The sequence below is a fragment of the Glycine max genome, chromosome 11 (genome assembly GCF_000004515.6).
Source record: "Glycine max cultivar Williams 82 chromosome 11, Glycine_max_v4.0, whole genome shotgun sequence".
In the NCBI taxonomy this organism is placed as follows: Eukaryota; Viridiplantae; Streptophyta; class Magnoliopsida; order Fabales; family Fabaceae; genus Glycine; species Glycine max.
In genome coordinates, this window is record NC_038247.2 from 35,488,647 (window position 1) to 35,560,735 (window position 72,089).

General features: G+C 28.9%; 5 protein-coding genes across 7 annotated transcripts; 2 read left to right on the forward strand and 3 right to left on the reverse strand.

Moving 5' to 3' along the window:
* Nucleotides 1-12,834: 12,834 nt before the first annotated feature.
* LOC100797065 (uncharacterized) lies at nt 12,835-14,728 on the forward strand. Its single transcript, XM_003538331.5, has 5 exons — nt 12,835-12,980; nt 13,138-13,250; nt 13,365-13,434; nt 13,709-13,828; nt 14,182-14,728. The coding sequence occupies exons 1-5, from the start codon at nt 12,851-12,853 to the stop codon at nt 14,439-14,441; spliced, it is 693 nt and encodes a 230-aa protein (XP_003538379.2). The 5' UTR covers nt 12,835-12,850; the 3' UTR covers nt 14,442-14,728.
* A 1,099-nt stretch (nt 14,729-15,827) lies between these two features.
* On the reverse strand, nt 15,828-18,156 carry LOC100812343 (pentatricopeptide repeat-containing protein At5g48910). The gene has a single exon (XM_003537386.5). The coding sequence runs from the start codon at nt 17,804-17,806 to the stop codon at nt 15,890-15,892; it is 1,917 nt and encodes a 638-aa protein (XP_003537434.1). The 5' UTR covers nt 17,807-18,156; the 3' UTR covers nt 15,828-15,889.
* Nucleotides 18,157-19,245: 1,089 nt separating this feature from the next.
* LOC100797607 (serine/threonine-protein kinase rio2) lies at nt 19,246-26,056 on the forward strand. Of its 3 annotated transcripts, none has more exons than XM_006591254.4 (13): nt 19,246-19,448; nt 19,538-19,584; nt 19,659-19,729; nt 20,272-20,385; nt 20,480-20,655; nt 20,756-20,844; nt 20,999-21,116; nt 21,232-21,305; nt 22,011-22,058; nt 23,289-23,457; nt 23,701-23,871; nt 24,818-24,915; nt 25,552-26,056. In XM_006591254.4, exons 1-13 carry the CDS (start codon nt 19,365-19,367, stop codon nt 25,604-25,606), a joined length of 1,314 nt encoding a protein of 437 aa, XP_006591317.1. In that variant the 5' UTR covers nt 19,246-19,364; the 3' UTR covers nt 25,607-26,056. The 3 variants fall into 3 exon arrangements, with proteins under 3 accessions (XP_006591317.1, XP_003538380.1, XP_006591316.1); XM_003538332.4 differs by having other exon boundaries at nt 19,248-19,448; nt 24,841-24,915; XM_006591253.3 differs by having other exon boundaries at nt 19,249-19,448; nt 24,841-24,927.
* A 3,692-nt stretch (nt 26,057-29,748) lies between these two features.
* Nucleotides 29,749-32,873, reverse strand: LOC100305850 (uncharacterized). Its single transcript, NM_001250697.2, has 9 exons — nt 32,800-32,873; nt 32,622-32,681; nt 31,046-31,087; nt 30,911-30,946; nt 30,783-30,818; nt 30,593-30,691; nt 30,449-30,508; nt 30,215-30,309; nt 29,749-30,009 (listed from the first exon to the last, which is right to left on the reverse strand). Exons 1-9 carry the CDS (start codon nt 32,839-32,841, stop codon nt 29,880-29,882), a joined length of 600 nt encoding a protein of 199 aa, NP_001237626.1. The 5' UTR covers nt 32,842-32,873; the 3' UTR covers nt 29,749-29,879.
* A 6,828-nt stretch (nt 32,874-39,701) lies between these two features.
* Nucleotides 39,702-44,389, reverse strand: LOC100812885 (cytochrome c oxidase assembly protein COX11, mitochondrial). The gene is made up of 8 exons (XM_041006875.1): nt 44,228-44,389; nt 42,943-43,069; nt 42,287-42,647; nt 42,132-42,184; nt 41,345-41,417; nt 40,812-40,916; nt 40,436-40,516; nt 39,702-40,361 (listed from the first exon to the last, which is right to left on the reverse strand). The coding sequence occupies exons 2-8, from the start codon at nt 43,020-43,022 to the stop codon at nt 40,260-40,262; spliced, it is 855 nt and encodes a 284-aa protein (XP_040862809.1). The 5' UTR covers nt 43,023-43,069; nt 44,228-44,389; the 3' UTR covers nt 39,702-40,259.
* Between the last annotated feature and the right edge of the window lie 27,700 nt (nt 44,390-72,089).

A 72,089-nucleotide genomic window follows, 5' to 3' on the forward strand; every position in this document is an offset into this window, starting at 1 on the left:
TTCGTCACATTTGCGCATTTCTTCTTTTCTATCTTTGCGATTACTTCCTCTAAAAGTGCTGCATCCAAGCCTTGATGAACAAGCAATACATTCATCTTCACCGCCATAGACTGAAATCATTTATTCCACCAATGAATTTTTCGATCTCCATTATTGCGAGAGCCATGGTTTTCTTCCTTCTTTCCCTTATGATCTCAACTCAGCTATTGATATCACTTGTTATGAATAAAGAAGATGAATTGGTTGTGGAAACAAAAAACATTAATGTTATTTTATTAACAAAAAATAGAACTAATATACATATGATGACATGCCATCTGTTATTAACAGAATAACAAAAAATAACTATCTAAGGCTGTCAACTAACTCCCTAACTAATCAACTAATATTAGACCACATACAATAATTGTAATGAAAAAAATAAAATGAAAAATAAGAATAAATATTAGATGAGTATGTAACATCTCATTTTTTGTAAAATAAATTAAAAAGGATTTTATGTAAAAATAAAGAGTTTTAGAAAAATAATAAGATTTTTATAATTAAATAAATAAGGAGAAATAATTTTATTAATTAAAATAATTGTTTTAAGGTAAATAAAATAGATATATGTCCTTAGAAAAAAACATCTTATTTATTCATTTGATAGCAAGTAAAATATAATTTTTTTTATAAAATAATGAAATAAAGAAAACTAGAGTAAATAATAAGTCCTGAGTACCCTAATCATAAATAGAGAAATACTATGTTAGTTTTTAGATTGACGATACGTCTCTATGCTTTCTCTTCCTCTCAATTTCGTTTTCCTTTCATCCTCTCTCAAAGCCCTCTCTTTTTCTCGCATACACCCAAAACTGTCTTAGTAAAACGACAATCTCGGACTTGTAAATGTTGAATTATCCTGAAATTAAAACACCAGGTTTGACATTTATTTTCACGCATACTCACCGTTGGAATTTTTGAAATAATGTCTATGGTGAGGGAAATGTCCCTCGCACTTAGTTCTTTGTTTTTCCCGCATACACCCAAATATATCCCAGTAAAATTAGGATCTCAGACTCTTCAGTCGTTGGATCATCGTGAAATTTGCACACCAAGTTCGGAACACATTTTCTCACATCCCCACTATTAGAATTTTCAACATAGTGTCTATGGTGAGAGAAATTCCCCACACACGGGGATAGTAAAATGGAGTTTCAATCCCTTCTCCTTCTCTGTAACGCTTGAAAACCTTAAGAGAACAACTAGAGGACAAACTTGGAGAATCTTGGAAAACTGTTAGAGATGTCAATATCATTGTCGGACTACACACTTGAGCCTGCTTAAAGGTAAGAGATGAATTTATCGCAATTGGGGTTAGAATGAACATGTGTAGAGATCCTTAGATGATCAAATTGATGTTTTTTTGGATGTTTATTGTATTATAATTCTTCATGTATGATTATGTAAAATTGTTTGAGGGGTTTTATTCCCCATGTTGTGAGAAACATTTTTGTATAATTTGTTTGTGTTTTGGATAAGATTTACTAGATTAGCATGATAAATTGAATATGTGATGAATTGTGAGATAACATGTTGCTTTGAGATTATAACATTGTTATTGAGATTGAATATGAGTGCAAAGTTGAACATGTGTTAATTTGCGAGATACACATAAACATGTGATGATGGATTGTGACATTTTGAGATGCTAAATTGTAGACATGAGATATGGTTGTGAATAAGTGTGTAGTTAATACTTGATGTGACAATTACTTGTATTGTGAGTTGTAAATTATACAATAATCGACTGGTGTTTACCTTGAGAAAAATGTTAATGCGCGAGGTGTTAAAACGAAAGTGTAGGGTTCCAAGTTAGGAACCTGAGGTGTTAAATTGTAGCGTATTGTGTTAAATGTGTTTGAAAACAAGTGTGAGATCATGGGTATTGTATAATTCGTGAGCAGTGTTTGCATGCAAAAATTGTTTTAGGGGTTGGACCTGGATCAGGAAGGTGAAACCCTAACGGATTCTTTGAAGTCTAAGCCTTGGGGGTAAATATACTCAATTTGAGTGCTCTTTTAAGGCTATGTTGATCCCATATGGTTGGAGCACTCTCGCAAAATAGAGTGACCATGGCTAGTCATCTTATGATTTTACTTCGTGAGAGTGACCTGACATACCCATTGTGTGGTGCGTCTTGTTATGTACTCTTAAACGCCCTGGTGTTGTTTTTTACTAACATGGTACCATATTGCATATAGGCTTGAGTCTTAGTATAATTGTTGCATAACACTTATGAATTGTCTATTATGAAATTGATGAGTGTTATTACGTCTTGACTCGAGTGTGTGATTCATGTGTAATGTGATTATCGATTGAAAAATGAATTTTAAATGATAAAGTGGTGAAGTAACATGAATTGTATTAAGTTGAGCTATGTTATAAATACTTCTACAATTTATATTGATTATATATTTGTTTATATGTATTTTATTTAGAAATGTGATAACTCACTTCCTGTGTGTTGTTTGTATTTGGATCTTGTGATGATCTTGAACCTTGTGTTTGTGGGAGCAGATGACTAGGTGAATGACTTTAAAGAACCTCATGCTAGAGGACGCTGGGACACAATGCTCTGATAGGATATGACATTGGGGTATGAGTTTTTAGTTCAATTGCATGATGTTATTTTACTTTATTTCATTCCACTGTTTAACGATATTTCTTTTGTAAACTTTGACGATTTTGTTCTGAGTCGGATATATTTTTAATATGTTTTATTTGGTAATAGTAAAATAAATGTGGCCATTTTACCCACATGAACTCTTTTATGCTTAAAATAAAATCATTTTAGTTAATTCTGTATTTTTATATGTTTTCCTTATTTATATGTATGTTAGGGTAGAAGGTGTCCCATAGTAACCTTTTGAAAACTAAGGTAATAATTATTGAGCAAATTTTTTGTTTTGTAAATTTATTTTATCATTTGCATCAATACAATTTAGTAAAGAAGTAAAAGCAAATTAAAAAAAGAGAGTATATTGTATGGCATAAGGAGTATAATGACACAATATCATGGTAGTATTGTTTATATTTAATAAAAGCTGAAGGCAACGTATGTGCAAATGTACTGAACTGATTCAAGTGGTCTAGTGTTTGAAAATTCTTGCTAACATGCATTAGTTGTGAGTTTGGAAAGGTCTAAATTAATTAGGATTTAGATAAAAAAAATTATTATTATTTTTTAGGTTGTTTCTAAGTTTAGATTCTAAATATATATTTATCACGAGATACAGATCACTAGAGCACTCACCAGTAAAATAAAGTATTAAAGGGAAAATTAAATAAAAAGATCAAAACACCATATTTATACAATTTGAAATATTTATATAACTTTTTTATAAATCACATATAGTAATTTGAGTCTTTTATTTAACTTATTTTTTAAAAATATTTCTAATGTAATAATGAACTATTAAATAATTAATAATGTGATCGCAGTTTGGACAAATATTTAAGTAACAATGGTATTAAAATTTCAAATTAATTAATTGAAAGAAGTAGAACATTATGTATCAATTTTTTTACACAATGATCGCCTATGAATAAACGACAGTGACAAGTGTATACACTTTTATTGCTTTTTGTTTTAATAGAAATTGAAAGTTGGAATAAAGGAGGAAGGAAAAGGTTTAAAAAACTCACATGTTTTATCATTTGGAACTTAACATTGAAAGAGAGAAATGAAAAGTTAACGTGGATCTCATGTTAGAATTGGGTTTGTCCATAGATTGGATGAAAAACGAAGGGAGAGAATCGTTCTCAATAAAGATGAAACTGTCCTAATCTACTGCATACTTGCTCATTTTCATTTTTCGAAAGTACCTTCATTTGCATTCCCTTCTTGCGTTTCTCAATTTACACCATATCTATATTTATAGAGTCTTTTAACATATTTTAATACATTAACTTGATAAAATATTGTAAGAATATAACAAAATTGCATATGCATGTTTTTACACACACAATCACTCTCAAATAAAAAATGATACATTAAAATTAATTTGTTAATAAAAATATGCATTTAAAACTAGTTATTATTATTATTATTATTGAAAAGTACTTATAAGATAATAGTATATAATAGTATGTAGTTTTACGATAAAAATGTACTTTGATCTCTTTCCTCTTCCTTCCTTCTTCCTCCCACCCTCTAATTTATAAACATATATGAATTTTTCAACAAACAATCCAACTATCTACATTAATTATACAGACTACAATCTCCAATTAAATTGTTTGCATTAATAATTTTTAACTATTTTTAGAGGATATACCTTCAAACAAAATAAGGAAGCGAAAAGAAAATAGTGAAACAATGCATAGCAAAAAAAACCAAATTTTAGATATTTTGGGATCGTCATCAAAAGTCAACATTAACGTGAGGCACATCCCCCTCACACGTTGAGTTTTTTGTTTCAATTCAATGTAATAAGAAAGAAAGGAAATAGACAATTATAGTAGCTCCCTAGAAACATTAGTACTCCTCTTCACGGGCACTATAATGAGGATCTTGACTTCAATCTCACCAAAGAAAAAAATGGAGTATTAAAAATCCCCCGGGTTCAGTCAACTACTGGATAGAGAATCAATTAAGGTATTAGTTCAGATAACTCAGAAAATTAATGGAGCAGAAAATTATGGTCAGTATAGTTAGTAAATTGGTAATAGTTAATTTTCTTAACTATATTGTCTGATGTTCGAGTCTTAATCATGTAAATGGTCCACTTTTGGTTTGGAGTTATCTTTGGTGAAAACCAAAAAAAAAAAAAAAATCAAATAAAAAGTAAGTATCTTCAAGTGGAGCTGAGTTCAAATTTATTGAAGAAAAAAAGAAAAATATAATTAGAAAAAGAGATATTATTAAAAATAATCAATCAGATTCCTCGATAAAAATTAATCATTTAGTTAATATATTACTCTCTCCAATTTCTTTCATAAGGAAAAAAATATTTTTTTTTATTTCAATATAAGCAAAAATTAATTAATTTTATTTTATTAAATGAGATTATCTTTAAAATATCTTTCATTTAATCATTTAATAACACTAAATTTTTTTTAATGTTATATATATATATATATCAAATTTCAATGAAAAATAGTTTTAAAAAAAAATTTGTCTTTGTTTTCAGACTAACAGAATTTAATGAAATTAATTGATTTTTTTTAATAAATGTAGAATCAATTTCTTTTCTTATAAAGGAGACGAGAAAAAATATATAATATTTGAAATATATTTATAGCATGTTTAGTTCAACATCTACACACGAGATTTACTTAAAATATAACACAAATATTTATTATTTATTTCGAGTGATGTGCATCCAAGCTACAAATCTTATCCAAAGACATTTAATTATTACTGGTTAGATTTTAGTTCAACATGGATGAACCCTGAAGCATCATGTAATTTTTTAAATTTTATATAATTATATAAAAATAAATTATAATGGACCTAAAGTTTAAATTTTAGTGACTTTACCTTTTGAGTCAATCCTGTTAAACATATGTTTGGATCGTCATCAAATATGTCATTTAACCTAAGAAAAAAAACACAAAAATTAAGTATGTCTAACTTTAATTTTGATACACATATGCTAATCGAGACTTGCATCCAAACATGTACTAAATCATAAATCAGGGTTTCACGATTTCACCAACTTGATCAATCATCTATCCAATTTATAAAAGATTCCACCTATTAATGAAAAAAAATGCATGGCTAGGATTTATAAGCAACAGCCTATGGATGGGAAAACAAGTCCCATAAATATAATGTTCATGTTAGCCATGGGCCATATGTCCCAGAAACTATTAGATTCCAACATTGTGCCACCATGTGCTTCACCTTGTCCAAGTTGCTCCTTTTGAATAACTAAGTTGTTGTACCTTAATTTAATGGGTCACCACCATCATTAGATACTTGAGTCCCGTTTCCTTAACTCCAAATATCATTTGGAATACATCATCTAAGAAAAAACCATTTGGAATAACATTAATATTTGTTTTTTAAGTTCCCGATCAATACCGTTTATAACCAGTAAAAATTTGTGAGCATTTACACTCAGATTAGTCACAAGCAGTTACACTCACATCAGCGGATTTTCTTATTATTTTTTAGTTGGTAGTCATCTTTGCAATAACATGACTATAGATTGAGTGAACCACAACAAAGGTGGCATAACTTGGAATTAAATATATAATTTTTGTTATATGAGAAATTTATTATGACATATTGACATTGTTGATTATTATTTTAGATTGATATATCTTTGCTCCCGCGTAATTTTTACAAAACTTTGCCATATCTTGTGCTAAGTTTTATCATTTATAATTAAAAAATTGCCTATAAGAAAAATTATGATATTATTATTATTATTATTATTATTATTATTATTATTATTATTATTATTATTATTATCATTATTATCATCATCATCATCATCATCATCATCTTGAAGATACATTTCTGAATGCATTCTTTCTTAAGAATACAATTTGCTAATTCTACTGTCGACTCTGAATATAATAATACAGTTAAAGATAATTATATAAGTTAAGTATTAATTGATATATTTTTGTGTTTAATTAATCATTGACAAAAGTGATTTCCCGATCGATACATTTATTTCCGTGATTAATTCATAAAGGATGATAAATTTAATTATTTTACATTTAACAGATAGTTAATGGAAAAGCTAGAGGAAAGCTTCAACATTATAAATTGATAATTGAAAGAGTTTGGAACCCAAAACAGAAGCAGTTGCTCAAAGAAACGTTGGTTTGAAAATGGAAAAAAGAATGAATACTGCGCGTTGAGAATTGATGTTCAAGAAACTTCTTTTTCAACCATTATAATAATTAATAGTAATGAGACAAATAATCCGTTTGTTAATCTTATTAGAAAAAGTCAAAGACACTATTTTCTTTTCTCTCCTTTTTTCATGACACAAGACACTATTTTTCAATGTTTGGCATTGTTATATATTTCTCATGTATGCTCATTCCACCATAACTGCCCTAAAAGTTTTGCACAGGTGGGGCTGAATTTTTGGAGTTTTGGCTTTAACTCGCATACTTTACCGTTCTTTTACTCCAAACAATCTTAAAATCTCACTCCATTTTCAATGCCAACTAGAAAGAAAACATAAAGGACTCTAATTCAGTCCTACATGGCGTCTTTAATTAATATTGGCTTTAATTCCTATGCCAACTAGAGAGAAAACATAAAGGACTCTATCACAGTCCTTTGGCTTCTTTATGAATTAATTTGCTTTATCCATATCATGAGATGCAATATTCTCTATTATATAGTAGCGTATCATACTTTTTCATTACAAATTTAATTTGTTTACATCTTATTATTTTTTTAAATCTATTTTATGCTTTTGTTCATCTCATTTTCTATCAACTCATTTATTATACTTATTGATTTTATTTTATTTTCTCTTTCTCTAGATATCTGAAAGTATAATTTTTCTTTTATATCAAATTTTTCTTCTTTTATATAATAATAATAATAATAATAATAATAATTAAGTTCTGTAAATTTATTTTTAATAGTCTATATATGAATATTTATATTATTATTAGCTATATAATGTCTTACAGATGATATTTTTTATATTTTTTTCAATGATCTTTCACTATTCTTATTAGATATCTTATTATTTATTTAATACCTTCACAAAAAATAAAAGAAAAATTCAAAAAAAAAAATTAATTCAATCTAGACCACTTTAAATTGAATTAGATTAGATTTAAGTTTATGAGACAAATCCAGTGGACTCTTTGATTTAAATAATACCATGAAATGAAAAAGGTATGTGTAACAATTTAAGCTTAATTACGATCTAAATGAGCAGCAGTGTGTAGACAGATAATCACCAAAAACTGCACTGCTGACTGTGATCACAAGAAGAATGTCTAGTTTCTAAAAATACAATTAGACTAATACTTTGACTCTGAGTGCTTCAACATGAGGTGAAAAGATGCAAATATGAAAGTTGTATCAGGTTCCTGTATCTATAGCATGAGGGATGAATCATAGTCACCAAGAAAGCTAACAAAAAAAAGAAGAAAGAAACATGTCAATTGAAAACAATTGAACTCAATTACCATTTTTCCTGACACTATCCACAAACCAACCCTGTGTGATAACAAAGAGGTCATTTTTTGCTCCATGCTTCAGAGCATGGTCAAACTTGCGTCCACTAAAACTCTGATCCACCAAATGGGATGAAAAAAAAGGATTAGATTTAAATTTTATATCAAACAGATTGGATGAATGACTAAGGAAATCAAAGTAATTAAATCAATTTTTTTTTCAAAATCAATCTAATTTAATAATCTGTTAATATCCTTTGACTCGTTGAAAAAACATGAGTAAAGTTATCATTATTTTGTATTTTATATTGTTTACAATTACAAGCAGCTTTAGAAGTGGGCTTGAACAATGTGATTAGCTAGCCATAACTCATAATCATATAGAGCCCATGAAGCTGATGAACACGGACTAGTTTGGTTCGCTGGTCATTTGTGGACTTTTTTTTGGTCTTGGTGCCAACAAAAAGTACGTTCATTCATTTGTTCCATGAAATCTCCAAGATTCATTTTCATTATGTCTATCAATTCATAGATTCCAGTTTGACCAAAACAGGAATAACATATTCTTGGACTTTTATTTACCAAAAAGAAAAACTGAATTCTACCTTGTTTGGAAGAGGGATTAATGTCATTTTCATTTGAGTGCAACTTGCAAAAGTGTAATGAGATGGAAAAAATGTGATTCATTTTTATTTGTCCAACGCAAAAATAAGATCACGGGTGCAATATTTGAAACGCAGAATAAAAAAAATAAAATAAGAAGCTCACTTCTGGAAAATACAAGGGCATTTTGCGTTAATGTGAGACTGTAATATGTCATTTTTATACAGATAAAATCAACAAAAAAGGAGCTGCATTATAAATAAAAAAATTGATGAAAAATATTGCCACATAAATAAAGAAACGCTAAAATTAATTATTTTATAAATACATTATGTTATAGTTTTTTTTTTAAAAAAGGAGAAGAACATCTTAATTATCTAATTTTATGAAGACAATCTCCATAAAAAAACAAAAAACTGAACGAGAAAAGTCCCAAATTAATGTCAAATCAATATTATATGAGCTAAATCTCATGCAAGATAAAAATACACAATGATAATAAACAGTTAAAAATTAATCTTAACGACTAATATTTATCGATTAAAAAAATCTCACTGATAACTTCGATCTTTTTCTTTCTATAACTATTATATTTGTGTTCTTCGAGAGGATGATATTTATGAATAGGATCAACAAAAAGTTTTCCAACATTGAAGTGGGAGGTTATTACTTGTTAGTTGTTACGATAGAAATTATGTAACCCTGGTTTCCTTTATATAGATAGGATTTCTTCTTTTTCCTTTTGACAAGGCAATTCTCATCATTAGACATGTGTAACAATCTAATAAATATGAAATTTTGTGTGTTCTTAGTAATATCAAAAGTTTCTAAACAGAAAAGAGTGTTACAGAGTTATTACATCTGGAATGGCACTGGGTCATGATATTAGGTTTGGAGAAAATGTAAAAAGTAAGTTACATTAGTTTATAAAATGAAGACAATTCATATTTTAGTAGTTGAAACAAAAGAAACTTTTATAAAACAAAAAGAAAGAAATTATACTCAAATTTATTAAAACAAGTATAAAGTTAGAAAAATAATAATTAAGAAGTTGGCAAAATAAAATAAAAGCTTAATTGTACTTTTTATCCCAATTTTTTTAATTTTTGATGAATTTTACTCTTAACAAATTAATTTGACACATTTCCCTCAATTTTTTAAGAAACTTGCAAATTTTACTTTGTTATTTATTTATTAATAAACATTAAAGTTGAAGGTAAAATTTGACAAAAACATAAAAAATTAGAGATAAAATTTGTCAAAAAAATTAAAAAAGTTGAGTGTAAAATTTACCAAAAAAAATTGGATGGAGGGTAAAATTTGTAAGTTTCTTAAAATTTGAGATAAAATGCGTCAAATTAATCTATTGGAAGTAAAATTTACTAAAAATTAAAAAGTTAGAGATAAAAGTGTAATTATATTAAGAGTAAATTAGAAGAGGATAAAATTCGTAAATTTTTTTAAAAATTAACGTAAAATGTATCAAATTAATTTGTTAAAAGTAAAATTTGTCAAAAATTAAAAAAATAGGAATAAAAAGTATAATTAAACTTAAAATAAAAGGTAAACAAAGTATGATAGAGAAAACCTTAGATAGAGACTGCCGTGTTATCTCTTAAGTATTCAAATTTGATATGTGTATAAAGATAGGAACACTTTCATTATCTATTAATAAGCATAATAGTTTGAGTAAAATTTGCCAAAAATAAAAAAGTTGGATGTAAATTTTGTCAAAAATAAAAAGTTGGAAATACAAAATGTGATTATGTTAGAAGTAAATTGATGTAGATTAAAGTTCATAAAATTCTTAAAAGTTTGAATAAAATCTGTTAAATTAATTTGTTGGAAGTAAAATTTACAAATTTCATAAATATTGGGATAAAATGTACTAAATTAATTTTTTTAAAGTAACATTTGTGAAAAGTTAAGAAGTTAGGGGTACGGTAAGAATAGTAATTAAACCTAAAATAAAAAGTAAACAAAGTATGAATGAGAAAATAGTCTATATCGCGTTATCCCTTAAATATTCAAAATTTGACATGTGTATAAAGATAGGAACACTTTTATTATGGTTTATATAACTTTCCACATATTAAATAATAATTCAAATGTCTTTGATATAGTGTTTAACAAAAAATTGCCCCATTTTTCTATTATTGCTTTCAAATAGAAGTTGAAAAGTTTGTGTAGATTTTTTATACAGTTTTTTCACATAAAAATTATCCCAAATTTATTTTCCTTCACTTTTAAGAACGGAAATTAATAAATGTTGTAAAGGAAAATGTTTGACTTTTTACACATTTTCAGCACAACTTGAGTATTAACAATCTTTGCACCAGAAAAAGAATATAGACGAAACAGTTAAATAAATTGACTTGGTCATAATTCCCTATTAATTGAAATTTTAAATAAATTAAATATATAGACGAAACACACACACAAAATATCATTTTAGTATCCACACACGACAATTATTGTATATTTGCTTGTACTGCACTTCTAACATTAGGTTACGCTATATGATTTCTAAGCTCATTTTCAAAGAATAATGTTATCCATTAGATGTATTATTACTCTCTTTTTTTTATCCGTCTCCAACTTATCACCTATTTTATCATATATATATATATATATATATATATATATATATATATATATATATATATATATATATATATATATATATATATTATCTCTCCTTTGAGTACAATAACTTATTATATAAAAATTATCTATATAAATAACATTGCTCATTTCCATACGACATTTCAGGATAAGAAAATAATAAATGGAAGACTCATTGTTCCTTTATGCAGGGTCTGCCAAAGTCAAAGTTTCAAATTGATATTTATTTCCTTATCTACTTTTTCTTTCCTGTTCTTTTCTTCATTTCCTTCCTCACATTCACATGAAAATTACTGCAAATCAACCACTCTTTCTACTCTTGCAGTAGTGTTAGTAATATAACCACCTACCTCACCAACTAAAATTATTTAAGAAAAACACAGGGATGAATAAAAGTATTTAAGAAAAATAAAATAAAAAGTATTTAAGAAAAATAAATCCAATAAAAAAGTAAAGGGATGAATAAAAGTATCTAAGGAAAAAGAAAAAGAAAGTATTTGAGAAAAATAAAGCCAATAAAAAAAGGGATAAGTAAAAGTAAAAGAAATAAAATATAAGGCAGAATTATGGGAAGCTTCAAAAGCCAAAGTATTCGGCGTGGCTTCAATTGTCCTCCTTGTTTTACAGAGAACAGGGGTATAAAGAAAACTACACTAAAGAAAAAAGAAGTAAACGAATAAGGAAAAGAAGATTGTTATTCATGCTTTGAAAATCCATACCATAGAAAAAGATATATAGCGAATTGGAAAAGCAGATAGTGATGCTTTGAATGATCTCCATTAGGAATAGCCTACTATTGTTCACTTTGTTACATTTTCTAAGTTTAGTTCAACTATTTTTTGGTACAATGGTTATTTCAACTTCGTACAACAATAGTATAATCAAGTTTAATTTTGTGTGTCATGCTTAACTTGTTTCCTGTTGTAAAATAATATCTCCAATGCCTAAATATTAAAAAGAAAAAAAAAACATTTTAAAAAAGTTAAAATAAAAAAAGAAACCACACATCTCATTATCTCTCTTTAGGCTTCTCCAACCTTTCTGTAGTCAACATGGGGATGTGGACAAATAATTAAAGAAACATCATCTCAAAGAAGCCTTGAGATCAAGTCGCCTTTTTAATATTTTTTTCCAGATGCATTACCTTTTAATCTTATATGATGTCACATTGTTGCTCTTGCCCTAGCAACCACCATAGAAAAGGTGCATAATTTCATAAATTTGGAGGTGACCAAAAAGCTTGTTTTGATATTTTTTGTTTAGTGATTAAAGACGTCCCTCAATATAATCAGACCAAAAAATTTCATCAACTTGAAGTCACATTGCATAATCAACATTCTAATTAATGTGGCCCATTTATTATTTTCCATTTGCATTGACTAATGTAAGGTTAGGTGGGTGGGTATTTTCAGAGTTTCCAAGGGCCCCATGACAATAATTTAAGTGAAACACAGTAGTTCTTTTGTTCACTTATATGAATGTTCTATTAACAAGAGGGCCTCAAAGCTTAGTACTACCGCCCTCAATAGTTTGTGTTCTCATTCTCGTTGCCTTTGCCTCCATGGAATTGGACATTGGAGTCACTCACTCAGATCTGACTCTTGGTATATATGCTATCCTTTTTCAGTTTCCTTTTAAGGGCTTCTTTTGTTTCCAAAGAACACTATTACTAGCTAGCTGGCACTACTAGCTGGTTCTACTTGTTTGCGATCTTATTTTGCTTATTATGCCTCTATGTTGTTGTTGTTGTTGTTGCTGCAGCAGAGTCTTGGTTTGCATCTGACACATCTACTGGGTACCTTGAAGATGCTATTGCAGGTTGGGGTATTTGGTGCAAGCAACACAACATACCATCCTATTCTCAAGATCAAAAGGTTAACTATGTATATATGGTTTCATCATGTTCTACTTTTGCTCAATATTGTTATTCCCCAAGTTTATATTGTCAAAATATTATGAAACATGATAATTTATTTAATTAATTACAGAAAAGCCAATATTTGGTTGATCAGGAGGACTTATTGCCAACATTTTCTTCAACTTCCCAAATCCTTCATGGTATGCCCTGGTATCATTTTCAATCTTGCTTTATTTGGGAAATAACTTCATTGATAATAATAATGTTTGTGGACTTATGTTTATTATTCTAGTTCAGTTTATCTCTACCCATTTGCTTTATTCACAAGACTATTGTTTGGGTAGAGATTCTATGTATGTACATAAAAGGAGTTTAGAATTTGCAATAAATGACCAGCCTAACATCAATTTTTTGGTAGCAGTGATAATAATCAAAACATACCCACCACTAACACTGCAAATTATTTCTTTACAGACCATAAAAACTTCAGCACTGCCACTAGGGACCTATCATCATCACAAAATGATACACATGCAGCTGCAATCAAGCATGATTCTTCTCAGAGGAGCTATGCATCTACAGAGTCCGATGAAAGTAATGCTTCAGTTTCAAGTACCATATTCTTTTATGAGTTTTAATTTCTATGCACTCAGTGTAAACGATTTTACATTGTTAACCAATCATGATAAATAAAACTTTTAAAATAATTATCATAAAAATAAATAAATTTATCATAAAATTTATAATTAGATGCCAATATGAAAATTCTTTACATGGTGAGTGCATAAACTATTTACTCTTCTTTTATTCTAACACAAAAAATGATTTACTTGATTTAGCACTCCATGCATCTTATTATTCCACAACTTCTTTATCTTTCTTTCTTTCTTTTGTTTACAAATTAATGGCTCACTCAAGTGCCCTTTTGTGCCTTTTTTCTTATTCAGGGGGTCATTGGAAGAGAATAGCTTATCCATTTGAGTTGGTGAAGCCTGGAGGAGTTGAAGGGGAAACAACCCTCAAAGATATAAATCACCAGATGCTGATGAGTCCATCAAAGCCAATTCCACACCCTGTGGGAGATTCTCTCACTCATTCATGCATTTCAAATCGTGCTTTTGGAATTTCAGGTAAAGCAGTGGCAGCTCTTACTAGGATTCACACTCAGGGTAGAGGCTCCATCACCATTATAAGGACCAAGGGTTGAAGTGAAGTGAAGTGAAAGCTCACTATTGTATAATAGTATCTCTCTTTGGATTTTGTGTTATACTCCTCCTAGTGATGGCTTGATATAGTTTATACCATAGTATGAAAAAAAAAATGTACTCAAAAACAAAAAAAAAGGGTGTTTACCGAGGCATGATGCTAATTTGAAATTTTGAAGGGTGATTTATGTAGATGATAGAATGGTAGGGGATTATTAGGTTTTTGTAACAAAATAGAATAGGGCATTTTATATCATTGGCTATATATTTATTAGATTTCTAAACTTAATTCAAGTATCAACAAGCCAAGGGACTAGGTGACGGATTAGTAGGTCATTAGTCCAATCGTGCATATGCAGTGACTAATAATCAATAATAAATATACAAAATAATAAGCCAAATTTGAATTATTCCATAAAATAATTGACTAGCCAGTTGGACTGAAAGGTTTGATATGGTTTCGAGAATTCTGCTACGATTAACATAATTTAAATATGAAAAATTTAAAATACCCTTTTTAGAATGTTTTATATGGACCAACCAATATATATGTCTGGATTACGAATGATAATCATGCTAAAAATTGTTTGTTTTTTTTAAAAGAAAAAATTGTTTATGTTAACCATCTCGTCTTGTGTAGACATATGAATACCCACAATTAAAGATTTGCATTTATGTTCTTGTATTGTATTTATTCGAGAAAAAGTAAAAAATAAAAAAAGCAAAGCACTAAAGGTGTTGTATTGCAGGAGTTGTTCACTAAATGTCGAGGACTATATAGTCTATAGTAATCACCTAGATCTTTCTCTGTCTTTTGTTGTAATTTACCATCCCTATGTCAGAAACCTGCTAAATTTATAAATCAAAGTGATAACAAATCATAACTCTTCCCTCTTAAAGCAGAAAACATCATCAAACAAAATATCAGTATGCGGAAAGCAAAAATTGGACAATCACAACGATCAATATTTCATGAAGGAATAAACTGACAATATTTTTCGGGTTAATATTTAATAAGCAAGGGTTGGCTTAGATAAGGAACATGTTATTTAATAAGTAAAAAAACGATGGGTTAATAGATGAACAACAAAAACAATTCAATGAAAAACCTGCCTACCTTTGATCAGAGCAAAACACCACCACCAAAAATAACGCTTCGCTAATGTTGATACTTATGGTAGAAATGGATGTTCAAAGAAGGACATAGCCAAGCAATGAAACAATTATCAGAAATTGTACTTTATATTATGTGTTTATTATTATTTTTTACTCAATTTTTAGGATTGTATTAAGTACTAGTATTTTAGGACTAAATGAAAGAAGACATTATTTTACGTCTGAAGCATTGAAAATGCCCTTTGATGTACATTCATTAATACAAAGCTGTATTTACAAATATGTAAGGGAAGTTAGTTTAAGTTGGGTAACTCTGTTGCAAAGGACTAACAAACTACCAGTAGTCCATACAAGAACATGAACCATGTTCAAAATGGTGAAAACGCTTCCTGTCTCTAATAACTATCTTACGCTCGTACATTTTTGAGATTAATTTCATTGAGGAATGGCAATCTTCACAAATTCGCAAATTCTTGACAATGCAAAGTGGTGTCTTTGGAGGTGTACTAATTAAGCCAAAAGCAACAGCAATCTTCTCACTGTGGTAGTGCAGCACACTTTCTTTATGTTTCTCATCCATCTTGAGCAACACTTGCGTGGTGTCTGGCATGTGACCTTCCAAGCTCAACTTGTTTGAAATTTCCTCCAACATTGAGTGTATGTCTTTGGCTCTAGAATGGGAATCATCTTCAACAAGGAACTCATGAATAACACCATCGATTTCAATCCAACTACATCCAGGGTCTTTCCTTATGTCCATATCTTTCATCATTAACCTCACCGCCGCAACTCCATCCCAATTCCCTGATGAGGCATACATGTTGGAGAGAGCCACATATGCCCCACTATCATGAGGAGCCATTTGCATTAAAACCTCTGCAGCACGCATACCAATTTTGATATTTTTATGCATCTTAGAAGCACCAAGCAAGGCCTTCCATATGACATCATCCGGTTTCATTGGCATGTTCAATATAAGCTCTTCTGCTTCTTCAAGATAACCAGCACGACCCAGGAGGTCAACCATGCATCCATAGTGTTCTATTTTAGGCTTTAATCCAACGCTATTAACCATGTCATTAAAAAATGATCTTCCCTCGTCCACTAAACCTGCATGGCTACAAGCACTCAAGATGGCTATGTAAGTAACATCACTAGGGGATATTCCACATTTTTCCATCCTCGACAAATAATTAAAGATATCATTGGCTTTACCATGCATGGCAAGACCACCAATAACAGCATTCCATGTTATAACATTATTTTGAGGCAGCCTCTCAAAGACCTGAATTGCCTTCTCTATGCTCCCACACTTGGCATACATATCAACCAGAGCCGAGCCAAGCACATCATCAATCCGAATCTTATTCTTCTCCGCGTACAAATGCACCCATTTCCCCAACTCCAGCACTCCAAGACGCGAAATCGCAGGCAGCACACTGACCAAAGTCACCCGGTTCGGCAACACGTCTCCCATCTGCATCATCCTATGAAAAATCTCAATGGCCTCCTTATAAAACCCATTTTGAGCATACCCAGAAATCATCACATTCCAAGAAACCACACTCCTTTGAGCCATCCTGTCAAACAACTCCCTAGCAGCCTTAAGGTTCCCAACTCTTGCATACCCATCAACCATCACATTGCATAAAACCACATTAAACTCTCTCCCCCTCTCATCTCTCACCAAGTTCCTCACATCATCAACACCCTCAACATTCCGATAAAACAAAACATTAGCATCCTCCATACTCCCACACATCACATACATTCTTAGCAAATTAGTGACAACAAACTCATCATCCACCAATCCAAACTTAAGAAGCAACCCATGAACCTGCTTTCCTTCTGCCAACCTGGCCATGACCGCACAGGCCTTCAACACTGACGGGAAAGTGAACTGGTTAGGCTCCACCGTTGCCTCAGACAGCATTTGACAGAAAACCAACAAGGCATCCAAGTGCCTATCTTGGGTTTCAGCAAGTGCCCTTATGACAGTGTTCCAAGCAAAGCAATTTCGTTCAGGCAATTGGTCGAACACCGAGAGGGCATACCCAATATCACGAAAATCAGAGGTGGCACTGAGCCTGAGAATCTCTGTTGCTATTGCATTGTCATGGGTTTGTCCTGTTTTGACCAAAAACGCATGCACTTGCTTCAATTCTCGCATGCTCTTGCATGCCTTGATTTGTGGGACATCCAAACGTGGATAATAAGATGCTGTATTGGGCTGAAACATCAAAGCATTCATCTTTTAAAATAAGAAAAATAAAAATGCTGCTGTGAATCAAAAATTCACTTTTCTTCCAGGGCTTAAATTTTCAGCATGATCATGGTTTAACAGCAGAAAGCTCTTTTTTTTTTTTTTTGGTGAAGTGAAGAAAGCTCTTTCTTTCTACAAGTACCACGTCAACCGAGATAGACAGTGAAAGAGAAGAGAATGGAGATATACGAGAATGTTTGGTTGGGAGATATCATATGTATAGATAAGATGGTAGAAGGAAACAAATAAGTGCATGTTTGAGGTAAAAGTATTTTTTGCTAAAGGATAAAAAAATTTGTTTATTTTTTTTCATTTTATTTTTATATGTTAGATTACGTATGTATCGTAATAATTTCAACCGTATATCCCAATAATTTCAATCGCAATATGTACCAAGTAGGATGAAAGAAAAAGAAATAAAGAAAAGGAATAAATAGTGAAATTCATTTCAAAAAATGTGACCCTATGATAAAATAGTCTTCGGAAGTTGAAATATAAAAAAATACAAATTGAATTATTAAATGTGTAAAAAGAACAATAAATTAGTCTTTTTATTACATTTGTGATATTATTTTATCATTAAGTTATAATGTTTAAGAATCAATTAATAAGTTATATTTTTTAAGAATTAATTTGACATTAAGTCATAAAGTTTGAGATCAATTTATTGTTAGAATGTCGATAAGATTAATTTATTGCATTTTTTATACATTTAAAGATTAAATTTAAATTTTTTATTTTTCAGGAATCAATTTATAAACATCTCACACTTTCAGTATAAATTTGATCGTTTATCCAAAGGAAAATAATATATATCATATATCATATATTTTTATACTTATGAAAATTAAATAAAATGTTATAAAAAAAATTTATACTAAGAGAAAAACATAGTTAGGTGATGCGATACAATACATAACTTTCAACATTGGAGATAATAATTTTTCATTCAAATCTTTTAGTTCAAAAGTGGATTGAACAATCTATAATAAAAAAAATACATTACGGAGCAATCCATAATACAAATTTATTATGAATTGCTCAATCCACAATAGACACTATTTCCTGCTTTAGCAACATCACTCTCCTTGAAAAATCATCATCGTGACTTAATCAGAGCTGCCATCGTTCCAATCCACACAAGTGCCACCCCCACGATGAAGAGGAAGATGGAGAGAAGAAGAGTGAGTGAGAAGAAAAGGGTAAAATGGAGACTTTACAAATTTTGGGGTGCATTAAGTAAATACCCGGTGGAGTTTATTAGAAGTCTCTAACCAGTAACCACCAATTCACCATCCCTAGAAGTTTGAAAAATAGGAAGTGTAAATAGTAATTACTGAACCCGTACCGTTCATATCAAAGGGCCGGTTTAACGATTTCCCGCCCCGGCCCGGCCCAAATCAGAGTTTATGATCTGCCCTAAGCATGGCTTCCCCTCCATTGTTCCGTTTTGGTACGAATTGAACTTGCGTTGCTGAAGAATAACATAGTGAGTTGTGCACTCTGCAGAAGCTCCACGTACTTCCGCACGACCTTTTCATTAAGAATGAAGCTTGACGTAGATGTCTTGAGATATCTCTCCAAAGATGATTTTAGGGTTCTCACTGCTGTTGAATTGGGCATGCGGAATGTGCGTTTTTCTTTTTCCCCTCCTTTTAAATTCCGGTTTAAATATTATTTTTTGAGCCGAAATTAATGAAATTCTTCCCTCTGTTGCAGCATGAAATCGTACCCACTGAACTCATAGACCGAATTGCGCGTCTCAAGTAACCTTCAACACACTTCCATGTTCACTTTTTTGTTATTATTTTATTATTAATTTTTATGTTTATGTTTGTAGGCATGGAGGCACGTACAAGGTTTTGAAAAACTTGCTCAAGCATAAGTTGTTGCACCACGACTCCTCTAAATGTTAGTACCTTCTAATCTATTTATTATTATTCATAGACTATGTTTGGCAAAACTAGCCAAAAAACTACTTGGAGGTTGGAAAGTGGAAGCTGAAAAACTAGCTTATTAAAACATAAATGTTCGGTAGAACTAGCTCTTGAATTAGCTTAAAAATGTAAAATGACAGAAAGATAATAAAACCATGATTTATTCAAAAAGGGTAATTAGGAAATTTGATAAATATATTAATGATAAAAATGAAAGAAAATATAAGAAACTAGAAGTTAGCATTTTAAAAATGCTACTTCAAGAAACGTTTTAAAAAATGTTATTTCAACTCTTCAAGTAACGTTTCAAAATATGGTAAAAGCTACTAAAAAAAACTTGTTTACTGAACCATCAAATAGGCTTGTTTGCTAGTATAAAAAGCTAGAAATTAGCTGAAATGCCTTGTTGAACATTGTCATAGTAAAAAAAAATTGTGATCATAATCATAATGATATAAATATATTGAAGTTCATTTGAATGACCGTCTAATATGTGAGAGATTTATTTACTTTTAGATGATGGATTCCGCCTTACCTACCTTGGTTATGATTTTCTTGCCATTAAGACTATGGTGAACAAAGGAGTGTTTGTGGCTGTTGGACGTCAGATTGGCGTTGGAAAGGAATCTGGTATTTTAGTTAATGTTCTTCTGATGTGGTGCCCTTTGTTCAATCACATTTCAGACGTTTTCTGCTAATTGTGTTGCTGTTTGTGCTCTGCTAGATATATTTGAGGTTGCCCGTGAAGACGGAACAGTTCTAGCTATGAAGTTGCATAGGCTTGGTAGAGTCTCTTTTAGAGCTGTCAAATCTAAGCGTGACTACTTGAGACATCGCAGTAGTTATAACTGGCTCTATTTGTCTCGCCTTGCTGCGCTTAAAGAATTTGCTTTCATGAAGGTTTTGTTTTACCTTCCTCTCATTTTTAGTCTATGTAACTGTATACTTGAATTGTTATATTTTGTTTGATTTGCTAGTGACATATGCTTTGCTTGAGCAGGCTTTGGAAACACATGGATTCCCTGTTCCAAATGCAATAGAAAACAATAGACATTGTGTAGTCATGTCACTCGTCCAGGGTTACCCTCTGTAAGTTTCCTTCTTTAATTTTGCTAACTTTTAAAGTTTTCTCCTTTTATCCGTTATTCTCAAACTGGCTTTCTTGTTTGTAGTATTCCTTTCACCTTTTTTGCTGGTTTTGGTAACAATTTCCTGATCTGTCCATTTGGTTTTTCGAATGCAGTGTTCAGGTTAAGCAGTTACAGAATCCAGAGACAGTTTTTGAGGCAATTCTTGGTCAGGTTGTTCGGTTGGCAGAACATGGTCTCATTCATTGTGATTTCAATGAATTTAACATCATGGTATGCTTTAACATGCCAGCATAATGATTAAAGGAATTCTAAATTTAATTTCATGAAATCAGTTATTCTGTTGGCTTTTGCTTCTGGTTCACACACTGAATTCCATTCATTGTAGATTGATGATGATGAAAAAATTACAATGATTGATTTTCCACAAATGGTATCTGTGTCACACCGTAATGCGCAGATGTAAGAGTCTCCTCCTTGTATGATAATCTTTCTCATAATTTTCTTTTGACTTGTTATCACAATTCCTAGCCATGCTTGTCACTTCGTCATGTTTTGTTGTTTTTTGCTAATGAAGTTTACAAAATTTGCATGTCATTTGCATTCTAATCACACTTCATTGAGAATTTAATAGGCTAACATATAGCATACAAGTGATGAATCTTTCTCTCGTAGTTTACTCCCCCTCCCCTGAAAAATAATCTTTCTGTAATTCATATATTAAGTTGTTTATGCAGATACATCATACATATATCTTTAAATGTGTGAGATATAAAATCAACATAATAGACTTTAGTAATTCGAATTTTAGATTTCTTTCTAAGTCTCATTTCAAATCTTTTAAGGTAATGATTTAAGTTTGGCACATCAATTTATGAGTTAGAATATGCTTATAGAACTTTTTTTATTTTTAAAATATATTTTTTGGGGGTTAATACCTTAAATTTACATGTACTAGTTTTTTTTATTATAAATTGAAAGTAGTATGTGGGCATATACATTTAATATTTTTTATGTTTAAAGTCAATATTCATAGTAAAAATATAATGATGAAAATTTACAAATAGTAACAGAAATGCGTAAGTTGTATGCCTTAAAGATAAGGTATTAATGGAAAAGACACATGTTTTATTTCTGGCTTAACAACATTATTTATCCTTGTTTCAGGTACTTTGACCGTGATGTTGAATGCATCTTTAAGTTTTTCAGGAAAAGGTAGGCTGTTATTTTTGCATCATGTATTTGTCAACTCTAGAGTTGCTTTTGCATATTATTTTTAATATATTGTTGTCTTGGTAACTCAAAATGATGTTAGGGAAAAATAGAAGTGATATTCTCACGTCACTTGCCCAAACCGTGGGCTTAAATTCTATATATTACTAAGTAATTAGGTGTGTCTGTTATCACAAGTTGGCAGCTTGTTAGAAAGTGCATTTAGTAAAAGATATCAAAGACATGTTCAGAGGACTTGAACTCATGATTCTCAGTGTTATTTCCTTTAAAGTATGTCTTCAATTATCTTATTCTTTCACCAAACAAAGAGCTTCCTCTAATGTCATGTCCTTCATTTTGGGAAAAATTCTGTAGTTTTGCTCTTGAATATTTTCAGTCTAACTTGCATCTATATATAATTAATATGCAGTTTTTAGTTGTTAATATGAAGTATCCTGTTGTGACTTGTGAGATGTATTTATCTGATTCCTTTTTCCTCTTTTTGAGTACAGTTTTAATATTACATTGAATGTAGCTAGCATTAAAGTCATCTGAAAAACTTGAAATTTTGAAATATTGTACAATGATATATGGGTAGTGATTTCAGATTTGTTTATCTGATTAATCAATTTTGATTAAAAGTTGTCAATCAGCCAGACTGAGCCCATCATAAGAGTCACCCTAGAAATAGAAAAGATAGAAGGCCTGTTGTTGGGTTGGGGACTCTATCCCCCTGCCATGCTAATGCTATTTTCTTGTTCTCCCAAGTTAGCAAAGAAAGTAAAGGAAGCACATTTTAAGTCACACACCTCAGTGAAGAAATATTTGTAACACTCGTTTTTCAAAGAAAGTGAAGTTTGTTCGTTAGATCATAGACTTTCCTTGCCTTTTTCATGCTACTTGATCAAATAATAAATTCTTGTCTTGGTATTTCTTTTGGTAATACTAATAAGTTTGAATTTTTTTAATTATAATTTACTTTATCTATGCCTTATATTTCTCTTATATGTTTTATACCTTTAGTTAACCTGAAGAATTTAGTAAAAAAACAATTCATTTGTTTTTGGTACATAGATAGTACTCTTATGCATGTTTCATCTCCTGTCCTGTTTTTGATTGAATCATTGAATGGCTGATATATCTTTCATTGCTGAACCTGTGGAACGATTTTAGATCTAGTATGTGGCTGCTAAATCAGTTATCTTCATATTTAGTCTCTCTTCTCTGTCTCAGGTTCAATCTTTCTTTTCAAGAAAGCATAGATGATAATGATGATTCTGATGAAGGGAGAGATGAAGCTGGAAAACCCTGTTTTTCTTCAATAGAAAGAAGTGCTGGTTTTCTAGATAGGGAACTTGCTGCCAGTGGCTTTACTAGAAAGAATGAAGAAGATATTCAAAGGGTATTGTGTTTTTCTTGTTCTATGTGGGATGAGGAAGAAAAAATGGAGATCATGTTGTTTTAAAAGGCAACACAGCTTTGCTTTTTATATTTTCCACCTCTTTTGACTTAGCTGCCAACACCAACCATGGAATCTCCATTTGGCAAAGCATAATATCATTATCACACATGGGGATTAGAATTGTCTGTTTTTATTTATAATTTATAGATTGTCAGCCTCAAAGGTCTTCAAATCTATGTGCAGTTCATTGAAGGCGGGGCAGAAAGTGATACAAATTCAGATAGTGAAGGGGTTGACTTAGTGGAAGACCTGAATGAAGCAGACACTGTAGATGGTGATTCTTCACATTTGTCAGTGGAAGAGCTGAATGAAGCAGACACTGTAGATGATGATTCTTCACATTTGTTAGAACAGGTAATGTCTTTATTTTTGGTGAGGATCGAACCTAAGATTGAATGATTGAATTGGGTTGAGTTCAATGGTAATAGGAACAGAAAGGAAGGTTTTATTATTACATTGTTGATGCTTAGTTATATATCCATGAAAGCCTGGTGGAAATATGGAAGCTGGTTTCTGCATTGGTTAAAGTTGATGGTGCCAACATCTTTAATATAATACTTTTATCTGAGAATCAGACAAATAAAATACGTGTGTCCAACGTGTTGTGATGAAAATAAACTGAAGCATAGCATAAATATTTAACATCACTCTTTGTGGCAGTGAAGAAGATAAATACAGATAGATTGATAAGGAAATTAGCTCCATTTTTTCTGCAAATGAAAGAAAAGGGTTCAAATTATCTATTAATTGAATCATAATTTGAAAACATTACACATCAACATATTTGTCACTTAGGTGATGGGACAACTTGAGAAAAACCATGACAGCCAGGTTCTTTACTCTGCATCCCATCTATGGAGGACTGCCAGAATAGGTAATGCAATTATGAAGTAAAGGATAATGACCATCTGCAATCAAACTGTTGTTACCCTTGAGTCTAATATACAGATGCACAACATATAATTTATGCTATCTCAAAAAAAAAACATAATTTATGCTAATGGATTATGGGTATTTGTTTGGCAAACCCGTGCTGAACATAGGAAGAATATCAAACTTACTTCCTGGGCTTGAGATGGCCAAGCTTGATATTTTCATTGTTCTGATTGTAAGATTAAATATGGTATCTTCTGTAATATGATAAGTGAGCTGTGATATGTAAATTTTAATATCCAGCAGTTCATCTGAAGTTTGTTTTTTATTTCGTCCATTGACTGGTGGACATATATATATTCTGCCATATTTTTTTCAGCTTATTTCATTCATTGTGCTATTCTGTTTTCTGCAATCTTGATTGAAGGATTGCTATTATGTTTTAACCAGAATGAGGGATACAAATGTCAAGGGAAAGAGGAGAGTTGTGAAGCACGTGAAAGCAGTGGATCTGAAAAGGAAGTTGTAAGTGACAATGTAAGCAATGTTTTATTCTTTTTATTGTGGGTGGTTATCTCAATGCTATGTTTGTGCAGCTTCCTTTTCCCTCTGCATAATATTCAATTCAAAGAATTTCTTGTCGTAAAGGCTGAGCCATGATGATTTATTTTGGGAAATAGCATGTATGTATGTTATGCCTATGCTCTTCTAGAGTTCTAGTGCATTTCTTCTCTAATCTTGATGTGACTTGTATGGTAATCCGAATCTAGATTTTTCTCAGTCATATGCTCATTTTATTATTGTAACTTTGTTTAGTGCAGAACATTATTTCCTTGTATTGCCTCTTTAAAAAGTTAGACATATATTTATAAGAAATAGGTAAACTGTGATGTGGTAGATCATTATCCATTTGATTTAGTTCAGAACATTATTTCCTTGTATTGCCTCTTTGTAGAAAATTATTTCCTTGCAATCTTGCATGGTTCCTTGGTTTAGTTCAGAACGGTAATGGTAGACCATTATCAATTTGATTTAGTTTTTCGTTAAGATCTATTTTCTGTCAAAATCTAAAGGGCACAACGGAGCTTTATATTTTTCTATATAGAAACCTTGTTATTTGGCTTTTGCATGAGCCTCAATAGTGTTAATTTTGATTCACAGGAGGAAAACAATGAAGAAGCATTGCAAAGTGAAGCTGAACTCGTTAAGAACTTGAGTAAGCAAAGACGATGCGCCATAGCGAAAGCTCATAAGGGACGGAAGACTGTTGCTGCCAGAAATTCCTACAAAGACAAAGGTGGTAGGTCATCTCACAATTCTAAAATCCAGAAACAGTTGAGCAGCTGGTGAAAATATGGGAGACAAAACCCATGTGATTGACCTTGTGGTAGAGTGAACTGAAAAAGACTTTATAAATAGTTTCAACGGTGCCATCTATCAGAAAGAGCTTTAAAGTTTGGTAGGCTATTATAGGTGGCCTTTATCTGTTTAAAAGTTCAAACATGTGTAAAGTTGAGAAATAGGAAAGCAAATAGATTATTGTCTCGACCCTCCCTTCTCCTGTGGAGGATAATCATATTATTTCCGGGGTGTGTTATATTGATGTCGAATGATTTTTTTTTTAATCAGCTTCGAATGAAAATTTTGCCTTCTTTATATTGGAAAATTTTCCATTGTCCCATATTTTTATGTTTGACTTTTGAAACAGCTATTTATTGTTCTGTTATTATTTAAAGCCTGATTCTAGTTCGTTCCTTTAAATTTTTAAACGTAGTTTTGTTGTTGAAAACACCTAATTAGGCATGGATTTTTTTATTTATTAAAAAGAACAAAAAATCATCTTTGTTGTTAGTGGAAAAGACAGAAAGAAAGAGAAAAAAGATAACAGATAAACAAAGGTGAAACAAGAATTAGGGCTGATAGTATTTGGTATTTGCAATTTTTCCATCTCTAAGGAAATGTCGATTTAATTTTATTTTTTGGTGAAGCAAATGTCGATTTAATTGATACTATCCAACCTAAAGATGGTGCCAGTTGGTTTTTGCTGATTAAACCCAGCCGCAAAGATGTCTGCTACTATGTGATTTCACGCAAGGATCAGTTAACAGATGTGATCTTATCAAACACTCAAGAACTGTGAAGTGATACCTGGTTTGGCCTGTGTTTCCTTCTATGTGGAATACATTTTGCTTAATTTTATTTGTGGTTCAAGTTGGTATTTTGTTCAATAAACCAATTACTCGGTCGTGTACAATTTTTTTATATTTCTTTTATCCGTTAATGTTAATCATTAATTTTTGTTAGTAGAAAAAAATTAAAATCCTCAATATTTTTCTCATTTTCTTTTTTCTTAACCATCAAATTAATTTTATATCTCTTTTTTTTTATGATATATTTATATGAAACAATTTTCTTAATGATAGAGGATGTCGGTCCTTTCTAAAGTCTAAAACCCTTTCTATCTAATTCTTTATATTCTCTTCGTCGTTAATTATAAGACATAGTTAATTAATTTTTGTTTATTAAAAACTTAGTTAGTTTAGTTATTAGTTTAAATTTATTTATAATTATAATATTTTTTCAAATTTATCCTTAACTTTGTCGGGAACCTACTCATCTTCAATCTTCATAGGAGAAAAAAAATATAATTTAGGGTATTTTAGTAAAAATAAATAATTAATGTACAAGAGAGATAAAATGAAGTCTTATAATAAGAAATAAATTTTTTTTGTTGATAATATTTTATAAATAGGAACAAAGACAAGTATTATTTAGGCTCCTAAAATGTAATTTTCATACTCTTATTTTTTTAAATATGTGATTTTAGTTTCTCTATTTTTTAATTGAAATATTTGTCCTCCACTTTTAAAAAAATATGTAATTTTAGTCCCTCTATTTTTTTAATTGAGACATTTCATCCCCCACCTTTAAAAATTTTACGATTTTAGTTCCCTTGGTCAATTTTAGATTTGTTGATTATGTACTTTTTAAATTCTTTTTTTAATAAATTAAGCTTGTTAGAAATTAAATTATTTTAAAAAAAATTGTCATATGTATAATAAACAACTCTTGAAATTGATTATAATAACTAAAATTACAGATTTTTTAAAAGTGAGACAAAATGTCTCAATTAAAAAATGGGAGACTAAATCGTGAATTTTTTAAAAATGAGAATGAAATATCTCAATTAAAAAATAAGAAGACTAAAAATACATATTTAAAAAAAATATGGGAAGAAACATTATATTTTAACCTATTATTTACTTACATTGTCCGCTTTTAAGAGAAATTTGGTGGCTAAAGTAATGGGCCTCAAATTTCACTCTTTGCAGGTTACATATGGCTGTTGTTAAATGCACCCAACAAAATTGCTTGGACACCCAACAATTTAAGTGAAGCGCAAAAGTGTCTTTCACTTAAACTTTAAAACCCTCTCTCTCTCATCTCCCTCGCGTATTCCATACATGCTTCCACCGCAAGGCAGCTTCTTCCTCCTCCGTCTCTGCGTTATAGTTGTCACGCCGTCGCCATTGTCAGTTTCCATTGGCTCCGTTCAGGCTATCTACACCATTGTCGTGCTTTTCCGTTGTCGAGGTAAGGTTTTTTTTTTTTTGTTTAGGATTGCGTTTGTTACCTGTGTAACATATACGGATTAGCTAATCCGTATGAACTATATGGATTAGTTAATCCTTATGTTTTTTAATTTATTAATAAATTATTTTTATTTATTTTTTAATAGTAAATGTTTTTTATTTATAGAAATATTATTTTGATCTTTTTTTAAAATATTTATTTTTTTATTAAATATAAATATTTTTTTGTTTGTAGATAGTTATTGTTTAATTTTTAAATAAAAAAATTGATTATTTTGAATTATGTTTTTAAACAATAATTGTTTTTCTTTAATTGTCTTAAGGGTATTTTTAAATTTTTTTTAATATTGGATACACAAACAATATTTCAGATGCACCTACAATACTCATTACATATTCATATGCTGTCATGCATACGTTTATATATTTTATATAAATATTTTCTAAAACAATGTGTATGATGAGTGATATGGACAAAAGGCAAACACATTGAGCAAATGTACAAAATGAAGTGGACCACATTGCCGAAAATTGAGTATATAAACTCAAACCAATTATTGCAACGGCATACTGACACAAAAAATCGATCATGATGGTTCAATAATAATTTTTTATAACTAAAATACAATTTTGATATAACTATTTTATTTAATCTCCACAATTTTTTAAAATTAAGAATTTTGGTCCAGTCGTCAAGTTCAATTGGTTGACCGTTTAGTTTTTTTTTTTTTAATTTAGGTGAAATTGTAATTTTGTTCCTCTAGTTTTTTAAATTTATGATTTTGGTTTCCTTGATTTTTAATTATAATATTTAATCTTCTTAATTTTATAAATGTGCGATTTTGATCTTCTGATAGATTATTAACTAATATTTATGATTATTAGTAATATTAAGTTAATTATTAATTAAATAAAAATTATTAGTCATTAAAAAATTAATGAAAAACTATTAATCTTGACGTGATGTTACGGTAGAGTCACGTGCGGCAATGGAGGTAGAAGAAGTGTTTGTTGAGAATGAGAGGAATACAATGTTGTACAAAACTATTAACCCTAATGATTTTGATTAATTTATAATTAACTTAATAACTCAATTAATCATAATTGTTAGTTAATAATCTAGAACCAAAATCACTAATTTATAGGATTAGGAAGATCAAATGCTACAATTAAATTCTAGAAGGACCAAAATCATGGATTTGAGAAATTAAGATGATGAAAATTTCAATTTAACCTTTCATTTTTTATATTAATTAAAGCTATCTTAAACCTGAGTTTGTTGTAGTTTCAAATTAGCTACTTGACAGTTGACATGCATGTACCATTGAGTAGCTGAATGATATGATTTTAAAGCACAAATACAGTTAGAAATAATTAGATAATTTAGTTAAAGCTACGTGCTAAATTGAAAGTTTGCTTGGCACTCACTACTTTTCATTTGATTCCTTTAAATATAGCAACGTGTATAAAAAACAATTAGTAGAGAAATTGTTTGAGATAACAAAATATTTATGTGATAGTTTAAGGGTCAATCTATCTCAATTATAAATAGAGGACCTGACTCTAGAATCAGATGCGTCAAAATAATAGAATAATACTAAAGGGTTAATGGCAATGCATAGGAGTGTTTCACATGCAAAGTGATAATTCTATTCTGTTGGTTTCCAAATGGTACAAGGCACACCAAAAATACATGGTTGATCTTTATTTTTGTGACAAAGAAAACATCATCAAAACATCTCCTCGATCGCCGCCTAATCAAGGAGCTAGGTAGTCGCATGGTATGGTACAAAACTCTAAGTTTCCCTATAGATAGTGTACAACATGCATGGAATACAAGGATGAAAAGAATACATGGATAGTGTACATTTTACATGCTCCTTCCCACAAAGCTTTCTACTTAATGGGCTTGAGAGCTTGATGACCATAGTGGTGCAAGTTGTACATTTCATTGGCAATGCTGCAGCTCCAGCACTTGCTGCTCATCATGTGGAGGCATGATTCTCTTGGAACACCCCTGCTTGACCTGCTTGTCAAATTTTATATCTTGTTCTTCAAATTTCCCATTGTTAATACTTTTATTCTTTAGTCATTAAAGTTAGTTAATATATACTTGAATTCTACATAGCTAATAAGTTCTTCTTGATCCATTCTTTCCATTTTATTTTTAATTTCTAGCCACACACACACACACACATATATCCTAGTCAGTTTCATTCATTGTCCTTTACCTTTGTGGGAGGAATGGCTTATCAAAATAAGGCATCAATTGAGCTCTTGGAACCATTTCCTTCCTCAGCAAACGAACCTCTTCCTCTTCAATCAACTGCTCCAAATTAACTCAATTAATCTCATATATATGAAGTTCTCTCAAATGCTATTCTCATTCTCATATAAATAGAACCATGTATGTATGTATATATATATATATATATATATATATAACTTCATTAATATGTGACTACCTTTTGCAGCTTCTCCTCTTGTTTCTTTTGCAGCTCCATGATATAGAATTTTGTTGTCACCTGTGCATGAATTCAAAACCACATTCATTAATCATAGAAAGCTAATTCCTAACTTCAGCACTGATATTGTTCACATTATCTTACAGCATAATTGAACATTGCACGCTTGACAGCTCTTTCTTGGGTGTGGAGTTTGAATTCTTGTGGCTTAGTATTTTCTTTTGGTGGAGACCTTGGTGGAGCCTATGCATAAACAAAAATGGCTCAACAAATTTTGAAAGAAAAGAATTTCATAATGTAGAAATTTACATACTAACTCGTATGTACTATATACCATGTTACTTTCTTTGGGTGGAGACCTTCTTGAAGCCTAGACAAAGAGAAAAATGGCTCACCAAATTTGAAATAATTAAGAAATTTACATTCAGTAGAAATATACACACTAATTTGTATATACTATACCATGTAACTTTCTTTGGGTGGAGACCTTCGTGAAGCCTAGACAAAAAAAACATGGCGCACCAAATTTGAAATAAGAAATTTATACACTGTAGAAATTTACATACTAATTGGTATACACTATATCATGTTACTTACTTTAGTCTTGTCATAGAACTTGTCTTTGAGTACATCTTTTGTCTGTGAAACATCCAATTATGTCTATTTAGGTGGCAATCATGATTCATGTATAATAAGCTAGAAGGGTTTCTAAATAACCAATCATACATAGAATAATTGAGAAGGAAGAAAACAGAGAAGAGTAAAAAAGCATAAGAATAATAATATTAGTGAGACCAAGTACTCGCGTGATCATTATGGGTCCCATTGTGGGGTAATGCACTTGATCTAAGTTATTGAAAGGGACTGCATGGTGCATGAATAATCTAGGTGAATAAAACAGTGGTCCAATATGTCTAAAACATATTGGCCATGTACAATTTCTGCATATGCTTATAACAACTACTTAGGAGAAAAAGGGAAATTTCCTTTTTATTTTTTAGAAGTAAACTAAAACTTATAGAAAGTATCAAATGAAAAAAAAAAATATGAAATTGGAGAAATAAGAGAAAACTAAATTTACATAGTACAAAATATATGCCTTTCGTGTCAGACTCCACAATATTATCCATTTTAAAGAAGGAAATAGGCCATTATCATTTTTAGGTGGATAATTCTGGGCCAATGATGTTTTCTAGTTTTTTTCTTTTTGTCGGAAAAGCTATCATTGGTTATATCTAGGATTGATTATTTTTTTCAAATTTTAGAGAGGTACAAGAGATTTTGTCAATTTTTAAATCAATAATTGATGGCATGGAGAAAGTTGCGTGGATAAACTTGTTGGGTGGATGGGGTAGTTAAGACAACTTCAATGATAATACTGAAAAGGTGAAATGGGATATTCACTCTTTTTTAATGCTAAATGGGATATTCAATACTTGTGACAAAAGTTAATATGCATGCATGTTTAAACTAGATTTTATGTAAATTATCATTTCGTAAATGTGTGTGTGTTAGGGTAATGATAATAACACAAAGTGTGGTGTCACAGACAAAATAAAACATCCATATATACATAATGGGATTAGAGGCACAAGGGGGAAATCCAACTTGATGCATCTATGTATATAGATGTGCTTTCTCACAAAAAAACAAAACAAAACAAAGGTTGTATTTGTATCACCATCTAATTATGCAAGAGGTGTTACTTAAATAACACTTCTCACTGATCGATCTCTTTTCTTTCACTGTCATTCAGAGGTGATGCAGTTGCTTCATAACTTTCAACTTTAAGATGAACTGAAATAAAACAACTAAGTGCATGTTTGATTTGCAATTGGAAATACTGTGACGTCTGTTTCAATTCAATTCAACGAATAAAAGCAAAATAAACGCAAAAGCAAGGGTTCTGATCTATTAGCAAAATTACTTTTGCAGCCTCAAACGTAATTTTACAACTGCAAACCAAACATACTCTAAACAAGTGCAGAAATACTATCTTTCAATGACTTCTGTGTGTCCTACTATTGATGGAATGTAAATTCTAAACCCAAAACCATCCATGCATGCCATGGAAGCTAAACTTTTTTTAAGGGGCAACTAAATGTGGCAATGAAATAAGGAGGGCTTTTTAAGGCTTATATATATGTGAGGGTAAAGCTAGGCATAATCTCACCATTCCTCTTGAATTAGTACTGCTCCATTGAGCTGCAGACTGAGATGTGGTCTTCACAAACTTTTCCATGGAAAATTAAGGAAAATACAAAAGAAGTGAAACCGTTAGGACATGCTATTCTACTACTAAGAGGGAATATAACAAAAAAAGAAAAAAGAAAAAAACTAAGTTTCCCAACCTTCAAAGCAGATTTAGGACTGTTAGAGCCTGATTTCTCCATGTTTAACTAAGTGGAATGTGTGTGTGTGTAGCAGTAACTGAGCTGATGAGGGGAGTATATAAAGAGTGGGAAAAGATGAAGTTTGGAGGTTGGTAACTGTCTGAAAATTTTATTTTCTGTTGCCACATCACCAGCATGCTCTAGGATTTGCATGCTTTCTTGTACCAAACTTTCTGATTAAACCTCCCTCTCAGCCATATATTTGTCAAACCTTGCTATGTTCCTTCAAATTTCCACTTGGCTTAAGTGAGGGATAATCCCTGGTTCACATTGATTAATCTTGAGTTTACTAGCATGTTGAATTTGATCATGTGGAGAACACTAAGGTGCCTGTTAAGATAATTGGAAATACGTCCACTCATTATGGTTGTTGGTGTCACTTTAATTATGTAATATTGAATGAATACTAAAAGGCCCATGACTTTAATAGTATTTTGAAATAGAGAAAGTTTGCATGTTTAATTAGTGCATGTCAAGTTGGCAAAAGCATATAATCAATTACAAGTAAAGCAAGAAAAAATAATCAACTTCTGCTCTGGTAGAGCACCAAGGGGAATGCCAATATGCCATCAGTATCGAATTTTCATGTCTATGTGGGAAAATGTGAGCTCAATACCAAAAAAAGGGAGAGGATTAACAATAAAATACAGTGTAAGATCTGTTATTTTTTTGTATGAGACTACATGTAGAAGAGAGGCAATCCTGCGTGAGTTGAAAAAAGATAACAAAACCTTTTCTTTTCTTTTGCACATACACAAAACTCAAACTCAAGACCACTGATTTAACTAAAATAAGATCATAATAATTGATTCATGTCCTCTTTAGTTGTTATAGACTTATTATGTTATAGGCTCTATTAAGTTCTTCAAGAATAAAAGAAAAATAATCCCTGATTTTCCTATCCTTATTTATATATAATCTTTCATTTCAATATCTTCTGCATTAGTCATTAGAATTAATCTACATCACCGTAATACGCAATGATGAATATAAACTACCTTCAAACATGACAAAATTAACTCTTACTCTGATTCATAATATCTAGTATGTAGTTCAGTGTCTCATTTAAAGTGCCTTTTTTACATTTAGATTTTTGCACTCCAGTAACTTTCTTATATTTAATCTCAAACACAGTTTATCATGTGTTTGGATACGCGGCAGGGTGAAGCAAAATCATTTTTTTTTCACACCATGATTTTGGCTGCCAGAATCGATTCCGTAGGTTATCCAAACACGCACTTAGACCTGCATATATGTATGGATATAAATGCATTGTGTTTACATTTAGACATTTCAAGTAAGAAAGTACATCTGATTGACTTTGGCACATTTGAATTGAGTCACTTTCATTGCCACAACAAGAGTACAGTACTTTTGAAAGAGCAAAAAGTGATGACCAGCCAAAAGGTTGTTAATAACCCGCTTTCAAATGTTTCTTGTTGAAGCCGTCAAACCAACCTAAGACACTCCCTAACCACATTCTTCAATCTGCACTAATCTCAGCACTGCCTCAGCTTCACATCGGTGCTGTGTCATTTAATCCTTAATACTATCATCAACTATTTCTCCCAAATTACCTTATTATATGCTATGGTTTCATTTTCTAACCTATATGGTAATTTATCAACCAACAAGTCGTTGGTCCCCTTAAACAAATTATGGAATTCGAGTTTTATAAATAAAAAAAAATGTGATTGAAAGATGAGAATTTCACTAAAAATGAGATTTTCCGATGAAAATTAATTATTGGATATTAACAATAACGGTAATAAAAATATGATAATTTATCATGTGATTTTATCATACAATTACAAATTTGATAAATTTATTCACTTTAATAATAATTATATTAAGAGTAATATTTTTCATGATTTTTTATTGGTCTAAAAGTTATACTTATCTTAATTTTTGATTAGTTGGCCGTATAAATATACAAATTAAATTCTTATTACTTAATGACTTTTTTTTCTAATAAATCATGTTTGTTGCTTCATTGGGGCCTCACACCAAATTAGAGACATTATTTCATCGCAACAACCTTGCCAGTTACTGAAAATTCGTAATGACGTTGTTAATTTTTAATCTAAACATGATATCTGTTTTGTAATTAAGGAACTAAACTGTACAAATGGTTAAATAGTAATCTGCAAGTTGTTATCACTCGTATGGGAGGGGGTGATAATTCTTTCTTGTGATTTCATCTATTATTATTATTGTAGTTACCATATTATGAAGTTTAATGAATGATGCGTTATGCTAAGCTAAAATCCTAATTATAGAAAAGTTAATTAAATGCACTAAGCAGCAAAAGTTAGTGACTTAGTGCTTCGAAGGAGAAAACTAATCAGATACATTAAAATGACAAAACGACAATATAGCTCATTATTTATTTGTTGAAATTAATGTTAAATTCTTCTGTACGATGTGATATTGTCGCTGGTTAATAAACGCACAGACAACTTGAATTACACTCTATATCTTCTTAATCAATTAGTTAATTCTAGTGACATTCAGATTCAATGAACAATATGTCAATTCATGTGCATTATTCTTTCTTATCTTTTATAATTAAAATCTTTCATTCCGAATCCATAATTCTTTCATTCGGTACGACATCATCATGGATCAATATTGTACAATTGCATTGCGAGTCTTTTCAATTCCTGTTATATGCTTTTCAATGCTTTGTCTTGAATCTAAGTTTCGCATTTCTATTTCGTCTGCTTTTGAATATTCAGCAGTACATCACCTAAAAAATTGTCACATCTTTCATTAAATTTGTTTGTTTAAGGAGATTGAATTGTTTGCACGAAAACGGTCAGAAACGTAATTTAATAATAAAATGATTTTATAAATTTAATGATAAGATAAAATTATCATACTTTTATATTTTTAAGAATTTGATTAAAAATTTTGTTCTTTTAAGAACTAAATTATTATCAATTTACACCTTCAAAAATCAAAATAATCATTTATCCAAACTTTTAACATTTTGTTGGATAAAAATAATTATTACAGTAATTTTACATTATCAATAAAACCAAACCAGTTTTTGTAAACTTACTTTTTAAAATATCACATGGAAACACAAATATTTTTTAAAAAAAAAATTAATTCTACCAAAACTCAACAAGAATTTTACTAAAATAATTTTTTTTTACTATTATCCAATCATATATCATCATGGATGGAAAGATGATCAATTTTGTTAATATTTTATATATATATTTTTTTAACAATTGGTATATAGTTACATTATTTATGTTGACCGTGCATAAAAATTAAATTCTTAAAGCAAATAGATTTTTGTTCAACATATGTATGTATGCATGGGAAGAAATTAAATTACACCAATATAACTTTCACTATTACATCATAAATAACTTTATATAAAATTATATTTAAATATAATTTATATTGATTCAACTACTAAATTATAATTATATATTATTTTAATTATTTATGTCAAATTTTATTAAAAAATAAACAATAATAAGATGTTATGATGTAATATATATATATATATATATATATATATATATATATTACATCAACTTTAATGTATATAATAAAAGAATTATCAAATAATTTTGTATTAATAATTTTTTTTAAACATGACCTACGTAAAAAAAGCTTTTAATCAAACGATAAGTTTTGAAAATAAATTATCTAAGTAAAAATTATTGAATGATGTAATGATTGATCTAAGTTTTTACATCAATATAATTTAATTTTCTATACAAATACATATACATGTGAGTGACTCTTGTGAGAATATATTATTATAAAAAATATAGATTTGAACCATAAAATTACATATATATATATATGATGAAGATTATAAGTTTGTTAATGGTGATAGGACCACTTAAAAATATAATGTGTTTTTTCATTCTTTTGATGATTTAAATATAACTAATGATATATATATATATATATATATATATATATATATATATATATATATATATATATATATATATATATATATATATATATATATATATACTATTGAAGTATCAATGTATTACTCTATGCAATATGTTTATATATTGCATACTTTGGTTCTTTATATTTGAAGTTGAAGGTTTATCTGATGGGCTCGACACAGTTGGAGCAAGTCGTTTTCATTTCCACAAGAAGATAAGGACAGGGATAAAAGCTGAGAAAACGAATGGGCAAATAAAAGGGTTGTTCAGAGCAAGTTTTCAAATGTTTCTTCTTGAAGCCGTCAACCCAAGCCAAAGACACGGTGCCAGAAATAAATTTTGGTTTTGTGAAGAAGAGAGGGTAAGCAGAATGTCATCCAATTCGTTAGGTTGTGAATCGAAAATCAACCTACTACAAGGCACCACATAGCATAATGCTTGCAGTTGAAGCTTGTGGGGTATCCATATTTCCATCATATATGATAAAGCCTCCAACAAGACTTTAACAAATTAGTGCAACTCTCTCTCTCTTTAATTTTCAATTTGACAATGGAAAAGACAGCATTCTAACTGAACATGATCAGAAAGTCTCAACTACCATGAATTTTCAGTCAGCAAATATTCTCGTTGATGATTAGTGAGAGTCAGCACTTATTCTTATATATACTACAATAAGGCCATACAATATACTTGTTTGTTGGTCTCTCACGTCTTGTGTCATACACAGAATTAATAATGAAAAATTAATACTCATATAGTTGAAAACACTGATAATACGTTCAAAATGGGTTTGAAAAACCTTGTTTTGTTCTTTTATTATTGGAGATTATGACAACACTTGTTTATTCTCACACGCAGGCAGACGCAGTTGTCATTCTTTGGTGGCGTGAGCCATGGCAAGCTGTAAAGGTTTTCATTTTGGAAGGCTTGTCAATTGCCATAGGTGTTAGGAGCAGTGAAAACAAAGGTATAAAAAGAAGTAAAGCTTATCATAGCGATTGTAACTTTTACTACTAATCTAATATAAGTACATGTGGTGTCTAGAATTTAGCATGAAGTTAAATTAAGCTTAAAATTATAATTTTTTTTATTAATTTAAATTCTTATATTTGATTTGATTTTTAAAATATTAGAATCTCAACTTCATCATCATTCTATGAAATTATAAAGTAGTTAGTTTTATAAGTTGTTTTCAATTCTAAATATTTAAAAATGTTCATATCTTTATCACACAGTATGCAACAAATATTAATTTTAGAGCACTTGATATTTTTATCATTATTATCATCCATGTTATTATTACAGTTATTAGTGATGTTATTTTCGGCACTTGCCACCATTATTATTATACGTCATTTTTTAATCTTATTTGTAATCATATATATAAAAAATAAGAGATATCATTTTCTTAATCCTAATTATAAGAAATATAGCATTACTTTATTGTTAAATTATCTTTTTATCCTAACAATTACTCTTTGTACATTTATTGAACGATTAATAAAATAAGATATATTCATTAGTTTGAAAATTTATCTTTTTGAAAAATAATCATACTTTAAATCATTTAATGTCATAGGTAATCTTGAAATAAAATTAAAATTTATAACATACTAACTCACCTAATTATTTTTTATTGGTTTAAATGAATTATGTAAAAAAAATTTATTATTTTTTATTGGTTTAAATGAATTATGTAAAAAAAATTATATATTGAATTAGAGGTAGTATTGTGATAAATAATGATTATAGAAAGGATAAAATTTAAGTATGATGTCTTATCTACTAATATAAGAGACTCAAAAAATATTCACAAGGTGTAACTTAATTGGTTAATAGTTTGGACTCTTTAAGCATATGATAGGAGTTTGAAATATCTACTTATGTGAAAACAACATTTATGGGGAGAGTTGTGCCTTAATTAGTAGTCTACTTTCACGCAAGTTAGTCTCATAACTTTCGTTTGTAAAGATACTTGCTTTCAGAAGAAGAAAAATATTAAGTACCGACCCTAAATGCTAACCTATATTTAATAGGTTCTCAAGATGAAGTTCTAATTTTAGAATAAATTAAACATAAAACTTGTATTTGACCTGTACAAAAAAAAAAACAAAAAAAAAGGTACTTGACTAGCTACACATCATAATCAATTTCTATCACCTTAACACATTTGAATGCAAGACCCATGCTTGAAATTAATTTTCACACACATCCAATTACATTGAATGACTCACAAGCAATTCTGTCCTGTTTTACGAAAAAAAAAGAGTTCTAAGACTATATGAAAGTTCTTATAATCTTGTTAAAATTTATTATAATTATTTCTATATTCAGATTCAATTATATCACTAAATAATTATATTGAATTTTTTAAATTGTAAAAAAACTATAATATATACATATTTTATCTTTGTAAAGAAATATACTAATAATCACTCTGTTCTCATAAATTAATTTTATCAATTTGATATCTCAAAATTCAAAAAATATTTTTTTCTTTACACTTAATTAATTAAAGTAAATCAATAATTTCTAAACTATATTTGATGAATAAAATAAAATGTTGAGAATTTCAACTGTTTGATAAACTTTAATAGATAAATGAGATTCTACACCTTTTTTCCAACCTTAGTTTTAATAATAATAATAATAATAATAGCTAAATACCATTTCTTTCATAATAAAATTAGCAAAATGTTTACATTCTTTTGTTTCAATAAAGGTCAGATTTTCAAAAAAAAAAAAAAAAACTCCGAACGATCGAAATATTTTTAACATAGTAAACCACAATAAAGCAAACAAAAAAAATGCCAACTAGTTCATGGAAATCTACCTTGTTATAGTATCTAGTTTCGTGGCATGGTTTATTTGACCAGAATACAAAAGAACCATATAAAAAATAATTATTTAAAACATAAAAAATAAACAAACTCAACAAACTGTCAACTATATATTGAAAATAATTAGGTTTTGTAAAAGTATAAAGATAAATGACCCGTTAAACTATCACCAAAATTCATACCATGCTAGTTTCACCTGGTCATAGACGTCATTGTCACTTACCATTTTGCGAATATATCTCAACCTTTACAGTTCTTCAGATAAATTTTACAATCAATAAATTCTGAAAGCAAAATGATTCATTCATCTAAATGGCTAATTTCAAGAGGTACTCCAAACCTCGGCTTGCATTAACTTAATCAGCATAATTCCAAATGTCACGGCATGGTACCTTGAACCTTCAAAACTTGATCACAAGGGTTTTCTGGTAGTTTTGCTGAAGCTGAAAATATTCAAGAACTTGGCAATCATACAGAAGAGGCAACCTTCTTTATATGTGCTAAACAAATAAGTAAATGAATTTTAGTCTTTTATGTCAGCCACCATAAGTAAACCAAAACTTGAGCTTCATCAATGTATTATACATCTTTGTCCTTTGAAATGGAGGGAGCTTGTTATTTGATTCTCATGTAAACATTCAAGTTGGTGTTATTCCTCAGAAACCTTGAAGAAGGTATATGATAATATAATGTTATTGATACCATTCATTTTAGGATCCGTCTCAAATTCCGGGTCAATATAAAAGAATACCTACAGTACAAGCAACATAGTATTAGATGTATGGGCATTGTGGATACATAGGAGTTCAGTTTAAAATCACTTACAGGCATGTCAATATGCTCTCCAGGAAGAAGTCGCTGCTCCTCAAAGCAGAAGCATTGAATTTTATTGAAGTACACTGCAGCCTGTATGAGAAAATTTATAATTTGGACATTTTTTGTAAAATGAATATTTGGGAAGTATTAGGAAGGGGAGAATAGGGAAGAAATCATTCTTCAATAAGACAGAAAAGAGATAAAAAAAAAAGACTTGCAACTGGCAGACTTAAAAATCGATATAAAGTTCTCGGCCAAAAGTCAAGGTTTTAATCAAAGGGACATTTTATATTATAAACTTCCAAAAATCTTAAGTATGTAATTGTAGAGTTCACGAATAATCATTGTTATACAATAGAACAGAGTATTAATTAGTAGTTAGTACCTTCATAGGAGTGACATTATACGTAGAAACACCTGTTATTGGAGTAGAACTTTTGTTTTCGGCAGTATAAAATGCGAGGGCACTTTCACCGGGCTTGACCCTAACCTGGTAGAATAAATGAATAATTCCACATTACAGTTTTAACTTTTTCATTCTCCTTAATATCCAACTTTTTTAATGGCACGTGAAACATTTGCAAGTCAGCAAGAGCTCAAACACAATCAAATGTGAAAGTGTAAGGTAAGCATACAACTAGATTTAGATTTAAAAATACCATTTGTACCCCAAATATTTAAACTATGATATGACTTTTTAAACAAAAGCTCGGTCTTTAACTTGACTTGACTATTACTAGTTCTTTGAGTTTCCATTCTTAAATTATCATGGACTAGTACAAATAAAATTAACAGCTCCAAGAAATAAAATTAAATGTTATCTTAAATAATACTTTCACATGTAAGTTAATATATCCTCTTTGTGATGGAAATGCAGAATGTTTTCTGTAAGGTGCAAAATGTTAAGTAAAGAAAAACCTCTCTCTGTGTGGGAACAAACTTCCATGGCATCCCATCAGCAATATCAGCATTGAACTGGACCACAATTTCCCTGTAAAAGAAAAAAACTCATCAACCCAATAATAGTTACAACTGCAGAAAAGCTAGCTTCCAAAACACCACACCGGAATGGAGGTTTATTGAATAATTTCTCGTAAAGTTGTAAGCTTATCTCTTATTAAATCATTAATTAATTTTCCTTTGACATATCAAAAGTAAGGTAAAGGTACTACTGTTGATGGTTCAGAATAGGCAAGTTTTATGGAGTAATCTTCTGGTACAGCATAAAGCTGAACAAATATATTTTTAAGTTTTCCTTCATTTGCTTAGTTTTTTTTGTCTAAGTACTATCTTATATGAATGCACAGTATAAATGAAGGAAACAAAGCAGCTCAAAGAAATTGAACCACCATGTGAGGAACAGGGAAATAATGAATTTTTTTCTTTCAAAATTTCTAGGGAAATCAACAGCTATTTCTAATAACCATACAACAATCAACCTGAAGAAAAAATTAATCCTATGATTGATGGTAAAAATATAACATCTTTTTTTTTTTTTTTTTTTCTTCGTACCCCATTGCCCAGAGGCTCTTCGCTATGCGAAGGTATGGGGGAGGGATATTGTACGCAGCCTTACCCTTGCATATGCAAAGAGGCTGTTTCCGAATTCGAACCCATGACCAACAAGTCACCAAGGCACAACTTTACCGCTGCACCAGGGCTCGCCCTCGTAAAAATATAACATCTAATAAGAAAAAAACAACACCTTGTGGTGACTGTATTATTGGTATCATGTCGAGCAATCTTTTCTTCAACAGTCTGAAAAGTGCAAATTTTCGTAATCAACAGATAAAAAAAAGTAAAATTGCCAACCCAGTTGATGAAACAACGAAAAACCATAGAAAACCAACTCAAACACACCTCACGCCGGGTAACAGTTCCCCCATAGCCAGTTGCTTGGCAAAATCTCCTGTATAGGGGAACTGCAGCATATGTGCACCCAACCATAGCAAAAACTAAGCCCGTCAAGTATAAAAGCATCTTTCGGGATTTCTGTTCTTTGGATGCATGAGATGAGAAGTGTCGGAAACCAGGTATGGCACATGACTTTCCAACATACTGTGAAGCAAAAGCTGAAGAGCGGCAACACAGATGGAATGATTTTGTACTCAATTCTTGCTTAAACTTTGATAACCGTATATAACAAGAAAAATTGTGTTGGAAGCTGGAACTAGGATTAGTGAACTTGTAACTTGATCCTTTAGGAATGATAGACAGGCATCTGAATAAAAACAAAATTATCTACAAATAACTCATTAGAAACTAATTTCTTCACATTTTCTTTTTGGAAGTCAGACTTTAGAGAAGCAAAAGGTTTCATTGCACATATATGTATCTCTATAATTAGAACAAAACACTAATTAGAGAGAACAATTGGTTTGAGAAGTCTGCCTAAGAAGTAAAGTATAATTCCATTCATTTTATCGCCAATATGTTTCAGAACATACCCCATAAAAGAATTAATAATCTGAGACAAAATTAACAAAAATATAGGAATTAGTGCAACATCACATAACCTGGATTCAAGAGAGTTTGTTTGCAAAGTCTTAAGGGATGGCAAAAGATGAGTTCTCCTACTTAGCCTTGACCATATCATGTTTAGCAAGACTGATGTCCCTACAACAACAGGACATTAAGTGCTATCTGCAAGAAAAGAAAATAAGTATAAACTTCTGTGAAGCATGTTTAGAAATGTTTGGGTGCTGAAATATTGATCATAGATGAAAACAATTATTTTGTAATAAAATTATACGTATCATTTGATCAAGAACCAAAATAAATGAATGAATCTTTTCCAATATTAGAAATTAGGAAAAGAATCAAAATGTCAATACATACAATTATACAGACACAAAAATGGAACCTTAATGCTCTCAAACAGTGCTAGGTGCCAGCATCAAATAGAATTTCTTTTTCCTAAAAAATCAGTTCTATGACAATTTTCTATTTGTTTGTTCATAACTTCATAATAAAAATATTGTTTTGTTTGAAATCAGATTGCATGAAAATTTTTCATTCATACATTTTGTAGAACTATTTACATATAGATAAATAAATTTACAAAATTAGAATGTCGAAGATAAACTCTCAAGTTAATAAATAATTTAAATTTATTAACAAAACCACCACAATAACAGCACACTAAAATCTGGCAGACAGCACCTGTGAAGGAAGTAATCTTCAAACCAAATCAAAATAAACTCACTCTTGGGATCAGTCTGTCACTGAATATATCCTCCCCGCCAATTACTTTAATTGGAACTAAATTTCTATTATTGTCCCAATAATAAACAATAAAAGTATAAAAGTATTCAAAATGGACCAGGCATGAGCCATAAAACATTAACATGGAACCCAGGAAGAGGGAAAAAATCCTCTTTTACTTTGAATCAGTTTATGATTACTCTCCCTAAAACCAAGCAAAAGCAAGAAACTCCCAATACAAACTAACTGAGAATGATGCTTTCAACAGAGCATGTTAGCTCAACCAAGCACAAGCAGCCATAGAGAACAATTCTTGACGTTGAATATAAAACGAAACAAAGAATTAGAAATGGGTTAAGCTTTCCGATGCAAAGGGTCCAGCCATTGAAAAATATCACGACAGTGGGGCATTTCATCGAACAACATTAGTGCACCACAAAACATGTTCTCCTGGGAACCATAACCCCACAAACGCAAAATCAAAATCAGACCCAAATCACATGTGAACACAATCTCCATATCCCATAAACTAAAACATAAAATTTGGAGAAATGTTGTAAAAATGTGAAACTGCGAGAATGAGAGAAGAAGTGTTACAGCGAAATTGTTGAAGTTGAGAAGGGAGGAGCAAGCTGAAGCCTTTCTGGACACCAATCACTGTGCTTGCCGGGAATTGCAAGCTATGGATTGGAGATGACACTCAGGCCTCCAAAAGATTGAATAAACCTTCTTTTTTTTGTCACTTGGATCGAATATTGAATTGAACTTCAAGTAACCTTCATATTAATTAGATATTAATATTAATTAATATTCTTTTTTAGGGAGTGTTTCATAGTATTTTATAATTTATAAGGTCATTTATATAAAAAAGGTACTAATAATTTTTTAACATGATTTATATCTAATGTATAATTAAATATGTTTTGGTTATGCTAGATATTATGATTTTTCAACAAGTCTATTGTTTTTAAAAATGATAATTTAGTTTTAATATAAAAAGGAAAAAATTATATAATTATTGTGTTAATGTTCTGCATTTCATTTATTTCATGTATTAATAGTGTGTTTGTTTTGAAAGAAGAGATTAAGATATAAGTAAGTTGTTTGTTTCACTAGAAATGGGAGTAAAAAGAAAAGGTCAAGATGCAATTATATTAAAGAAATAAAAACATATTTACATCTATGGAAAATTATTTTATCATCTTTATATAATTTTCTTTAACATTTTTTTTAAATAAGATTTAATTATTCATTTTTTTTATCATTTGTACATTTTAATCCTTATAGTTTTAAAGTAATTTTTTTAATCTCTCTAATTTATATTTTAATTCTCTTTTAGTTCATATAGTTTCAAAGTGATTTTTTGAGTCCTTATAATTTATATCTTAATTTCATTTTAGTCCTTATAATTTGAAAGTGATATTTTTAGTCCTTATACTTTATATTTTAATTTCATTTTAATCCTTACCATCAAAATACAAGTAATATTATCAATTACAATTAACTACAAAAATATTAATAAGTAATTCGTAATTAATTTATCGCAAGATAATTTGTAATAAAAAAATAGTTGATAATTTATAACTAATTTGTAGCTAATTATTTTTATATATATTTTTTTAATAAGAACTATAAGGTAATTAAAATATAAATTATAGGGACTAAAACAGAATTAAAATACAAATTATAAGGACTAAAAAGAACACTTTTAAACTATAGGGACTAAAAGAGAATTAAAATGTAAATTATAGAGACTAAAAAAACTACTTTCAAACTATAGGGACTAAAAAGATAAGAATTGTAAAACTATAGGAATTAAATGAGTAATTTAATCTTAAAATAAAAATTACTTAGAAGAGAAAATAAAAATATAATATATATATATATATATATATTAGTTAATTTAGGTCAACATAAGCGATAAAGGACTTAAAGTTAATTTTCATCCTCTTCGAAAATTTTCACTTATATATATGTTCCTAAAATCTTATTTGGTGAGAAATCCTACTCTAAGAGATCTCCTAGCCTCTCAATTACTAGTTGAGTAGATGTGACTAAGTAACATATATTGATGTTTAGGCTTTTGTAGTAGTTTTTTTGGTGATCCTGTACTGGTGTATTGGGGTATCTAAGACTGTTTGCTTGTTTTACCACTTTTTTAAGTAAAAATATATAATATTACAATTTATTTATATATTATGAATTAAAAGATTATATGAAAGCGATTACAACTTTTTTTCTAAAGAGCCCACATGAATATTTTTTTTCCTGGTTTGCATTTGAATATAAAACGGGCAACAAAGGGCCCGAAAAGAACAAGAGATTCCCATAGAGTCATTAGAGTGGCCCGTGATTACACAAAATGACAAGTCACATTGGTTTTTTTTTCCCCTTAATTATTGTTTTAGTATCTGATTGGTGGTTTGCTTTTTTAATCCCTGAAATTTAAATATATTATTTTAGTCTCTAATTTTTGAAAAATTATCATTTTTAGTCCATCCATAATAAATTAACACTTTTTGATGATTTTAAAAATGCAAATTGTAGCAACTAAAATATAAAAATTAATTTATGGCGACAAAAAATTGGTACAAAGCATCAAGTTGTTATACTCTTTCTTCTCTCTCTATCTCTCTTATGAATTATGATGTCATTCGGCATTGGGGTGTTCAAATACTTTATTCCTAACTCAAAATGCAGTTTTACACTCTAGACTATCCTTTTCGAAATATAAAGCAGGTGCAGTTTGAGATATTAGGGTACATGAAAAAATACCCCAACAAAGGTGCATGATAGTCCATATGCCCAATAGCTGCCTTCAACCCAATATTCGAGCCCATATTGTTGCACTCACTTACTTGGGCCTATAGCCGCCATCAAGAAATCGTATTCATAGCCCAGAACTTCTAATTCAATTTTGAACTTTTTTCTGTCACGTAATTGACTAACTGATAGCTAGAATGCAATGGGTATTTGAGAGGGATAAAATGTCAAAATTGAAATTAGTTTTACGCTAATTACATTTAGTTTTTGTTTTAGAAATTTGAGAATGTTAGTCTTGTTACAAGTGTGCCTGATGAAGCCCTAAAAGGAAGACTAATTTTATTCAGTTTCTTTTATCACTAATTTCATTAATGGGTAAGAAGAGGGCAGGTTTTGCTCCCACCCACCACAAAAGTTCCAAGCTGTTTTATTTACCATACTTGGTAATAATATTGCTGCACGTCAAAAGGTTTCTAGAAGACTTAGCTACGTAATATATTTTATTTTAGTTATTGCTTCACCTCATTGTTCGTTCTTATTATAATTATCATCTTTCATTAATTTCTAATTAGTTAGGGGGAGAGGTAAATTACTAATTAGTTGATTAGCTGTTATTCGTAGTTGAATTATTCCAAGTGATGATTATGAAACTGAGACAACGTTGGAACAGAAATGAATGCAAAGTTCTAGATTCCTAGAAAAACAAAAATGAAATTATGGAGGTGAGAAGGACTGATCAGGGTGATTCCTTATGAGCCAAAACCTGACCTAGTTGTAGGCTTCTATTGAGGACCATTTCTTGTGGTACAACCCTAGTTCCTAGAACCCTATAAAACAAATATATAACTGACTTTGAGTTTAATATCTTTATGCCTTATTCCGTTCTCTGATCCGCTTGATGCCTTGTAGTCCCTTATACTTTACCTAACGTGGTAGACATTGTTCATTGTTGATCTTAAATTTTCCCAACAACTTTGATGGTGAAGACACTGTGCACATAGGTATTTTAGATATCTACCCCTAATTGGTATATACTATTACCAAGGACAAATCTCACTCTATTTAAGATGAACCTGCAAATATAGATAGATAAAAGTTATTAGTACACTGTTGATGGCCGAAGCACTTCTTAGCTAAGAGAAAATGTTCTAAGTCCGTTATTATTGTTGGATCACGGTCCAACAAAGAATTGGACCACCCCATATCATCTCTCTATACTTTCTTGGTCCCCCATTTGTGATCTTTAAAGTTTGGTTTAAGATCAAGTTGAGAAGAAAAAGCACATATATATCTCATATATCTGTTCTCTTTATTGAATTTATTATTTAATTAAAAGTCTTCAGCTTTTCTGAATTGTGTAATTAAATTGGTATGCAATAAAGGACCACACACGAAGTTGTATCATGGAAAGTATTTCAATTTGGATATATAATTAGTTAGTTAAAGTAATTTGGGAAGATCACAAGGAATGTGATGAGATGAGAGCTCAAAGTGATGAATTGCAATTGCATTAAAGAAAATGACAAAGACTTGGGAGAGCAATCAAAACCCAAGTTCCAAGAGAAGACCTACTATGGTCTCAACCCTTTATAATAAATTAATGGCAAGATCTAAACTAGTAACGTTTTGTTTTCATGTTGTAACCCGCCCCACCCACCTCTAGGACAAATCTCAGATGACACATAACTGAACTGAACTTACAATTTTTCCTATTCTGGTACCCAACATAAAAGAAAACAAAGAAAGCAGAGCTTTTGACTGTACGTAAAAAAAAAAAAAAAAAACTACAAATCCAAAGTTAACTTTTTATAGGCCTGCTTGAAAAATTAACCCTAAATGCATGGTGATTAAATAAGGGGAAATGTTCCCCCCCTTTGGTGGTTGACTGGCAGTGACATTGCATTACTGCGTTTTATTTTGCGGACAAAGGAAAACATGCTTTGGTAATACCATTTCTGTTAATGACACAATTTTCAAACTAATGTAAGACATAGAGAAGAGAAGACCAGGATTTTTTGCCAGACTCACCACCACTTCTTCCCAACTTTGGCCCCATCAGAAATAATAATAAGCACCAATGTGATATGAGCAGTGGATCCATGCTAAATGCTTGTTTGCACAAGTCTAATAAGTGAGCATCATCAATAATTGTTTACATAAGTTGTAGCGGATTTAAATTTTGATTGACTATTAAATATAAAAAAAAATATTCATCTTATATATATTTCTAATCTCTAATAAAACTTTATTACTGTTTGTGATAGAAATAACCCTATATTAATATTATGTTAAAAAAATGAATAGACACATATACTAATTAGTAGAGTAGAGGGGTAGGTGGTATGAAAGATTGATTATTCATAAAATTAAATTAATTTGTGAATTAGAAATGATTATTATATTATATGATAGAGGGATTTTATTAGTTTGAATTGAAGAAAAGAAAAAGGGGCATGTATGATGTATAATGTATGGAATGGAAGTCTGAATAAAATATAGAATGATAGTATATATTGAAGGAAGAGGGGCCAATATATACGGCACAAAGTTACAAAGAGTTGGACGTTACAGAAACAGAGCGCGCTTTAAATGCGGGGCAGACAATAGAGTCAGCGACTTTCGTGAAGGACATTGTCAGCCTCGCTTCTCAGGGCCCTTAACAAGCCATGATGTGAAAGCTCAGTCACTCTCTATCCTCTCCCACACACGCATGCACTTCAACACACACAATGCAAATAATAATTCTACTATTATTATTCATATATATTTCACATACCCTCTCCCTCTCTTCTACTCCCATATACCAATACACAATTTACAATTTGCAAACATGTTATTAGTGTAAATAGAACTGCATTTTTTTAATAAACTCTCAAGTTTAAGTGTGTGAAAGAAAAAATATATATTTTTGAAGATAATTAACTAGATTTTTTATCTAATGTATAACAACATAAAGAGAATTGAATTAAAAATTTTGTGTATCAATCTTAACTTCTCTCACCATTGGCTAACTATAGTAATTTTTTTTGAAACAAAGATTAATTATTGTTTTTTTGTTTAAACTACATATTTCTTCTATTAAAGATAATATAATACGAGTAAGGCAAAATCATTCTAGATAACAAAGATGAAACAACTCGGATCCAAAACTTAAATGAGATTACTGCTTAGGTTAAAATAATTTTACACCAATTGATTAATGTATTTTATTGTATCAAAATTTACTATTTATAAAATTGATAAATATTTAACACATATAATATGATAAAAAAAATAATAAGAAAATTTTAAAATGAAAAATTGATTTGAGAGGAAAGAAGCTTTTTTAAAAATGTAATTAAAAAGCACAGCAATGTGTCCTTCAGTGTATATATATATATATATATATATATATATATAGTACAAAGGGTACTGCATTAAACAAGCCAACTACACCATGCATGGCCTGCATTGTTGATCATAGAGTCATCATAACCTCATAATTAATTGCTCCCTTCTCTGATCACTTTTCTTGATATGTCAGAGTTGAAAAAGTGAAAGTTAAAATAAAGAGCCTTTGGATTAAAAAAAGAAGAACTTTTTCCACCCCCACTATTCTCTCTCTATCTCACTGTCAATTGCACACTTTTTCAATGTTCATCAATCATAAAGCAATCGATTACAAAATCATTTCCTCACCTCTCACATCAGGACTTACATTTCTGTTCTGCCAAAGAAGTACTGTATGCTTCGGGCCCTTTGCATTTATTATTCTCTTTTCGAGGAATGGGCCAAATAGCCAAATCAATTATCCCACTTTAAAAATCTTGCCCTATATGTTTAATAAATTTATTTTCCTTCCTCTAAGATATTGACATGTCATTATTTTTTATTAAAAGAATAATTAAGTTTACGCAGAACAAAATGTAACAGTACATTTAACATCTTATTGATGATTTAACATGCATTTCAATAAAAATAAAATATACCATTTTTCAAATTTGTATTTTGTTTTATTTTTAAATACAACAAGTATGGAATAAAAATCCTTTTTCTTGTTGCGGTAAAAAAACATCATTTTTCTTGTCTTGTTTTGAGCTGTTTATCAAACATAAACTCAATCTTTGAACACTTACACTTTTTTTTAACAGCTTGAACACTTACACTAAGAAAATATTTTTGTTATTTGTTTGGAATTCAGTCTTTAAACACACAAAAATTACTAATTTTAAAGTAATCACAGATACATACTTTTATATACTTAATTGAGCTTATAACAACAAAAAAATATATCATTAGAGCATGCTGAAGTAATTTTGCGATCAATAACTTTATCCAAATAGAAATTTATCTCATTCGTAAAATTTAATTCTGCCTGCAAATGATTCAATAAGTGAAATAATGTGTTCCAAAATCAAGAATGATTTTTTTGTTTTAGTTTTGTTGGTACATTAGAAATTAATAAAACAAAACAATTACTATACCTAATTTAGCACGTCCCTAATATTGCATCAGCATTCAGCAAGGAGGTTTGCCTGAATATATCACGAGGAGGATAATTCCAAAAAGCTTCCAAGAGTGTTCCATCCTAACCCCTTTCTTAGCAAACCAGTTTAACATTCCAATTCTTATAAAAGTTAAGAATTTTTAATTATAAAATAAGTCATGAGTCGATAAAAATGTAAAAATAAAAGAAAAATACTGTCAATGCATTTTAATTAATTTCATCCAATAATATTTATTTTGATAAAAAAAATCGTTAACGTAAGAATAATATATGCACTCAAATGAAAACTTTTAATTTTTAAATATAAAATATTTATACCATAAAATAAATTTGTATAAGAATCCGGTGTCTTGCATTAATTAATTAACTAGTATACTAAAACAGTAAAACTAAAGACACAAAGCTTTCATTCCTTTTCACCTCCGCATATACCGACACTGTCTATCCTTCACCCGCCATTATCTCCTCTACTATTCAACGTTACTTCCTTTCACTTTCTCTCAGTCTCATGCACACATTAATATGTCAACGTCAAAGTGTACAACTTTGTTCCATGTGTCAATTGTAATAATGTATCATGTAGCCAATTCACTACAACGATTCTTATCTCTTGCTTTGACCCTCATGAAAATTAATTAATCACCGCAAATTTCATCTCCACGTCTACTCTTTTGAAAAAAAAATCATTTGGCTTTGATAAAATATTGAAATTATATATATTTTGAATGTTGATGGGTGATTATTTGGACACATATATGAGAATGAGGAGGGATGTATGTACATACACACACACGCATAGAGGAGAGATAGAGGTACAATTGTACGAGTGCAAAGTGGTGGATGAAATGAATTTCGGTGATTGATGGGAAGGTGGGTGGTTGAGTTGGGTATGTAGGTGGTGGACACTGTACGGTACATTCTTTGGGTGGTGGTCTTTCACCTTCAATTTATTCGCTTGTCATAAGGGATGAAAATTTGGACCCTAGTTCCTTTCTTCAATTCCTCACTTTACATAACAAAACTCCACATTGACATGTCTTTCTCACACCTTCCATTTCTTTCTTCGTGTTTATACTTTGCATACAATGTTACTTGCTCTTTTATTTGTTTTCTTGTTCTAATCTTAATTACATACTTCACATACCATAGAATGACATTTGTTTATGATAAAAATGTCTAATCATAATTTATTATGTATAATAAGTTTATTAACTTTTTAAAAAATATCTTAAAATAATTTAAATAATAATTTATAATTAAATGTATATACAAATAGAATATGACCATTAAATTAAATTATTTGTTTATAGTGAGTGTGTAGTACAATAACTTTAACGAAGCATATAGTGGGGAAATAATTATAAAGGCTTGATTGTTTAAAGTTAGGAAGGTTACATTTAGCCACTATCCAGGCGTTTGACATTGCAAATCACGTTTTAGGCGACAATGATAATTATGGTCCCTGCTTATTGTCTTCCCTGGAACATTAACAAATACTACTAGCAGTACTATGCTAGTATTTATATATCTTTGATTTTCATTTGAATGTATAATAATTGGACATTGACATTCACGCTTTGTCCTAATTATCAACCGGATGCAAGTAAAACCCAGAGAATATTGGGAATAGCCAAATCCATATACCCAAATTGCCACGTGAAATCAATAAAAATGTCACAGGTTTTACAGACATCCCTGCCCCCTTTCCCTACTTTAATTTTCTAATATATTCTTTGAAATGTGTCCAAAATAAGAGTTAAATTCCCCATTGGTCCAATCAACCAAATATGAAGTATTGCTAGCTAGCTAGCTGCACAATGAGTACGAATGGGAGAGAATTAATGCGTAGTCCAATCAAAGCATTAAAAAAATTATCTTAGCAAATAGCACCAGAGTTTTGAATGTCAGCACTGCCTCAATTATTTAGATTTCTATAGTACACGACCACATATTTATATATATATATATATATATATATATATATATATATATATATATATATAAAAGTAATTGTGTATATAAGTTGATTTTGTAACTGAAAAATTAAATACTTAAACGTTTGTATACGAATTAAGGGATGTATAAGATTATCATTTTAAAAGATTATTTTAGTATAAAATAAATTTTTGAATTTTAAAGATTAAGTATGAATATTATAATTTATCAAATTTTTTTATGAGATTTTTATGATAATTTGAATTTTAATAGATTTATATCGTAAGAATTTAAAAGATTTAAAATAATTCTATGAATTTTTAAAAATACATTCAAAATTATAAAAATTGATGAAAAAAGTAATAAGAAATAATGAGATTTGGATAAAAAAAGTAAAATTATTATAATTTTTTAATCTTTTAATAGCTAAAATAATTCTAACTTTAAGTCTTCTTATAGTAATATTTCTTGTAATAACATCTTCTCATCCTTATTTTTAGATTTGAACAATAGATTTAAAATTATACACTATTTTTTTTTTCAATTACTACAATTATTTAATGATAAATCCAATAACATGTTTAAATGAAATGAAATAATAAACATATACTAAAGGGACTGATAAGAGTAAAAATTTTGTAGGAGGATTATTGTGTTATGGAGAGGATAAAATTAAAAATGATAGTCATGAAAATATTATGTCGAACAGGTAATGAACATATATAGTTAGTATAAAAAAAACATGGTTAACCTTGACATTTAAGACAAATGTTAATTTGATTTAAAAATAAACATAAAAGTGCAAAGGAAAAAAATATGTATGACATTTTTTAGTTTCAAAAGAAGATGAAAAACATATATGACTCACATCCAAGAATATTATTTTTTGGTATCTATTTGATACCTCTTTCAGTTGAATAAATCCCTTTTTTTGTTGGGTACTGAAGAGCGAAGATGATATGTGATGTGAGAAAAGAAGACCTGCAAATCAATAGACACAAAGAAGAGTCTAACAAAATCTTAAGGATTTGGGAAAGATTGTTTAATAAATGTCTTATACTAAAAAATCAGATGAGATCCATCTAACTTCATCTTAAAAACAATCTATCAAAATTTGTATATTTTTAATACCAAAATTTTTTTAAGTCATAAAATATCATAATTAAATACCACCAGATTTTGTTGCACTCTTTTAAAAAATTCTAAAAATTTTAATTGAATATCGCAAGACTTATTTATACCATTTAAAAGTTTTGATTGAATATCAGAAAAAAAATTATTGAAATATTATGAGCTGAAAACAGTTTAAGAAGATATTATAAGCTATTTTTATAAGATAATAAATAGGTTGTGAATAAGCTCTTTAAAAATATATTCAAAAGGGACCCTTGGAGGTGTGAATTGAAAAGTGCCTCTCTGGACCTGTACAACATTCTGATATTGTATGCGTAAGATTGGAATATTCCTTATATTCTAGTATTTTAATAAATTTGGTTGTTGATTAAAAATAAACTCCTAATTGTGTTCTAATACATAGATGTCATTTTCTGATCAAACTGATTTGGCAGCTGTGTACATTTAGCTAGCAATAGGTTTGAAAACAAAGTATTGCCACTTCTAAATTTTGGATTAAGCTTTCACTTACCTTAATTAGTTGATATAATTTCTTATGGTTATTTCAAAATGCTAAACAATACTACAATATTTTATTAGAGAACATGGAGAGGAGAGATGCTACTTTCATCTATGAAGTTGATTTGTTAAAAGCTGTGATTACTGTAGGATGGCATCGACTCGTGTAAATTGTACGTTAGACAATTTCAAGTCAACATCATTTATGTCCTTTCGTTTTTTAATGCACGCCAGTATATTGTCCTAGTTAGAATTGGTACATACATTTTGAAAATGACCAGATTCACAGGAGTCTATGTTCATTATATATTTCTATCATCATGGATTTCAAGTAGCACGCATGGCATATAACAGAGATTACACAGAAACTAAGGTATAAATAAATTTTAAGGTATATGTATTCTCTTTGAAATTAAATTGTTCTTTTATTTTTCTTTTATGGGTTGGAGGTTGGGGTAAGTCAAAACTATACTTTATTTGTATAAGCAAGGTAGGATTATACCCGAGATGCTCTCCTCAAGATTAGGAGGATTCGTCGTTGTTGAAATCATAAACACCAGTCAATCTAAACATATTAAATATTACAGAGAAAAAACTACAGCTCTGTTAGACATATTTAAAATCTGTCACGTGACTTTGTCAATGTTTTTTTTTTTCTTTCTATTTTTATATATTTTCAATAATCACTACTCTCAGCCTAAGGGGTTGTAAATTTGTATGCCTCCTCTTTCTTTTTCTTTTTTTTTTTATCTATTCAGATGTACCTATAATTTTGATTTTAAGTAAAAGATGTATTTTTATTTTTTAATTATTTGTATTATTTTTGTCAAATTATCGTTAAAATTATTGAGAAAACATAAATAATTAAACATTAAAATGATAAAATATCAATTATTTTGGGATAAAAATAGAAGGTCAAACGTCTAAAAATATGGAAGGAGCTACTAGTTTCTATATAAAGGGACAAAGGTAATACTCTCCCCTTTAATTTCCTAATTTTTAGTTGTTTAAGTTTTTTCCACACAAATTAAAAAAAAAATCATTTATACAAATTTAGACTAAAATATCTTTACTTATTGTCTTACAAATATTTAAGAATAATCTTTTTATGCAGCTCTTTAATGAGATAATGTTCATATTTAGTTCAAACTACACTAAGAAGTGGTAGTTGTTAACCTATTATTGAAACATTTGTGATTAGATAATCAGAAGTTTGATCATTGGTGCTTTTATTAATTTTTAGCTTTTTACTTTTTTGTCTTTCACAAGAAGTCTTCACTGATAAAAATATTGTTACCAATATGATGTTGATTCAGATGGAATTAAGGTGAGCTTTTTAAGCAAGATTTCCACTTCAAATCTTATAGATAGAAAATATATAGTTGCAAGAAGAGAATCCATTAAAAATTATCATCAAATTTTTTAATAAAAATTAATCATCAATAAAAATAAAATTAGTAGATATTTCACATCAATAACATTATAATAAAAAATAGATAAAGTTATTATATTAATTATCATCTGACTAGTAATTAATTAAGTATTTTTCTTTTCTCAAAGTAACGACTCCAAGACTAATTCAAACCATTAACATATTGTAAATAATTTTTTCAATTAAAATTTAAGATTGACACATGATAAAAACAAATATGTACGTTTTCCATGTATAATATGCTCTTAAGGCCATATCCTACGACTTGATCACTTTACCATTTAAACTTTGAGAAGAGTTATTTTGGTAATGTTGCCTAAAGGTGTGCCCATGCATGGCGTAGTGAAATATCTTTTGAAAGGAAAGTGGGGGAGTCCTAGCTAGTTTACCCAAAAATAAAAAAGTAAGGTGGGACTTTATTACTTGACTTGTTGGTCAGGCAATATATATTATTATGCTTTATCACATGCAGAACAAAAGACAGATTGAAATTATTCCCCCATGCAAAAGATAAAAAGATCGAGAGGAGAAGGGTACATGAAATGAATAGTTATAATATATAGTATAACTTTAGGTAAAGGAAAGGAAAGGGACGGGAATTAGGTTAACTTTGGCGATGGTGGTGTGGTGTGGTAGGACTTGAGAGCATTGCTGAAAATGATATCATTTTACATGTCAATAGAGGAGGCAAAGAAAAAAGAACAAGGACCTTCCTACAGTGTACACTTTGGTTTTGGGAATTACGAAAGTGCTTTTTCTCTCTCCACAACAAGTTTTTTCCAAAGTTGTATTAGGATACGTGACAGGGGTGGGGCCAAAGGGAAAAGCAAGTGTAGAGATGGAATTAGTTGGGACAGCTGTTTGAGACCGTATACATCATGTGTGTGTGTGTGTTTGGACTTTCGATCCACAAGAATGTTTATGTTGAGGTGAATTGATCGAACTAGCTACTACACTGCACTCAGTTTGTGTTTGTTTTCTTGGTGTTTTAATTTATTGAATTAAAAATTAATTTCACTCAGTAATATGTAATTATTATTATAATAAGTCCAATAGAATTTTGTAGATGGAGAAACAGAACATACACAACTGGATCGGAATGGGTTGAATATCTCACTCTATCTCTATCATTAGTTTCAAATTGGAAGAGTCAAAAGGGTAGGGTCCGGCAGAATCATCGGAGACTTTCATTCCCCAATATATTCTTAGTTTCTCTCTCACACAAACATCTAACATGTATATAATTAAATATTTAAAATTAAGCTTTTATTATAGTTTTAAAAATTAGACTAATTTATTTCTATAATTAAACCAAGATTTGGGGAATGAAAATACGTTGGTATCACCAAATACGTGATCTTACTGTTATAAGATTTTTTTAGTTTAATAAGTAGCTTTAAATCTGAGTTTAAATATCTAGTTATATTAAACATTTAAAAAGAAAATTTTCACCCAAGAAAATTAAATTGCTTTCTATATAGAATATATGTGGTCTTAAAAAAACTAAAAATAATTGGCCAAGAACCGATTAAAATTAGTACGAAAATCAATCAGTTTGAACTAGTTATTTTTTTTCAAAAATAAAGTTTTTTGCTTTCTTTTTTATTTTATTTTATTTTTTCTAAAAATTTCTTAAAATAAAAAAATTTCCATATATGAAATGTAATATACATGGCCATTATTTAACCATTTATTATGAAGCCTTAATTACTTCTTAAAACACACACATATATATATAACATGATCCTTTTATATTAATTTAAAATTTCACTTTATTTAATTTTCTTATTAATTTTATAGTAATTTTTGTTGAAATATTACTCTCTCCGTCTCATTATAATTATCATCCTATATTATTTTACATATATCATCAAAATTAATAAATGAATAAAAAAGAATACAAAATTAACTTTATTATTATTAATTTATTTTTAATTTGTTATGTTTATATCACTAATATTATAAGGAATACAAATAGAAACACTAAATTAATGTTATATTAAAAAACTAAATTAACAACTATTTTAAAATAAATTTTTTTCTTGCAACATTATGAAATATATAATATTAAAAATGAATATTAAACTATTGCCTATATTTGACTCTATTCAATCACCATTGAATCATTGAATATTGTGAGAATTATGTTGATCTCTCAATCAGTTCAATCCCTGATCTGATCATTTAAAAGATATTGACTGTTGTCATATATTAATAATTAATAATGGTTTAAATTTTTAGGCTATTTTTTATTCTTTAAGGTATAGAACTGTACACCGGATATTATGTTAATGATTATTAATTAATACGAGGACATTTTAGTTTCTTAATTTGTTACTCTTTCTCTCAGACACATGACCTCCGGGAATCTAGCTTCTCATCAATCTTAAACTCAATAAATTCTACCCTGCTTGGACTTGGAGCATTATTTTTAAAATAAACAATAATATAAAACAAGGCAAATTTTGTCCTTCCAAGCAAATACTGAACTCTCTTTTATTCTTACATAATTCCCCCAACACATTCTCTCTCACACACTCTTTCTAACTAAAATCATATCCGAACAAATACAAATCTGTTTTTCTTCTTTGTTTTGATCCTTATTGCCATCATCACACCAATTATTGCTTTAAAGCTTCTAAATCGCTTCAGTAAGGGACAACGTGGCAGGTGGATGTTGTTGATCATAACACATACTCTCTCTCTCTCTCTCTCTTTCTATTTCACACAGTCAGCCAGCAATATTCATGTTTCTCTTTCTGCTTTGCTTTTGTTCTCTTTGGTACCCTTTATTTCCTATTACATAATGTTTCCACAGGTACTTTTCTCGAGCAGTTATTTTTTCATTTGTGGCTTCATGGTAATTAAAAGAAGTCCCCCTTTTCTTCAATTTGGACTATTGTGTTTGTCACACACTTCTTTCTTTCATCTCACTGCTTCATATGAGGGGACCAATGTTAAAAATTCGGGTTTTTAATTTCTCATTTTTTTTCTTTGGTACATATATATACATGCATGCCTCTTCAGAATGTGTCTCCGTGATTGTGTATATGTAATGTCTCTGATAGAGAAAGTCAATCCTTTTACACAATCAATATGTATGGTTACATTGAACCAATTACAGTTGCTTTCCACTCAAATTCGTACCCCTCATCTATAAATGAAAAGAATAACAATAAATAATTAAAAAATAATAATAGTTCCTATGCATGTAGATTCAGAAGCATACGTATAACTCACATGACATATTTAGTGGGCCGTATATTCAAGCTATTGAATAGCTGTTATTCAGTTGTTAGGTCGGTGAAATGCACTAGTAGCAATATTAAATAGCTAAGTGAAGATACATGTACAAATTTATCTGTTTTTCGTACTTAAAAGTTAACTTTTCTAATAGAAGAATAAAGGCACTAAAGATCGACCCAGCTTTAAATTATTTACAATAAAAATTCTGATATTATGTTACAATTCAATTATTTCAAAAGTTTGAATTGTTAAGTTTTATAGTCATATTAATAGTTTTATATTGCATCTCTATTTTTTGGTAAATACATTATATTGCATCTCTGCAACACATGCATTAACCCCGGCCCCTACATATATATTAATCATATAAATACAAATAAGGATTAAGTTTGTACAATACAACATCATAATATAAGTTTAAAGGGCCGAGTGTAGTACTGTCTAATTGAAATAGAAAAATGAAATGGGAATTGAATTTAGGGGGAAAAAATAAAGCTTAAATTTAAAGAGACTCATTTTGGTATTACGAATGTAGATTCCAAGCTTGTCAATGGTGGCTTCTGCTATTTATCCTGACCATTCCTGTCTATGCTTGGTCTTATCTGGGGGTCCATTATTGTCATTTCAGTGAATTATGCTTTCTAGGTGTCGCAGTTCTTTAAAACCACATCTCTTTTTGCTTTTTATATCTATGGTTGTTGGTGCTCTCAAACCGTATCAATAATACAAAATCCCGTTGAATTGATTTCATTTTTTTTTATACATCTTAGATTGATTTTAAGAAGGTTAATTGAAAATGGGATTTGGAAAAATGAAAGATACGGAAAAGATATAGGCCCATATCTGAAATTTCTCCTTTAGCTGAAATCCCAAAAGTGAAAATGTAAGAAAGTACCTACACCAAAGAGTCCATTTGTACACTATTTAAGTTAATGCTATGTTACCCTTTATCTTTTACAATTTAGTGAAAAATAGAGCTCCTGTAAATAGAATTTAGAAAAGAAAAGAAAATCAGTTCATTGAAGTTGCTTATGGGTGCAAAACACTCATGAAATGATAGATCTCCACTCATGCACTAGTCATCGCACTAGTAAAAAAAACACTTTTAAGAGCAATTGTTGTCAGCCAATAAAAAGTGAATTTTCTAGATCAATAATATAATTACCACTAATGTAGAAATACTATTTAAAAAATAATATTGAAACACACAACTTCCTTGATACATAATAGATATTTGTCATCCAATTTCATTACCAATTCACCATAGAATCACCAAATTACAGAACAAATAAAACTAGACTTTGATAAATAAAAAATTAATTCACAAAACACTTGTATATTTATAATATATTCTTTGTCATTTACTTATATCCATAGCAATATTAACTGATGACATGTCAAACACATGATTTGTCACCTCATTAATAAATTTAATGTGATAATCACATGTAATTTTTTTTGTTAAACTATATTTTTAATCTCATCTTTTTAGATTAATTTATGACAATAGATTAGTTTATAAAGGATTAAAAATATAATTTACCAAAAGAATTTATATTGATTGTCATATCAAATTAGTTGATGGTGTGATAAGTCATGTGATTACTATTTGTTACTTGATAGTAAATATTAAAACTATTAATAGAAAAAATATAAAGACCAAAAATATATATTAAGAAATTTGTTCAAACTAAAAGTGAATTTTGCAAAAGATTTAGAAATAAAAACATATTTAACCCAAATATGAAGCATTAAACCATATGAGTACCTTACCAAATTTATATTTCATGTATGGATATATGACATATTTATAGTTCTAATTTATTATAATAAGTCATATCTTTTTGCATATATATATATATATATGGTTGGAAGTTGAGATAACAAATCGTATGGCAACTCATCTTAAACCACCAGCTTGTTTCCACTTGTGCATTGAATATATGGTGGGTCTCACAAGAGATCTTGAGAAGGAGCCAAGTTTTGAAAATTGAGTTTCATTTATATGATAACATAGTGTCTATGATATGAAATTGCAATCATAATACTCCAAAGAAATGAAAAGAAAAAAAAAATACTCTTTATAAGAGTGTAAGCATATAAAAATTATTGATGGGTGGGTATGATATACATGGAATGACAAATTTGATAGCAAAATCTTGAGGTCCAAAATTCTCACAAAATAATCATTAAATTGTTCTACTTTCTCTTATGAATCGATCATATCAAAAGGGCTACATATGCAGTTGTAGTGCATGATAGTTCACTGTCATTATTGGTTTATATTTCTTTTCAGCCATGTATATCCATATGTATTGTAGTGACATACATCATCAATTGGGACTTTTCACACAACGCCATTGGGTCTTGGGACCCTTTACAGTATAATTCCCCTTAAGAGAAGGAAATATCTTCGTCCTAACATCCAAAACCTAGAATAGACAACTCCTTCTAATATTATCATCAGCAGTATATAGTGAATGTCGTGACTATGAAATTATACAACTTTTTGTGCGCATAGGCCTAACCAACTATCAACGCAGTTTTAAAAAGGACAAATATTAGGACGTTTAATTTATTTATTTTTTATCTTTTTTTGTGCAAAATTTATTTTCTTACATGTAGATGTGCATGGAAGACTTGCAAGAACCTTTTAGAGTCAATGATTATATATATAAATATAGAAACTAAAATCTCGAAATTACGTTTGAAGTGATATAGGTGGTGGTTGGATGTGGGGTATATTGTTCTTAAATCTCAAATTTACCAAATCATATATCCTTTTTATGGTGCAATTAGTCATATGCCGCGACATAATTATATTATGAAAGCTAAAGGGAGCTATTCTTCTTTTTTGGACCGGTGTTTATGTCTTTTACAGTATTTGAAACAAGCTTGTAAGCTATAGACATATTTTAGACTTCCTCTTTCTAATAGTTTAAATATGCTTTGTATTCTCATAATTATTTAAATATTAATAACATTTCCTGTGGTTGATATATAAAAAAATATTGTGAAATTTAAAGATATTTTAGTATATGATATTTGACGTAGAGTAAAACTTGTATAACCTGTTTTGGCTAGCATAAGCTACATTGGTCACCAAATGTGCTACTTCTGAGTTTACTGTTCATACATACTGTCGGTACAATTTAATATTTCATGTAGAATTTTTCATTTTTGAAAATTTTGAGTAGCATGCTTTGAGCACCATATAGTTTATGAGGAAAAAAAAAACATTTTGTCGGCCAAAGGCACGTATTCTACTAAGATATATGGACCATTTTAAAAATACCATGTACTAGATTTACTTGTCCCCCAATCATAGCTTTTTTTCGTTTTCCATTTTCATGCACTCATAAAAAAGAAATATTAATATTACGAATACATGATTAATTAATTGTACAGAGAAAAAATTAGATCGGGAAAGATTAGAATATTATGTACTTTGGTACATCCAAATTACGTTTTAGACATTAATTAAATTGTGAAATTGATTGTTATTTTAAATAAAAATTAAATGAATTAAAAAAATTAAAATAGATTATTTTTTAGAATTTTTTTTGAAGAGTCTTACAGATAGAAAATATTAATTAAATATATTTTATTAATCTATTTTAATTTTTTTTAAGTTAAGAACTAAATAATTTTTATTTTAATATAATAAATACATGTCTTTTAACATTTTCAACTTGTAAAATTGCACTTTAATTTAATTAACATAACGTCATTTTAATGATAACAAAAATATATAAATGTATTGAAATGTATATTTAAAATTTTTAATTCTAGGGACAGTAAAAAATATTTTAATTAATAAAAAATAATTTCAAAGATGATTTACAAAGTTTTATTGCATATAATATTAACTAAATTAATTTTTAAATATAAAATGTTTAAAAACATCCGTATTATGGTTCAAGAATTATAAGAAAAATTATTTATTTAAATAAATTTAATAATGCCAATATATATTAAAAAATATATTTAACTATATTATTTACTCAGTTTTATAATGCTCTTTTGATTCATGAACACGTTTACAATTTTTAATTTTAAATATATCAAATTCATTTTAATTAATAAAAAAATTAAACGTGATTTTAAAATATTTTATTATATACAATATGAATTAAATAATTTTGAGTATTATTTATGAAAGATAAAATATTTTAAAATATATATCACTGTTCAATAATATTTTTATAAGATAACATTTATTTATTTAAAATGATGATTTAAGACTTTTATCTTCAATATTCTATTTAAAAACTTCTATATTTTAACACAATGTTGGAAGTGTTTTCAGTAGGTAATTATAGAGGAATGAAGATGGATTCGAACTAATTAATAGATGATTTGGAAAATTGGGGTTTAGACTATTTCGATTCAATCACCATATAATCTTGAGTTTAGGCATAAAGATAGATTACGAACCAGTTTTTTTAAAATTAAAATAAGTGATTTTAAAATACGTATTCTTTTTTTAAAAAAAAAGTATTTATATAAGAATCATATAACATTTGTTTCTCAAAATAAATAGAAAATTATTTTTTTAAAATAGAAGCATGTTAAACAAATATATTATAAAATATTAAATTGTTTATTTTATAAAAATAAGTATTTTTAAAAAAAAAAATAAGTTTTAACAAACTTTCCTATATTTTCGTGGTAATGTCATAACAATTTGCTTATTGAACATAACATAGTAAGTGACGATGGTTGGGAGCATTTGAAATTGATGGAGCGTTACTTATAGAGGCACGAAACCGGTGACGTATTTACATAGGCATAGGAAAAGGCAAAAACTCTCAAGAATGAATCCTAATAAGAGAGGGTAAAGACCTTTTTGAAGTACGTTTGCTACGATCAACTTTCAAGGAACGCAATGACCATCACTTGTAAAAGGTAATTCCATTCTTAGGCTATAGGAAAAGGTACATGATGGTGATCACCAAAAACTCTATCAAAGTATGAAAAGAGCATTCACTTGGTAAGAGGAGACGTTTCATAGTGAAATTTTGCCAATTAAAGAGAGAGGGATGGATGTTTGGGTCATGTGGTTTGGTTGCTCATATTGAGCATCAAAAAGGCATGGGTGATCTTTTTCTCTCATTTTTTTAGGTGGGTTTGATTTGAATTTGTACAAATAATCACATTTATGGGAGAGCATTGGGGTCGGATGACCATACTACGATTCCGTGTACATTCCATTCTTTTATTCTTAAGTTTTATTTATGTGGTATATGCTACTTGAAAATCAAACCCTTTTTCCTCATTTCAATTCGTTTTAATTTGTCAACCCCACGAGAAACGTGGGTGAGAGAACGCATGCACATAAATGCTTTCGCTGACAACGGCTGCGTTACGTTTGTGTACTGCAAAATCTAAATCCCCTTTTATATTTACGTCATTATTTCTTCATGGAATTTGTAAATACATGCAGATATAGTTATGTTTAGGTAATTTAATTTTCTCATAAACATTTACAAGATAATAAATAAGAAAATAAAATAAATTGGATCAATATAGTTGGGTATGATTAGTAGATAAGTATGGAAGAGCAATATTGGTAAATGTGAGCTTCTTAAATAGATTTCTTTGTTATTTTTTAGGAAGATGATGAAATGGGACATTCGGTCGATCTAGCTCGACCAAGCAGTTTAAGGTGTGAAAAGCTGGTCACACCAAACTAGCTAAAAGTTCCTATAGATCACATATTTGTTAGTTTAATCTGGCTCGTTTAGTCCATTAAGCCAAACCAATTAATTTGACTATTGGCTAGAGGTTATCTTACGCAGCAAAAAATAAATACATTATATTGGCTAGACGTGTATATTTCTTTATGGCACCTTCTCATGAAAGTAAAACCAATTTACTATAGGTTTTCATGTTTCACTAGAAATATTGCACCTTAAACATCATTTTTACAAGAAGTCTCTCCTATCAACTAACAACATTAATTAATAACATAATAATCATGTGACTTGTCACATCATTAAAAAGTATGATGAAACAATTAAATATATTTTTTTTATAAAATATCTTTAATCCTTCGTATTTTTATACCTGATTATGATGTCAGAATAATTTATTAGGAATTAAAATCACAATTTACCAAAAAAATTATATGTGACACTCCATCCATGATAAGATTAACCATTATACTGTGAATGTGATTGGTATGTTATCAATTAATAATATTATTTGATAACAGAAACTAAAACTATTAACAAAAAAGAAAGGAACAAAAACACTAAAAAAATTATTTAGAGATTAAAAATTAAAATGAAAAAAATAGGATCGGAATAAATTATGTATGAAGATTGATTAAGTGTAAAATTAGACATGTTATCTATATGCAATAATTTTAAAAACAACTAACAAGTTTTTTTTATTGAAAAGATGTTGAGATTTCCTCCCGGTATCCCTTCATATCTAATTCAAAGAAATAAAGTTTAAATATAATTTTGATCTTTTAAATATTGACTTATATTGGTTGTAGTTCTTCGCCTATTTTATTTGATGTCCAAAATTTTAAAAAATTTACTTGACACCCATGAAGGAAGGAAGGGACGTTGGTGCCCCCTGAATTTTTTACAATTTAAAAAAAAAAAAGATTAATATTATATTTATTTTAAAGAAACTGATTTTTTATTAAGTAAAAAAAATTATCTTTTTATCCATAGGAATTTAACATAGTAATAAGAGGTTTACAAACACACATGTACCTTATTCAATTAACTGACTTAGACTTACTTGATGTAAATAAATCTAATTTAAAAATTAAATATTATATTTTAAAAAAATAAATAAATTATTATGTAATTAGTTTCTATCTCTTAACGTTATTTTTTAAGTTATAAAATCAACACTAGTTTTTTAAGAAATCCTATCTCAATATATTTTATCAAACTTAGTTATTACATAATCAATTTTTATCGCTTAACTTTTTTTAAATGATAAAATTAATGGTAATGTTATCTTTTTTAAGAAACTTGCATATAAATATTATATTTAATTAAATTTTAGTTATTATATAATTAATATCTAATTGTTAAACTCTATTTTTTTTTGCGATTGAAGGAATTTTTATTTTTCAAATCTTATATAAATAAGACTTGATAAAAAAATCTTATATAAACAAGTGTCACTATTTTGAGTGAAGATTGTTACAATTTTTAAATTATGAAAATGTACAATAACATTTGTTGCAGTCACACAAGTTCATTGGCAACATTGACTAAGATTGAAGGACACAAAAGAAAGATTTTTTTTAATTTTAATTTTTCATTATTTATATTTAATATTTTACTAACAAGATAATATTTTGTAATAAGATGGAAGATAATTTTTTTTATCAAATGTTTGTTAGTATATATTGAAAAAAAATGTTGAAAAATTATTAATTATTAATTATTTCCGTGACATATAAGAAAATCTTTATGTGTTTTGATAGACGAAATTTAACCTATTGAAACATCACATTATAAATATTTTATATAAAAATTAATAATATATAATTGTTAGATTTTTTTTATTTTTTTTTTTGTGATTGACCTCCCCTGCAGTCTCGGTCCGCCCTTGACATAGGTAATTTATCAGTTTAATTGTATGTACTGATTTGAAAATAATGACCATGTAGTAATATGATTATTTTTTTATTCTTGCATTGGCACACTAAATGCTAGTGCGTAAAAAATGCTAATGTTGAAATAGCTACTAGCCTACTACGGTAAACTTTTAACTGAAAAATAATCGGAATTAAATAAATTACTTAAAAAGATAGTTTTAAAAATTTTGGATACCAAATGTAATAAAATTATTTTTGGAGGATTAAAACTAATATGTGGGTTAATATTGAAAAGCTTAAAATCATATTTAACCCAAGAAATAATAACTAAAATGGGAAATGTAACTTAATACTCTGTTTGGTAATAAAATAAAATAAAAATATTACGCATTATGTTTCCCAAAAAATAAAATAAAAATATTATTTTTGTATTAAAAGAAAGTAAAAGAAAAAAAATGAAAAATCTCTGTTAATTTAGTTGAATAAAAAAGTACAAAAAAATGCAAAATAATGAAAATATGTTAAATGACTAATGTGACTTTCTTTTTGCCTTATGTTTTCCACTGTGAATGACTTGATAAAAAAACAGAACAACACCATCCTTTCACAAAGTATAATGCACCATTGAGTTGGAATATATGATTAGTCCTCCAAATCACCCAAATTTGATTTATTTCATTGGCTCATTAATTAACTATAGTATGTGGTTGTAGATCAATCAATTAACTAAAATTATATCAAGAGTGATCATTTTATAGCATATCATTTAAAGCAATAAAATAAACTATTTGCCAAAAAAGCAATAAAATAAACCAAATTAAACAAAGAAACATTATATGTCGTATTAAGACTGGAAAAACATTAAAGATCAAAACATATGATGTGACATAGTCTTAGCTATAGGCTTAGGCACACATGCATAATAATAAAGAATTTCAAAACATGTACCAAAACCATAAAAATATCCATAATCCTCGACAAAAACAAAAAAAAAAAACTAGTGTAAAAGAACTCATTTTTGACAAGATAGTTCTCCACACTTGAGAAAGGGACTCAACTCTCTGAACATGAATGTTGAAAACCTATCTGGATTACACCACCACCCACACCCACACCCACCTCCACCTCCACCTCCACCCCCACCTCCCCAAGACATGATGTGTGTGTTTTTTTCCAAATTAATTTTTTAAAGAAAAATTAAAATTTAATTAAAATACAATAAAATATAATATTTAATAATACAATTAAGGAATATGATTTATTAATTTAACATTCTTTATTTCTTAATTTTTCAATAATTTATAATTTTATTTTATAATTATTGGATAAAATATATGATAATTAGATAAATATATTTAATTATAAAAACATAATTAAAATATGAAAAAATATTATTTGTTTTGCAATTACAATGATAAATAAAAACAAACATTCCCTTTAAAATATTAAGTAAAAAGGAAGGAAAATAATAGCTAGTAGAATGAAAAAGTCATAATTAATAATTAATTTTTTAGAAAATATTTTTAATATAATAAACAATAGTAGATTATAAGCCCTTGTGCTTATCATAAATACATAAAATTTAGAGAGAGACAGTTTAGATATAAGTACATAACTTCTTTTGATTACATGCCCTTAATTTTAATTTTACAATCATATCTTGGTGTCATCATAGATTAATATTACGTGGAGCATATGTTATTTTAGGTGGGACCGGGTTGATCAAATGGTCTGTGATTGATGAAGGAACCAACCAACATCATTGGAATGGTATAGGGTCTGCACCGAATATACTAAGTTTGATAGCACAAGCTATTCCATATTCTCCACCATACATTCTTGTCAACCTGACAACCAATAAATGACATACATGTGGGGGAAAACCTGTTCTCAGACAATGATAAAAAAATATGATCAATGGCGAATTTCTGAAAGGTAGAATTATATATGTTGTCAATTCCAAATCTTTTCCCTTGCCCTCTCTGTTTCTAGCTTAATTTCCTAATCATTATGCTTTTTTCTTATGATGTATATATGCTAATAACATATCCGATGCATGCTTGTATAACATAAAAATCTCTTGTGAAAAAAAGAAGATAAAAATCCCAATACATAAATGGTTAAATTACTCACATAATTCTTTAACTTTATTTTAGATTATAATTTTTTATATTAAAAAGTTGTAAAATATTTTTTTAAGTACTTATTTCATGACATATTGATCATTTTCCAAAAAACTGATATTTTTAATTTTGAAACATAATTTTGAATATTTTTTTATTGGTTCACGACATTAAATATATCTTTTTAGATTCATCTATATGAAAAAATTATGAAAAAAGAACATAAACAACATAAAAATTAGGTAAAAAGTGAATCTCATGAGCAATTATTTTAGATTATTTGAAAGGTTTTTTAGTTTTTTTTTTTACTAGTGGGACATGTTTTTCATGCAATTTGCTTCTCATTTATGTTTTTTTTTCTTCCAAAAATTACTTAAGTTCTATAATTATTATGTAAGTGAATCTTATGAGATAAATTCACATTTTTATTCAATCAAAAAAATTTCAAAATTGTGTCTCAAAATTAAAAATAATTAGTTTCTCTAAGGGATCAACATGCTAAAAAATAATTTTTAAAGGATTCATTTTATAACTTTTAATAAATAAGATCAAATTGCAACCAAAAATAAAATTAAGGGATCATGTGAGTAATTTAAGCTAAACAAATTAAGGATGAATAGTAATTTAATTGAGATGTTCGGGGATTAAATTGGATTAATTCTGAAGAAAAAAATTATTTCATTCAAGTTTTTTTTTTCAGTTCTCTTTACACTATCCTTTGGTATAAAAAATTGGTTGTGTTTTTAAGTTCACAGTCAATTGAATTTCTCAATAACAATTGAAAAATTATAGAATCATATAAATGATTGATAAGGCTAAAATGAAGCATTACACAGAAGAGCAATAACAAAACTTTATTGAATAGTAAAGTATAGCAATTACATGAAAGTAAATATAATAACATTAAACCCCAACAAAACATGAATTTAATTAGCTACTCATAACCATGGGAAAAACATGAATTGATGAAGAATTGATCCAAGGACAAGCGTAAAACATGGAAGTCATCACAAATTGTTCTCTAACCTTGGTGTCTCAAAAACACAAGAGATCATAACTCTTCAATTTCTGTCTTAGAGGTGCCCTCTTTTATAAACGTTGTCTTCTTCATTAAAGCTCGCTTAAGCAGCCCACAACTTAGTCTCGCTTAAGCGAGGTTAGAAACTTCATTTTTTTCTCCAAGAAATTCGCTTATGCAACCCAAAATTGGTGTCACTTAAGCGAGGTTAGTGAATCCGTAGATCTTCTTTTGTCTTCTATATTCAATAAATTTCTAACAAATAATATAAAACAACCCAAGATCACACAAAAAAAACCCTAAAACTTAATCAAGTAACACATTTATTCAAAACATAACCAATAAAGTGAGTATAAACAAAATTCAAAACACAAGAAATATTAAAATAATGGTACCAAAAAATACTACAAAATGCAAGTATAGATAAAAATTATCAATTGGTAACCTCTCGACATATAATATGTATTGGCACACACAAGTTCATGTTAGTATAGGGGCACATATGGAATTGATACACTTAGCCATTGTTTAATTTGAGATACTCGTTTCACATTGATGATTTTGCCATAAGGCACAAGGTCTTTTCTGCATAGCTATTTCACAGATGGATTATATTTCAACATTATGTTGTTGATGCTTGTTTTCTTTTGAGAAAAATATTTGTGCCCGAATGCAAAACATTAGCACACATTTCGTGAACAAATTAATTATAGTTTTCCATTAAACTGAATCTCTTGAGATAAAGTTGTTAGTTGTAAATGTAGGAATATTAATGTCGAGTCATCAAACTGATTGATTTACTCATAAAAAACTGTTTGATTTTGAAGTTAAACACTTATTATATATGTGACGTTATTAGAATTTTTTACTTTAGGGTCTGACATCTGATATTGTCTCTGTTTTTTAATTCAATTTTATAAATTTTAAACATTTTTATTTTATTTTTCAATGAAAGTAAATAAAAAAGAATATGATATATTCTAATCCATTTATTGCAGCATAATTATTGTCACAAGTAAGCTTAAAAAGTCTATCTTATACGAGTGAATGACCAATACATCCTCTCATATTAATACACCAATTGTCAGTCAGAAAACAAAAATAACTTACAATAAATATAGCTAATAACTATGTCCAACATGAAAATTTAATACTGCACTATCCATTCCAACACCAACAAGGGGTCAACAATCATAACCCTAAAAAACAACAATCACATTAAAAAGATGACTCCATTTCTAAATGCTCTCAATAAACGAAAGGAATATTTTAAATAATTTTATTTAAATATGAATGGCGGTAGACACAGGAGTATTAATGAACACTATCTTCTTTTATTTATTAAAAATATTGAAATTTTCATGTTTTTTCTTCTGCTTATAGATATAACTCGGTATTTTTTTTAGTACTGTTTGAAACAGCGAACAATCATGACGCAAATGCAAATGCAGTCAAGATCACGGCTGATTGTTTAAACTATTTAGTCTATTACAAGTGCGGTAGACTCTCTCTCTCTATATATAAGTTTAATTTAATATAATTGGTTTATTTTATTTTTCATTAACTATAAAATATTGAACAAAATTTTATAATTATTAAGTATTTTTAATCTTAATTCATAAAATTGCAAATTCATTCACTGCAGTATTCATAATATAATTAATCTAAAAAAGATTTGAATAATTTTAATTTTTACGAACACTTTCAACAATAGCAAAATTTATATATTAGTATTTTCATCAATATTTATAAGTAATAGTAGCTAGTATCAACGTATGCATTTAACATTAGTATACTTTTTTTATATAAATTAATAATTTTAATGGAGTGTGAATTTCTTTTAATATTTTCATTTTTAAAATACATTAATATTTTTTAATATTATAATAATTACTAGAACTTAAAATCATTTAAAGATTAAGGCAATATAAGTTTTGAATTAATCTTCATCCAATTTTTTATTTAGAATTTATATAAAAAATACACTTTATTTGATATTCATAAAATTGTTTAAATCAACTTTCAATAGAATAAATAAATTTATCTCTATACAATATAATCAACACGTAAAGAATATCTAGTTAAACGTATGATTTATCATATTCATATATGTTTATTCATGAAATTGAAACTTCTATTTTTATAGACCATATACATTCCCAATAAAAAAATAACTTCTAAAAAAAGATAAGATTATTATGATCGAATAACAAAACTCCGATTCTAAATATTTAAAATAGCTATGTGTATT

Excerpts from the sequence above, each read along its gene's own strand:
- LOC100797065 (XM_003538331.5), top strand. The coding sequence starts at position 12,851 with ATGAATGTTCTATTAACAAGAGGGCCTCAAAGCTTAGTACTACCGCCC. Across the intron at positions 12,981-13,137 it reads TCACTCAGATCTGACTCTTG|CAGAGTCTTGGTTTGCATCT; the intron begins GTATATATGCTA and ends TTGTTGCTGCAG. Across the intron at positions 13,829-14,181 it reads ATCTACAGAGTCCGATGAAA|GGGGTCATTGGAAGAGAATA; the intron begins GTAATGCTTCAG and ends TTTCTTATTCAG.
- LOC100812343 (XM_003537386.5), bottom strand. The coding sequence starts at position 17,806 with ATGAATGCTTTGATGTTTCAGCCCAATACAGCATCTTATTATCCACGT.
- LOC100797607 (XM_006591253.3), top strand. The coding sequence starts at position 19,365 with ATGAAGCTTGACGTAGATGTCTTGAGATATCTCTCCAAAGATGATTTT. Across the intron at positions 20,386-20,479 it reads TGGCGTTGGAAAGGAATCTG|ATATATTTGAGGTTGCCCGT; the intron begins GTATTTTAGTTA and ends GTGCTCTGCTAG. Across the intron at positions 23,872-24,840 it reads CTTCACATTTGTTAGAACAG|AATGAGGGATACAAATGTCA; the intron begins GTAATGTCTTTA and ends TGTTTTAACCAG.
- LOC100305850 (NM_001250697.2), bottom strand. The coding sequence starts at position 32,841 with ATGGAGAAATCAGGCTCTAACAGTCCTAAATCTGCTTTGAAG. Across the intron at positions 32,682-32,799 it reads GTCCTAAATCTGCTTTGAAG|TTTGTGAAGACCACATCTCA; the intron begins GTTGGGAAACTT and ends TCCATGGAAAAG. Across the intron at positions 30,692-30,782 it reads CACCCAAAGAAAGTAACATG|GCTCCACCAAGGTCTCCACC; the intron begins GTATATAGTACA and ends GTTTATGCATAG.
- LOC100812885 (XM_041006875.1), bottom strand. The coding sequence starts at position 43,022 with ATGATATGGTCAAGGCTAAGTAGGAGAACTCATCTTTTGCCATCCCTT. Across the intron at positions 42,648-42,942 it reads ACAAACTCTCTTGAATCCAG|ATGCCTGTCTATCATTCCTA; the intron begins GTTATGTGATGT and ends GTTTTTATTCAG. Across the intron at positions 40,517-40,811 it reads ATAATGTCACTCCTATGAAG|GCTGCAGTGTACTTCAATAA; the intron begins GTACTAACTACT and ends TTTCTCATACAG.